At 37.4% G+C, this 72,089-nt stretch overlaps 2 pseudogenes; one reads left to right on the top strand and one right to left on the bottom strand.

Moving 5' to 3' along the window:
- LOC100922870 overlaps positions 1–2,859 on the bottom strand; it is a 5,325-nt pseudogene extending 2,466 nt beyond the window's left edge.
- A 27,382-nt stretch (positions 2,860–30,241) lies between these two features.
- Positions 30,242–63,066, top strand: LOC100922610 (annotated as a pseudogene).
- The last annotated feature ends 9,023 nt before the right edge of the window (positions 63,067–72,089 follow it).

Raw genomic sequence — 72,089 nt, 5'->3', positions numbered from 1 at the left:
GGCTAGATGAGTAAAGGAGTAACCATCATGGCAGCAGAGGAAGTAGCAGAGACTGTGCAAGTGTATCCATCTATCTATCTGTCTATCTATCCATTCATTCATTCATTCGTTTTTGAAGAAATGGCTTTTTAAAAGTGTTTTTAAAACTCAAATAAAACTTTATTATGAAATCCATTTATACAGTAGATTATCAGGAAAGTAAGTGAGGTATTAACTTTTATATAATGTAACATGAGGATCATTTAAAGATAATAGTCATCCAACCCACAATATACTCCAGGGATGGAGAAAAAGCTATGCTCCCCTTTACTTGGATAAGATGTAATATGCAACTTGGAATTAAATCTCCAATTTTCAAAAACTGCAACAAAAGCAATGATTCACTGATATTATTATGTCTTCAGACCACCAGAAAATATTTATAAAAAATAATTTTGTCACTGACAAATACACTGATTCAATGAAAGTTTACCAGTTTTATTCACAACATATAAGCAAACATTATGTTCTCTTTACTGAAAGTGTTCTCGTCAAATATCTTTAACCAAAGGGAGAAGATTTTGTTTTTTTGAAGGGAGTTTGGAAAAACTGATTACAAAAACCTTTCAAAGAAAACCCATTTGAAATGTATAAAGCAAACTAATACTTTATACAAAGGTCAATTCAGGTTAGATTGAATGAATTTCAGTATTCTTGTTCTTAACTGTTTTGTCTATTTTCTTCTTTTTATCTTTGTGCTTTTTTTTCCTTTGCTCTTTATCTGAGTCAGAACTATAGCTACTCCTGGATGAGGATTCATGTGCTCTGGAAGAATCCGAGCTGATATCTCTGCTGTCAGAATCCGAGCTTGAGGAATCAGAGTCCGAAGACGAGGGGGAAGAAGAGGAGGAATCCGATGATTCAACATTCTGTTTCTTTGCCCTGAAGATCTTGGGAGCGTTTTTGAGATGTTCTCGTAATTCATCCGTTAAACCTCCAAGACCTATGCAAGTAAAGAAGTTGATGGCAAACCGAGTGTTTCTTGGATGATCTCGGGGCAGTAATCCCTCCAAGAACGTCTGCAATGTTTCATCCTTCAGTCTGGCATTCAGTCGAGGAAGGCCCATGCATTCGCAAAGTTCTTGGAAAAGTATTTTGACAAAGATTCTGCTGGAAGACGTAGTTTCTTCACTCAGAGTTATACATTCAAGAGCGCTCCACGGAAACGCGTCAGTGTAGAAGAGGTGAGCAAACATCTTGGCAACATTTCTCATTTTGTTGGTTTCCAAACGATGGATGGTATCGTATTGTTCCTTGAAAATAGTCTCAAAGGATTCCAAGAACTCCTTTTTCAGCCTGCAGAAACGCCCTGCCAACAAGCCAAAGAAATTCTCATACGTCCTCTGTTGGGCACGGCAGTCGAGTATCATACGGCCAAGTTCTTTTGTTTGGCTGGCTGGGAACTGCAGTTTCAGCAGTTTGTGAGCGCATTCTTCAAAATCTAAACTTGACTGAATGGCAAGATAAACTGTGCGACGAAATAATGCCCGATTGATCTCTGTTTTGTCCTGGATAGAAACCCTCCGTCCTTCTTCCTCCTCATGCGCGTCTTCCTCTTCATCCTTCTCCGCTACTTGTAGCATCTTGGTCTGTGTGTGAATCACTGTCCCCTTCCCCAAGAATTTCTTTCCTGATACTTGCGTATTTCTTTTCGTTTTCGATAAAGTTTGGATCCAGCTTGAAGACATCGAGTGCATCCTCGGGATTATGATCCTCTTCCAGTGGAAGAAGATGAGTGAACTGGTCTTCTTCCTCTACCAGATCTAGTCCTTCCAAAATGACCGGATGGCCCTGGAATCCGTCCTTACGGACTGCAAACATCACTTCGATCATGTATTGAACTCGTTTGTCAGTTTCGGCTTCGTGGAGAATGAGGCGGAGGCGCCCAAAGATCGCGTCGATTCCCCTGGGGGACACTTCGTTTAATCTGAGACCGCATTCTTGAAGAATTCCAATGGCCACTTCGACACTCTCCTCTGTTGGTCTTTCCAGAAGTAAGGTGAGCATCTCTAAACATAAGACTTCATGGGCCACGTTCTGATTAACAAGGTGGGCCGCGAATCTCGAAGCCGTTAGACAAGCTTGCTTATCATTTCTACGAAAGCCCTTCCGAAAATTGAGGATGACCCTCTTGAGGATAAGTTCTCCAATGTTGGGGAACTTGGAATTGATAATGGCCACAAGAGCCGCATAAACCTGGGTAAAGACTGGACATGCACTTAGTGCTCGTAACACGGAGCGACACAACAGTCCCCTTCCCCTGACGATATTTTCGTGGAGGAGTTCCTGCACGATAATGCCGATGTTGGAAATGTTCGCTTTATTGATAAGACCGTTGATGGACTTCTTTAAGGCCTCCCAGCTCATCCTTTGGGCCACCAAGCCGTTTTGATCCGAAATCTGCTCCTGCTTCATCCTGAGCTTTGCAGGAGGACTATAGGCGCCGCCTGTGTGTGTGAAGGGCGGATCCACGGCACCGTTCTTCTTTGTCGGAGGCTCGTCCTGCGCAGGAGAGCTCCGAGTCGTCGGAACTCTTTCCCTACTCCTGTCTGATGAAGGGGAGTTTCTGAACCTTTTCCGATTAGAAGCTCTGACGCTCTCTCTCCATCTACCTTTTTCAGTATCCCTCCCTGGAGATCCCACGGTCCTACCATGCGAATGCCCTCATCCCGAACATTCTTGATGTGACCTGTTGTGATCTCTGTCTCGAAGGAATTGCTTCTGTTCTTCATATCTCTCTTCCTGAGAAGAACACCTCGGATAAAGCTCCTTTCTTTCATGACGAGGATTAGGGTTTATCTGGACCATGCTACTTTTCATTTTCTGTTGTTTGCTTTCCTCTGCGAGTAGTCTGAAGCTGTACTCAAACTGCTCCAAATGGTCAGGAAGCGTTCAATAATCTGGTAGTCGGTTTTTCTCTCCCGATTGGAGAAAATTTCCCTGGAGCTCCACCACAACCCCTAATGCTCGAATACAAAAGAATTTTGTTTTCAAGCTACCAAACTCAGCCTTAAGGAGAGATGGCGACCTCTTCGACATTAGGAGTTTTTATAGTGGAGTAAGTCCCTCTCCCAAAGGAAGGGTGGAACTTTTTATCTGAGTTCTCAGGCAAAGTTGGTGTGAACTCAGATTTCGATTGTAAATTCCCGCCTGGCCCAACAACTGAAACTTCAGTTACTGGACAAAGGAACTTGAATAAGCCTAGAAACAGAAAGGTTATAAGAGGGTATAATTATCAAGTATAGAGAAGGTGCTAACTCATCTTATTGGCTGAAGAAAGTTCTTTTTCTGGGACTTTGCTAGATCAGTGAATTCACAAGTCGGGTCTCATCTCCACAGTTCTGAGGCTTTGTCTTTCAAGGCTGTCACTGAATGAAGAGGGCTGTTGTAGGCTTCCTTCAGCTTCAGTGTCCCCAAAACAGTAAGACACTCTCCTTTTTGAAATTCCTCCTTTCTTCTTAGAAGTTTCCCCAACTCTGTGCCAAAGGAAAGTAAGCAACCTTGACTTTCCCTTCAATTCAACAGAATACACAATACTTAAGTGACAAGGTGCTTTGGAGAGCAATTTTTTTTTTTTTTGAATTTCAAATTTAAATACAAACTTGGAAAAGCAAGAAATTGACATGTACACAGCAGTCCTCAGTTAAGGTATCACCCTTATTTCCCAAGGAGTTATCCAGATGTTCGGGAAGGGGGAGAGGACTGTTAGATGTTTATCAGGAAGAAATAATGTAGTGCTCTTGGATACCTGCATGCAATGTAGGTCCTATGAATTGTTCCCTGCTTTTAGGTTAAGAGCAGGGAACAATTCATAGGACTACTTTTCCTCCTTCATCTATGACAATAACAGTGCCTGATTCCAGCTTTGGACACCAAAGTTTGGATGGCTACCCAAGCTTGGCAAGCTCTTCCCTAGTTCTGGGCTCATCCATCTCAAACCCCAACCTCCTTTTAACCTATGGCTGGCTTTTTGCCTTACAATATTTTTTGTTTTGTTTTGTTTTGGAAAAATTGGTTCATTTTAATCGCTTTTAAAATAAGTCTAAATTTTAGAGCAAACCTCATTTTCTTATCTTTACCTTTATGACTGTCTACAATTCAGTTATATCCAAACAACATTTCTACAACGAGAAAAATAATAAACAGCCTTTTTGTAGCAGTAGAAAATTAGATAGACACATTTGTGGTTCAAGTTAACAAAGACCCTTCCATAAATCAAAGCTTACCCACATAAACCAAACCAACAATTCATTTCACACTGAGGAATGTTAACATTCTTGTGAAACAAAGCAGGAGTTTATCATGCAGACCTCAAAGTTTTGTGAAGAAACCAGTCACTTTAGATGGTAGAGCATAAGCAGTAATTTTCTTAAGACTGAAAAGAAATTGGTTTTGTTTTGTGGGCAGATGTACAAGGATAATAGAGGAAAGAAAAGTTTCTAGGGTCTTTGATATTCAAAGTTCATCTTGGGTAAGAGGGAAATAATAGTGACTCTCTTTAATGACTAGTACTAGCCCAGGAATTATTTTTGAAATATTATCAAATGTTTGCTTTTACTCCAGGTCAGAGTTTGTGAGGCCCCAAAATGACATAGAAAGACATTCAATTACTATTACAACTCTCTTAAAGATTCCCAGAAGCTCCACATTCACTATCACCCTCTTCCCCACCCCCCCACCCCCCCACCCCCGCATGGTTAAAATGCAAAGGAAATTTTGACCGTACTGATCATATCTGTTAATATTTGTTTAGCAGGACTCCTCCACTTGCTCTGTGTCCCAGGACTCAATTCAGCTTTCTATTTGCCCATATTTTACCATGGTATACGCTACCAAATGCTACCATCAAACTTAACAGAAGAAGAAAAAATATATTTTAAGATTTATTTATTCCATTTATAAAAATGTCTTTCCTTCTCAGAACCCAAGCATAGTAGCAGCTATGTTAGGGACTCCTGGATTTTGTTGCAGAAGCCCCCATCCTCTTAAGAGCCTGAGAAGGATGATGAATAGGTCCTGGAGCTGGCACAAAGGGAGGTTTTGGGTGGAACAGGTACAATTCCAACCACCACTAGAGAACCACTGGGAAGGAGATCATGATCTGAAAAGCATACGGTTAATATTTCTGCCTTTCTGCTTTGATTGTGAGGTTCTTATGACATAATAAGCAGTGAATTTTTTTTTTTTTTTTTTTTTTTTGCATAGGTGTCCTGTGCTGTTGTAAAAAGTATTTTCCATTGTTGTTCCATGAGAAATGATCAGTAGGCTGATTTCAGAAAAGCCTGGAAAGACTTACATGAACTGACAATGAGTGAAGTGAGCTGAACCAAGCGAACACTGTACACATGGACTTAGTTCTTTTCAATAATGGAGTGATTCAAGGCAATTCCAACAGAGTTGGAATGGAAAATGTTATTAGCATCCAGAGAGAGAACTATGTATACTGAATATGGATTGTAGCATGGTATTTTTACTTTTTGTTCGTTTCTTTTTTTCTCATGGTTTTTCCCTCTTTCGTCTGATAATTCTAGTACAACATGACAAATATGAAAATATTTTAAGGAATTGTATATATTTAATCTAAATCAGATTATTTACTGTCTTGGAGAGGGAAGGTATAGGAAGCAGGGAAAAAATCTGGAACACAACATTTTACAAAAACTAATATTGAAAAATATCTTTACATGTATTTGAAAAAAGAAAATCCTACTGAATTTTTTAAAAAGAAAAAAAAAGCATATTTCATTCTCTCCCCATTCAATTTTCTCCAAAAGTCTATCATCTCTAACTTTTCTAAAATTCTTTTTGCCTCCTTAACTTTTTTCTTGTTAATTTGTGTTTGGATTTATCAAGTTGTGAGAAGGAAAATTATCTCGTGGCCACAGTAAAAAAAAAAAAAAAAAAAAAAAGGTAGCATCTTCTCCCTGAAAGATCTGAGTGGAATCAGATATTATTAATGTCATTGGTGAAGGAGGAAGAATAGTCCTTTGAATTGTTCCCTGCTTTTAAGCAGCTGGAACTGCATTGCATGCATGTATCCAAGAGCACTATTAAGCTTGATTCCACAGTACTTCTTCCTGATGAACATCTAACAACCCCCCAGATGAACATCTGGATAACTCCTCGGGAAATCAGGATCTACGGTGTACCAGGCAATTTTTTGCTTTTCCCATTTTGTATTTAAATTTGACATTCAAAAAATTGCTTTCAAAAGCAACTTGTCAGTTAAGTATTGTGTATTCTGTTGAATTGAAGGAAAGGATAAGGTTTTTTATATTCCCTTGGGGTAGAATTTGGGAAAATTCTAAGAAGAAAAGAGGAATTTTAGAAAGGAAAGTATTAATGATCCTTGGTTTACAGTAGTCTCAGCCTAATCCTAAAATGAATACTTCACTTACAGATCAGAAAACAAACAAAAAGCAAAACAAATCACAATTTTATCAAACGATTCAGATTGGCTTTTGCTCAAGCACCCACATATCATACTTACTCCTTTAAAGAAGGATAGAATTAATTGCTCTCCAGGATAGTTGGATCTATTCACCACTCCACCGATGTTGTATTTGTGTCTAAAATTTCCTACTTCCTCTCCAACAAAAAATACTATTTTCAAGAATACATTGTCAGCTTCAAAAAATTGTGTCACTGATCTGAGAAGAGTCTGAATTTTCTGTCCTTCAATTCCTACTCCATGCATTCAATTCAATTCAACAAGCTCCTAAGAGTCCTCCCAATTCCAAGAGATCGTCATTCTAAGTTATTTCTCTCCAAACCTTTCCATCTGAAGAAACTGAGAAGAAGGATTTTCCTTTGTTCACACTTTAAGAGAGAAGTAGGCAGAGACATTGAGTTCAGGGAATCACACTATCAAGTTTTGTCCTTGGAGAAAAACAACACAACAACAACAACAACAAACTTACTCTGGACAAAATGACCACTGCTGAGAGTATCTACTACCATAGTCATTCAAAGACTAGTTTTCTATACACATGGCTTCAGAGTATGTTTTCTGAATTCTGTTTGTCTCATTTCAACCCCTGGATTGTAAACTCCTTGGAGGTAAGGGTGGGCTTAATGTCTCTGACTCTCTCTTAGCACAATTTTGCACATGATGGAGATGAATGAATATTTATTTGTGGCTGTTTGTTGAAGGCTCTGGGAATAGATTGTGACTGGACTCCTCAGACAACAGACCTGGGCTAGAGCTATCCTAAACTTCTGATAGTGACTAGAGCAATGGAAAAGGTATTGGGAAGACCCTGGTTCTTAGTAGATGTGTGACCATGGGCAAGTCAATGAACTCCCTTAAGCCTTAGGTTCCCCATGTATAAAAATAGAGATAAAATTACTTGTCAAATGCAGAGTGTCTCTGTGCATGGAGAGCAAGCCCCTGAATTAGGAAGACATTGATTCATGTTATCCCTCTGTATCTTAATGATTGTGGCACTCTGGCCAAGTGACTGACTTTTCTACGACCTGGGCCACTTTCTAAGAGTCTCATTTGCAGACAAGATGTCCATTTGCTAAGGGAGAGGAAAGGTTTTCGGTTCCAAGTTCCCTAACCTTGTGAGATCCCAAGCTGTGTTTAAAATTATAAACTCACAGAATTTTCCTAATATGTCCAAGATTTTGTAGGAACTATGTGAAATAAGTAGATAAGATATTTTTAAAACCTTAAATTGCTTCATGTGTTTTATTGATTTTTTTCTTTAAGTTAAATGAAGTTGTAATTTTTCAACTGACCTTTTTCATTCAGATTATACAGCCTTGTAAAATAAGGTTTCAGAATTATAGCGTTAAGTATTGGATTGGGAATTCATTGATCTACAGGTATTCCCTGATAAAAACTCATTATAAAGAATAAGATAAGGTAGTATCTTCTCTGTACTTTGTGGTTTTAGCCTCTCATTGCTTTTCTGTAATCAGGATTATTCTAGTTCTTTTCACCAGTTGTCTATTATATTGTTATTATTGTCATTGTTCCATTACTTTTTAGTTGAATTTGTCATTTCTTCATTTAGGATTTTCTTGGCAGTGATAGTTGAGTGGTTTGCCATTTCCTTCTCAAGCTCATTTTGTGGATGAGGAAACTGAAGCAAATGGCGTGAAGTGACTAACCTAGGCTAAACTAAGCTAAGAAGAGTGTGGCTAGATTTGAAGACATAAAAATGAGTATTCCTGATTCCAAGTCCTACTCTCTATTTGTTTAGTACTCCAGTTACCCAATGTCAACTTGCTTTCTAGAAAATTGACATTTCAGTTGTTGGGGGTGGGGAAACACAACTGAGGTCCAAGTTAACACCTAGTTTTCCCTAGTGTTGTGATAAGAGGCTCCACCTTTTCTTATTTTCAAGGTACTTATTCCTTATGTAAATTGTGAAGCTGCCTTCAGAGAGCTTCTCTAGAAAATAAAAGGAGGCAGGGCTCTTCCTTTATAAACCTTTCTAAACCAATCCAGGGACTGGATTAATACCCGAAGCCTCAGGGCTCCTCCATTACTTCCTGTCATTTGGATCGGATCTTTTGACTTTTCAAAGAAGATGGCCAACAACCCAGAGGAGTTGGAGAACTCAGAGGAGAGGAAGTTGGATTTTTTTGGTAAGTAAGAATTTGTCCTCAAATTCTGCCTGAAATTCAGTTAATTTTCTCTGGCTGGGATGGGAAAGCTTCCAAACGGTATTTCTATGGTTTGGTTGAATTTAAACTTAATTTCTTCTGTTAGGGGCTAGTTTTTGAGTCAGTTTTAGAAGGTTTTTACAAGTTCAAATTTCTTCTCAGCTTCTGTCTTAGAAGACAGGGCCATGTCCCTGACCCTCTGGGAGCAGGAGTAGGGGGGTGGGAAGGTCACTGAATGAACTGTCTCTTACTAGATGTATTACAACATTATATAGTTAATTGTGGAGTAGTACATTGAGAGTCATTGTAATCCGGACTCAGTCTTTCTCCTTTCTTCTGTTTTAATATTCTCTCCATTCTCTAAATCATACATGCCATTTTAAAAAACCATTTTGTTTACTATAATACCTGAGGAGAATGTAAAATACTAAAAGAATTAGTTAACAATTTGCTACAGTCTGGGTGCCTGTCTTAACATTTATCTTCAGAGATTTTTATACCAAATGACAATAATAATATATATTGATCTCTTGGGGTGGGGTAGAGAGGAAAGCAGAAAGGTTCCATAGGTAAAGAAATGATTCCAGAAATGAACAGACCTGAATAAAAACTTGTTTGCAAAATATAAGGGTTAGGGTAAAGAAAGTGCTAAACTCAAACACCAACTAGGTTACAGTCAAAGTATCAGGAAGAGTCAAAAAATCAGGAAGTTCTGAGTTCCCACCCAGTCCCTAACACTTAATTAGCTATGTGATCTTGGGCAAGTCTCTACCTATTTGTCACCTGTAAAATGAGCATAATAACAGAGATCAGGAGCTTGGTAAAGATAACTTGAGGTAACATTTACTAGTTGTTGTAATACTTTTATCATCATTATTATTGGCAGAGAGATTTTCACCCTGAGGTTTCTATACATCAAAGTAGTCTCAGTGATTTTAGAACCAGGTGTATTAATATTTTAAAGAGTATAATAGTTTGTTAAGGAGATCTTTAAATGATTTAAAGGCAACAAACTATATTTGTTTTCCATAGCAACCTATCACAATGTGCTATTGCTCAGTCATTTCTGATTTTTCATGTCTGATTCTTTATGATGTTATTTCATTTGCTTATCAAATAGGCAAGGCAAAGTAGTTTGCCCCTTAATTCTAAAGTTTGTTTTCAGAAGAGAAATTGAGACAGACAGAGCTAACTGGCTATCCCAGCCGCACACACACTCACACTTGCACAACACACACAGAGATAGTGTTTGACATCAGGTTTGAACTGAAGAAGATGAATCTTCCTGACTTCAGGACCAGCATGCTATCCATTGTGCCCTCTAGTTGTCCAGCACAATGCAGTGAATATTTAACAAATGTGGACTTTAGAAGCCACCTCAAATATTGAGAGTCTAGTATGGCATCATGAGTAATAATTGTCATAAGGACCTGAGTTCTGGTTCTGTCTGTGACATAGCTAGGTATATGACCCATTGGTATCATATATCTTAAGTTGGGTCATCCAGACCAATCTCATCATTTAAAAATCTTAACATACATAAACCTATATAATATGATAAAACTATCATGTGATTGAAGGAGAGGTGGAATGAGAACTGAAGAGGGGAAGATCATTGCCAATCAGAAATAGGATGGTGGAGAAGGCAGTCATTATGAAGGAGGTGAAAAGGGAAATAAGATGTTAAATCTCCAGCAGATTGGGGAGGAGATCCCAGGTGTAGAGCTTTGCTTGATCAAAGTCCCTGAAGTGGGAGAATGAAAAACTGGTCGTTCAGTTTAAGTGGAGAATGCAGAAAAAAGTTGGAATGTATTATTGCTTAGAAAGTATTTAGAGCCTTGAATAATATAGCAAGTTATAGAACTTGGTTAGAAGATCACCATATATGGAGAAATCAAAAAAACTTTAAAGGTGTACTATTCCCAATCCTTTGTACAGATGAGAAAACTAAGGCTAGAGTCCTTGATTTGTTTACCACCAGATCCAAAGTCCCTTTGACTCCAGATGTACTCTTCCTTATTCTCTCTCTCTCTAGACAATGAGGACTGAATAAAAGGTTCTTGGGGTTTTGGGGGGGTGAGGGTGGGAAGAGAAAACATAATTCAATTCTACTTTTCCAATGCCAAACAGAATAGGGGAGAGGGGTGGAATCTGGGGATCTATTTAGGAGAATATTATAATAGAAAAGTCAAAAGGAATGAAACACTTGATTGACCTAGAAGTAGTAGCAACAGAAAAGACGAAAAAAAATTGATCAATGATGGACAGAATCACCTACACCAAGAGAAGGAACACTGGGAAATGAGTGTGAACTGTGTGCATTTTTTGTTTTTCTTCCCAGATTATTTTTACTTTCTGAATCTAATTCTTCTTGTGCAACGAGAACTGTTTGGTTCTGCACACATATATTGTATTTAGGATATACTATAATTTATTTAACATGTATAAGACTGCCTGCCATCTAGGGGAGGGGGTGGAGGGAGGAAAGGGAAAAGTAGGAACAGAAGTGAGTGCAAGGGATAATGTAAAAAATTACCCATGCATATGTTCTGGCGATAAAAAGTTAGAGAGGAAAGAGATATCAAGGACGCAGGAGACACCTGAAGAGACAGACTGCCTATAATACTCAGCGTGCAGGAAAAAAAAAGGGTAAAACAGTGGGCCAAATTAGGCAGAAAACCCAAGTTGGGGAAACCAAGGAAGGGTGGATTGAAAAAAAAGGCTCAGTTGGGGCCATTGCTGCAGGAGGCTGATTGGAGGCTTAGAGTAATTTACTTCAGATCTGACCTAGTAAAGGAAGAAAATACTTTTGTTTCTGTAATCCAACTCTCCAATTCTTTTTCTCTCTTTCCCTTAGATCACAGTTCCAAGTCAAGAAGAAGAAAACGTACAGTATTCACTAAAGAACAAACAAATATTCTTGTAAACTATTTTGCAAAGAACCGCTATCCTGGCATAGAAGAGAGAGAGCACCTTTCAAGCCTGCTCAATATTCCTGAGTCCCAAGTACAAGTAAGTATAGAGCTTTTGTCTTTGCTATAGATATGGAAGTAACTAGATATAGCTATAGATAGCTGCACATATATATGTATGTATATGTAAATATATGCATGTGGCTTTAAAATTTCTGCATAGGTAGCATAGAATCTATTTATAAAATAAAATCCACTATTACCTCTCTTTTGCATTCATCAGATAATAGGCTAATGTCTATTTGGGCACATTCACTAAGTTCTCCTTTCATTCCTCATTGTGGAATGGAAGAAACCCTTAGCTCCCATTTTTTTTTCTTTTAAATGTAATATTTTATTGAAAACCAAAACATCCCTGCCAATTCCCAATGTTTCCTTTTAACCCAACAAATTGGTCCTTTGTGGTAACAGAGAGAATTTAAAAAATTTAAGACTTTGACCACATTTAATAGTATAAGCATTCTTTTGTGGTTTATTGTCTCTTCTGAGTCATCTTCATCAATATTTGTCATAGCATCAATCTAAGATCTGATGTTTTTTGTTGCTTTCCTTGATTTCATGCATTCCCCGATGCATTAATCTGGGGACCCAGGTGATTTTACTTCACATGGAAGACCATTTTTCCCCCTGCTTTGAAGTAAATAAGCAGTAGTGATTAAAAATATAAACATTTTAGTTGGTTTTCAAATACTGTTTTCTCAATTAATTGGAACAATTAAAATTGAATCCCGGTTTTTTGTTTTTCTGTTTTCTTAGATCTCTTCTGATGTAGAAATCATGAATCTTGCTTTATCTTGGGTGATATGATGGAAGCCTTTGATTTCCACTATGCTGTACCAATGGAAATTCTCCTTGTCTACATCTCCATTGGGTTCCCCCTCTATGATAGTATTTGACATTTCTTAGTTGAGAAAAACTTATACAAACTGCCTTCTGAAGATAGTTTTCCTTCCAAAGACTAGGATTTTTAGAAGAATCACAGATCTTTGAACTTTAAGGGAAATCATGTCACTACTCGTGCATTTATCAAAATACATATTTGATGTGAAGAATCTTTTCACAAATATCACGTCATCTTTATTGAAATACTAGTGTTTCTACAAACAGAAGTTTGTTTAGTTTTATATAATGAGAAAATCTCTTTTAGTACTATGGATGCTAAAGAAATTTCATCTAGATATCATCTATATTTCCATGTGGTAATCTTTTGACATTAATTTTTCACCAGTAGAACTTTGAAATACTGTAGCACCAGTATGGTACAATGATAAACTCTTATTAGCAATACACAGATCCACAACAATCTGAAGGACTCAGGATGAGAAATGCTGTCTACTTCCAGTGGATAAACAAAACAAAGACAAAGAGCTGATAAGAGTCTGAGTGCAGATCAAAGCATACTTTTTAAAACTTTCTTATTTTTTTTTTCTCTTTAGACTAACATGGAATTATGTTTTTTCAGGTCCATAATAAGTTATATCAAATCTTCTTAACGAGCAAAGGAAGTGGAGGAGGGAAAGGGAAGGGAAGGAGATAATTTGGGATTTCAATCTTTTATAAAAAATGTTTTTTAAAAGTAAACATATAATTGGAAAAAATTCATTGAATTTTCATATTCATTGAATTCATTGTGATAGTCTCTACCATCTTTGACTTTTAATAAGAGACTATTTTTAGTCTTATGAAAAGAATATCAGGGCACCTAGATGGCACAGTGGATAGAGTGCCAGCCCTGAATTTAGAAGGACCCGAGATCAAATCTGGTCTCAGACACTTAACACTTCCTAGCTGTGTGACTCTGGGCAAGTCAGTTAACTCCAGTCGCCTCAGCAAATATATATATATGTCAACAGAGCTTTTTTCTACTTTAATTTCATAGATGATTTATTAAAAAAGAGATTTTTATTTGGAGAATTTGGGGATAGGGGAGTGAGTTAGAGAGTAATTATTTCCAGAGTGAGAAAAGTCTGGAAAATGGAGATGCTTCCAGGGAAGATAAAATCTATTGGCATAAAGCAGGGTGGGATGGTGATACGAAACTTATGGAGTGAAGTGCCCTTTATTTGTTTCTTTATTTTTCATGTTTTATATATTCATGAGGCTTTCTTATTTTCAGATAAGGAAATCTCTTCCATAAGAGAAAAATCTTACCAACTTGCATCTCAAATTAAGAGCAATACTTTTTTTAAAAATTAGGTTTTTCTCGTATTTCATGTGAAGACATTTTTTAGTTTCATTTTTTTTAAAGATTTTGCGGTCGACAATTTACTCCCACTTCTCTTCATCTCTACCCTCTCAAAAATGGTAAGCAATTTGGTATAAGGTTTCAATCATGTAAAATATAATGCTATGCTAATCATATTAGGAAAGAAGAACTAAATCAAAGGAAAAAAAAGGACAATAAATAAAGTGAAAAATAATATCTTCTGATCTGCAGTTAGACTCCATCAGTTCTTTCTCTGGATGTGGATAGCATTTTTTCATCATGAATGGTTTGGAAATGTCTTAAATCATTGTATTGCTGAGAAAGCTAAATCATTCACATTGTACTATATTGCTACTACTATGTACAATGGGCTCCTGATTCTGCTCCCTTCAATTTGCACTAGTTTCTCTTACCACTGTGCCACCTACCTGCCCGATTCTATATTTTCTGAAAGCATCCTGCTCATAATTTCTTATAACACAATGGTGGGCCACTATGATCCTATGCCACAACTTGTTAGCCATTCCCCAAATGATGGGCACCCCCTGTATTTCTAATTCTTCACCACTACAAAAAGAGCTGCTTATTTCAGCATGAATAGAACCATCCCTGCTTTTTTGTTTCTTTGAGATATAAATATAATGATAGTAAATAATACCACTTTAAAGAAACAAAAAACTTACATCTTTTTGTCACAAGATTAAAAACCAGTTTGATGTCGTTAATGGATATCACCTTTTTTTTCCTTTCCCACTCAGATTTGGTTTCAAAATAGAAGAGCCAGATATCCCATACATCCTAAAAAGCGTGCATTGTCCCTGGAAAATAAACCTCCTAGTCCAATTCTAGAAGAGGATTTCTCTAAGCAAAACCTCATGACACCCAGTGCATCCAGTTATCTTTCCTGGGCAGATGAGCCTGGTCAAGAAGCTGGTCCGAAGAGCAGCTGCTTCTTTGAGAGAAGGAGTGCAGCACTAACCACTGAGAATGCTTGTATGGATGGATATGGAATTTCCCCCAATCCTTATTTTATCTCGTCCCAAACAATGAGACCAGCAACTGAATTTCAACCTGGTGATCTCTCCAGACCAGTGTCCCAGAGAAGTTCTATGCAATGGCCATTTTCCTGGGCTCTAAAGGGAACAAAAGGATCAGAAAACTATGGCTCATGTACCTCCTTTTGTGGAGAAATGAAGCCACCTATGCAGCAGCAGCAGCAGCAGCAGCAGCAGCAGCAGCAGCAGCAGCAACAGAGATGCACAAAGGACCAGTCCTACCCATGTTATCATCCAGTGCCTTTTCAATACCCACAGGAACCCCAATATCAGCTGCAGCAGCCATATCCCCAGCAACATCCTATATTACAACAACTGACCCCATGCCAGCATCAGTCACCACAGGAATTTCAAGGCCAGACACAAGTACCCCCATTGGTGAGAGAGAAGGAACAGCCAAATGAATTGTTGCCATCTTTTAAACAACAAGAACTGAATCCTGTTGATCTATACAAGAGAACTGTTGGATGTGGGTCCACATTATTTCCTCATGATGGACATCTGACATCCTCAATGGGTGATGTGGCAGGCCCCATGGGTCATGTGGTTGTCCCTCAGGAAGCTATAACTGCCCCTCAAGGACATCAGACTGACCACCAGGGAGATGTGGAAACTTTCCTGGGAGATCTGAATGCCTTACTGGAAGAAGATCTGGCTGACTCCTTGGGAGATGTGGATAACCCTCTGGGACATCAGATTGACTCCTAAGGAAATCTGAGATATCAGATGCCAGATCCACAAATGTTTTGCTTATGGATATCTTATCATCTGTGTTAAATGATGAATTCTATATAACATGAAGTTTAGGAATTTTGGCGTATTCAAGTAATATGTATACCATGGGGTGACAGACATTCTAATTAAATCCTTCATTTAGCTTTGTCAATTCAGGGTATATTGATTGCATAAGAGCTTGAGCAGGTTCAGTGCCAAACTGAATAGCAGAAAAGTATGATTTGTTTGGGATTATTGTATGTTTGTTTGTTAGTTTGTGTTCTGTAGGATCTGTTTTCATTCCAGAGGGCTTTTCTGGAACAATTTGATGAGAATTATAATTTGTTTTATTTATTTTATTTATTTATTTTATTTTCAAGACTAGATTTCTTTTGTTCAATTGTACTCAAGGACAGGTCTTTTGTCAGAATAATTTTTTTTTTTTAAATGCATGAGATAAGCTACAAAGATTACAAAATAAAAGTTACTGAAAATTTAAAAAATAAAAAAATTAGAAAATGATTTTTTTTTTATATTCCCAATTCATAAATCTACTGGAAATCTTTCCTAGGAAGAGTCCTGTCCCAGAGTGCATAGGTTGTTTTATCCAAAAGATACAACAAAGACTCTTGTAGAAATAAATGTTTCTTTTCAAACTTCCCTCATTTCTGCCCCTCTGCCCTACTCCCATTCATTCTCCAAGATAGGCAAGCAATCCCTTATAGTTTATCTCTTCTAAAGAGAGAATAATTTATTTAGATCTATTGGCATTTCTATTATGCTAAGTTAGATAAGCAAGGATTCAGCCAGTCTTTGTGGCTAACACTTACAAACAGGAGCTCTTGAATATCTCACTTAATTTGGGATTCCAAAATAAATATGCTTTAAAGATCCTAATCCTTCAGAAATAGTGAGAAAGATTACTCAGATCTCTATTTGCAGCCACAAAAAAAATGAAGGTATAGTCACAATATAGGTAACAAAATATTATACTCAACATCAAAGAGAGAGTGAGAGAAAAATTATTTCCCTGAAGAAGTTATCCTCAACTTGTTGCCGCCAGTTTCAATGTCAGAGTTTCAAAAACTCATGAGGAAAAGAACCAGGGGCAGCTAGGTAGCATAATGGGTGGAACACCAACCTTAGAGTCAGGAGAACATGAGTTCAAATCCAGCCTCAGACACTTAGTAGCTACATGATCATTGGACTAAGTCACTTAACCCTAACTTCCTCAAAAAAAAGGAAGAAAAAGAATTATTAAAACACAGAACAATGTAAATATATAAAACACTTTGCCTACTTTATCTCATAAGGTTCTCATAACCTTGGAAGATAGTAGTCATTACAGTATTTTTATGTTAGATACAACCTGTGGTCTTCCAAAATTAGAAAATTCAGACTGAAGCATTTCCCTTTACCCATGCAGATGGATGCTTTCTCTGCAAATGAAATTCTTAGAAAGTGGCCTAGATGCCAGAAAGCATCAGTGTCTTGGCCAGTATCTCAGTCATTAAGTTGCAGAGGCAGTCCTTGAATTTAGGTCTTCCTAGCTCAAAGATCAGCTTTCCATGGGTAATGTGGTGTGTGTGTGTGCATATCCCATGATTGTTTGGTCTCTTTTTCCTTGAAGAGCCCAAGAAGATAGATACTGGCTGGATCTTCCTTGGCACACTGGCTGAGAAGAGGACCCAAGACTTTGGTGGTCATAGTCTGGGGGTTTTGGAGGAACCAAAGTGGTCACTTTGGGAATTGCCACATCCGTGTAAGCAAGCAGACTCAGCGATTAAAGCTGCACCCCTCCACCCTCTAGAGTACTAGTTCTTGGGCCAACTTCCTGATGAGCGTCACCTGCTTAAGTTGGAGATCTGGATGTATTTTGTGGTGACATATCATTTTCAGAGAGGTCTGGTTTCAGAATGTATCTGGAGATATATTATGCAGCTACATCCATTATCTTGACTAGGAGGAAGCCTGTGATCTACAATTTTCTGTTATATGAATTGTCCAGCTCTTTTATTTTGAAACTAAATCTAAGTGGAGAAGACAAAATATAATGATGTTCATTCACTGGACATCAATTTTTTTTTTATCCTTGTCATAAAAAGCTCAGACAAGTCTTTTTTTTTTTTAACCATCTGGCTTCTACCTCTCCTTAAATATTTCTGAACCAACTTAACTTTTTTGCTTTCTTCTGAACACTCCACTACACTTGAACAACCAATCAGTTTTTCATCCTCCCATCTCAGTGACTTTGCTAAAGCATTCTCTCTGATTTCATACTGTTTGTAACAGAATGTTACATGCATGTATACACACACAAGCACACATGTTACCTGGAGACATCAGCTCTTAGCCCACCTCTATGCGAGCTTTGCTGAAAGTTTTTCCCTTTCCTTTAAACCAGGATAGTGTCTGTTTTGGATTTTTTGTTTGTTTGTTTACTTGCTTGTTTTAGTTTTTTTCAAAATAGCGATTGAGAACATTAAGTTGTTGTTTTGTAAATACAGTTCTTTTCCTTCTCACTGAGAGGCAGGAGCCTGTTGTGTGAGAAAAGGGAGGACAAGGTAAGATTTGAACTCAGGTTTTCCTGACTTCAGGGCTGGTGTTCTATCCACTAAGTCACCTAGTTGCCCCCTTTTCACTCTGTTATTTCCACTACTTTCAGGCAAATCCAGGTTTTCATTATTTTGGTCTTCCCTTTCCCTAACAACCTTTCTCATTGCCTATGAAGAAAGATAAAAAAGGAATAGTGTAAAGGGTCTTTGAACCTACTGGCAATTTAATAAATTGCTCTGGTGTCAGTTTCTTGATCTGTAGAAAGATGTGGGAATAGCTGATCTATAAGGTTAATTTTTTCCCCCATTTTTCCATCTCTAGGGATATTCTGAGCAAGTTCCTTAACCTCTTATTTAAAACCCTAAACATTTTAAATTTCTATTTTATCTTTTGATTTTAGAATATTGGGATATCTTTTTATGATGAACTTTTGAAAGATGATGGTGGTTATTTATTTATTTTGCTTCATAATATAGTTTTAGGTCTGGTACAGCTGTTATCTTCCTTTGCATTTTTTTTCATTAATTCCTTTGAAATTAACAATTTCTTGGAAGTTTGATTGGTATGACACTGAATAAATAGATTAATTTAGGTAGTATTGTCATTTTTATTATATTCATTTGGCGTATCCATGAGCACTTGATATTTTTCCAATTGATTAGATCTGACTTTATTTATGTGGAAAGTGTTTTGTAGTTGTATTCTAATGGTTCCTGGCTTTGCTTGGCAGATAGACTCCCAAATATTTTATATTATCGATAGTTATTTTAAATGGAATTTCTCTTTGTATCTCTTGCTGTTGGACTTTGTTGGTAATAGGCAAAAATGCTAATGATTTATGTGAATAATTTTGTATCCTATAACTCTGCTAAAGTTCTGAATTGTTGTAGTAGTTTTTTAGTTGATTCTCTAGGGTTCTCTAAATATACCATCATATCATCTGCAAAGAGTGTTAATTTGGTTTCTTCATTACCTACTCTAATTCAAAAGAATCTCTTATTCTTCTCTCATTGCCAAAGCTAACATTTCTAAAACAAAATTAAATAGTAAAGGTGATAGTGGGCAATTTTGTTTCATCCCCAATGTTATTGGGAATGGTTCTAGTTTTTTTCCCAGCACATATGATGTTTGCTGATGGTTTTAAATAGATGCTACTGATCATTTTAAAGAAAACACCATTTATTCCTATAGTTTCTAGTGTTTTTAATAGAAATGGGTGTTGGATTTTATCAAATGCTTTTTTTTATACCATTTGAGATAATCATATTATTTTTTGTTGGTTTTGTTATTGATATAGCCAGTTATGCTAATAGTTTACCTGCATTCTTGGTATAAATCTTACTTAGTCATGGTATATTATCTTGGGGATGACTTTCTGTAATCTCTTTGTTAATATTTTATTTAAGATTTTGCATCAATATTCATTAGGGAAATTAGTCTGTAATTTTCTTTCTCTGTTTTGACTCTACCTGACTTAGGTATCGCCACCATATCTGTGTCACAAAGGAAATTTGGTAGGACTCCTTCTTTCCCTATTTTTTTCAAATAGTTTGCATAGTATTGGAATTAGTTGTTCTTTAAATGTTTGGTAGAATTCACATGCACCTGGCCCTGGAGAGTTTTTTCTTAGGGTGATTAATAGTTTGTTATTTTTCTTTTTTCTAAAATGGGACTATTTAAGTAATTTATTTCCTCTTCTGTTAATTTGGGCAATCTATATTTTTATAGGTATTCCTCTATTTCACTTAGATTATCAGATTTATTGACATATAGTTGTGCATAATAATACCTTATTATTCCTCTAATTCCCTCTCTACTGAAGGAAAGTTCTCCCCTTTCATTTTTGATACTAACAATTTAATTTTCTTCTTTCATTTTTCTGATCAAATTAGCCAAAAGATTATCTATTTTGCTGGTTTTTAAATAAAATTTCATAAAAACGTTTTCTTTATTAATTCAATAGTTTTCTTACTTCCAATTTTATTAATCTTCCTTTTTATTTTTGGAATTTCAAATTTGGTATTTAATTGGACATTTAAAATTTGTTCTTTTTCTAGCTTTTTTTAGTTGCAAGCACAATGCATTGATCCTCTCTTTCTCTATTTTATGCATCTAGAAATATAAAATTTTCCCTAATAACTACTTTGGCTACATCTCACAAATTTTGATATGTTGTCTAATTATTGTCATAATCTTAGATGAAATTATTGCTTATGTCTATGATTTGTTGTTTCATCTATTCATTTTTAGAATTAGATAATTTAATTTCCAATTAATTTTTGGTCTATTTTCTCCTGATCTTTTATTGCATGTAATTTTTTTACTGCATTATGATCTGAAAAAATGTATTTACTATTTCTATATCCAATTTTGAGGTTTTTAAACCCTAATACATAAGTCAATTTTTGCATACATTCCATGTATTGCCAAGAAAAAAGTATATTCCTTTCTGTCTTCATTTGCCACCATTCACCACATCACCCTGGCTACCTGCCCTGGCTCCTTGCACTGAGTCTGGGCTCTGCTGCCTCCCACCCTACCTGATTGAAACACTCTTTTTCTGAAGTTCTTGCAAAGTATCTTCTTCTGGAAATTTGTTATACTTCAAATATTTGGGGGTTCTGTCACTCCAAAACCAGTCCAGAAGTTTAATCTGATGTTGATCTGAGGGACACTAGAAGGAGCTCAGATAAAGAGTATCTACTAGATGCCAGGCAGTCTCATACATGTTAAACATGTTAAAGTGTATTTTAAATACAATATATGTGTGCATATTTATACAGTTTTCTTGTTGCACAAGAAAAAATCAGATTTAGAAATGTAAAAATAATCTGGGAAGAAAAACAAATGCAAGCAGTCCACACTCATTTCCCAGTGTTCTTTCACTGGGTGTAGCTGGTTCTGTCCATCACTGATCAATTGGAACTGAATTGGATCCTCTCATTGCCGAAGAAAGCACTTCCATCAAAATTGATCCTATATAGTGTTGTTGTTGAAGTATATAATGATCTCCTGGTTCTGCTCATTTCATTTAGCATCAGTTCATGTAAGTCTCTCTAGGCCTCTCTGAAATCATCCTGTTGGTCATTTCTTACAGAACAATAATATTCCATAACATTCATATACCACAATTTACCCAACCATTCTCCAACTGATGGGCATCCGTTCAATTTCCAGTTTCTGGCCACTACAAACAGGGCTGCCACAAACATTTTTGAACATACAAGTCCCTTTCCCTTCTTCAGTATCTCTTTGGGGTATAAGCCCAGTAGTAGCACTGCTGGATCAAAGGGTATGCACAGTTTGATAACTTTTTGAGCATAGTTCCAAATTGCTCTCCAGAATGGTTGGATCCATTCACAACTGTCACCAACAATGCACAACTCCACCACACAATCACCATTTCCCACATTCCCTCCAACATTCGTCATTATCTTTTCCTGTCATCTTAGTCAATCTGCATGTCTTCCTTTTTCAAAAGGTAAGCAGTTTCATATAAATTGCACAAATAAAGTCATACAAGTTATTTCCATATCAGGTATGTCCTTTAAGGAATTTTAACAATGCCTTTGAAATACAAGCTTTGGAACTTTCTATCATCCCAAAGGAGAAGATTTGAATACATCTTTAATTGTTCAGTCTTGCTTTATAAAAGAAGTTTGGTGTGTGTGTGTGCGCATGTGCATGTGTTTGAACTCTCAGAGATATAGGCTAGTCCAATCCAAAATGTTCAGTCATTTTCTTCAACAATTTCACTCTTTTTGTCATTAAATAAAACTTTTTTTTACTTGCTCCATGTTCTCTCTATGCCTCTTTCTCAGTACTCTGATACTCTTGACACTAGGCAATTAAGAAAGATTTCCCCTCTAGCATTACATTGGTTGATGAAAGGATGTGGCTCCTGAACTCCAAGTTCCAAGAGTAGGTCAAAAGCTTCATTTAAGCAGGATCTTAGAGAGGGGTGTGTGTGTGTGTGTGTGTGTGTGTGTGTGTGTGTGTATGTGTATAATGGATGAGTTTAATAATCCTTGGTCACCTTTTTTTTTTAGAGAAGCTTTAGTGTAATCCTAAAATGAATACTGCACCTACAGGTCAGAAAGCAAACAAAAAGCACAACAAATCACAATCCTATTCAACAATTCAGCTTAGCTTCTGACTTATTCAAGCACCACCTGCTTCAATTACTCTTTAAAGAAGACCTAGTAGATAGAGTACTGGACCTGGAGTCAGCAAAACCCCAGTTCAAATATGATCTTGTACATTTATTTATTAACTGTGTGACCCTAGGCAACTCACTTCTCTCTGCCTTAGTTTGCTTATCTGTAAAAGGAGGACAGGACTAGTTCTTACTTCTAAAGTCTATTGTCGGAATCAAATGAGATCACAATTGTAACTTGCTTTTTGCAGGATCTGGCACAGAGTAAGTTTTCTCTCTCCCTCCCTCCTCCTTCCTTCCTTCTTCCCTCCCTCCTCCTCCTCCTTCTCTTCCTCATTCTCTTGCTCCTTTTCCTCCTCCTCCTCCTTTTGCCTTTTCTTCTTGCTGCATTCTGAGCATTGCAGAAACTCTGTCATCAAATCTTGTGTCCCTGGAATCTGTTCCCTCTTTTCTATCCCCATGACTTCTAGACCAATCCAGGTTTTCATTGTTGATCTGCACCCTTTGCCCAACAACCTTTCTTTCACTCCTGACTTGTTACAGAGACAGAAAAAAAGGAATAGGAACATCTGGAGTCAAAGGGACTTTGAATCTAGAGGCAAGCCAATCAGCTTCTCTGGCCTTACCTGTCTCTTCTGAAAAAAGAAGTGGGAATAACTAATGTCTAAAGTTCTTTTTATTAATCCTTCAGGAGGAATCTTTGGACCATGTTCCACTGCCTGCTATTCAAGACTCAAAATATTTTTGAATCAACCTACATTTTGAGTTTTCTCCTATATGATACACTTAAATTGAAAAAGTAGTCTTATTCTCCCTCTCCAGGGACTTTACTCAGGCATTCTTTCTGCTTCCATGTTACTTCTAATAGAATGTTAAAGACACTCACAAGCACACATGTTACATCTAGGTATCGGTTCTCAGCTTATCTGTACTCTAGACTTCTCAATATCGGCCCTTGCTATAAGTTCAACTATGTTGGGATAAAGGATCTTTTCAAAATAATCTATAAGAACATCAAGTTCCTTTTGGCTAAATCGAGTTTACTTCCTTCTCAATGAGGCATGAGCTTGTTCCAGGATAAAAGATCAGAAAAGTTTTGGAGAATGAAGGCAGTATTACCTCCTCTTATTAGATCAAGAATTTTTTTTTTTTTTAAAACAAGTAACATCTTCACTGTAAACCATTTTGCCATGAAATAAGATACAACCACACAACATAAATTGGTTTATTAAAATATAAATCAAGAATTTAAAAAGAGGGGTTAAGACAATTCCTAGATGTAGGATGCCATTATCAAATAAAGTATTATTGACCCTAAAAAAAGTATTTTAGTATGTTCACTGTAGGAAATCTATTAAGGATAAAGAAAACTCTCATGGAAGTAAAGCCAGAATGTCCCTTAGAGTTTGAAAAGCCTTCCTTTTAATAATGAAGCACATAACAGTGTACTATTTATTATATTTCTTCATGAACTTTTTGTGAAAATCTTTTGTCCATTTTCCTCTCCTTTAGTTCTTAAAAGCATCATCATCATCATCCCACCTTCTCTTTACTTTTAAATTTGCCTGAGGCTGAGAGGATCAAGAGAGATTAAGGAGAGGTTTTCCACTGAGGTAATTTTCCATTCTAATCCTCTCTTCTTCAACCTTTTGTTCCTAATCCTTCAAGAGTTCTTCTTCTGCTCTCTCTCTCTGTAGTCCCATCTACAATGTCATGGTTGGATGAAATCTCTTATCTAAGTGCTCTGGAAAAATAGGTGTGGATTCAGAGTTCAAATGTAAAGCTTCTTTCCCTCACTCCACCCCATCCCATCCCATCCCACAACAGAAAAAACACTTTATTAGAAGGGAGGTGCCCAGTAGCTAAAGGAATTCAAATAAATCTAGTCACAGGAAGACTAAGAGAATTTAAAACTATAAAATGCAGAGAAGATGATAACTTGTCTTATTGGTTAGAAGAAATTTCTAACTTCCCTAGATCAATGAATTCACAAGTCCATTCCCATCTCTACAATTCCAAAGCCTTGCATTCCAAGGCTGGCAGCTGAATGAAGAAGGTTGATGTGGAAAAAAGACAAGGCTTCCTTGAGCTTCACTAAGCTGATGATCCTAAGATGGCAAGGCATCCTCCCTTCTGAAATTCCTTTTTTCTTATCTTTGCATTTTCCCTCAACTCATGACAAACCTTGGCTTTGTTCCCAACACAATAAAATAAACAAAATTTATGAGAGTAGGTAGATTTTATTATAATTATTGTTTTTAATTTTAAACAAAATGAGAAGAGAAAAAATCATCAAGTATACAGCAGCGCAGAAGAAATTCAATAAACAGCCAATAAATTTCAATTTCTACAAAACCTATAAACAAATATGTGATATTATTTGCAAAGCTGCTTGTCTAGCTTTTCTTTTCCCAGCAATTTTTGTCAAATCATGAGTACTTATCCCAAAAGCTAGGGTCTTTGGGTTTGTCAAACAGTAGATTACAATAGTCATTGACTATTTTGTCTTGTGAACCTAACCTATTCCACTGACTCACTACTATTTCTTAGCCAGTACCAAATGATTTTAATGATCACTGCTTTATTATATAGTTTTAGGTCTGCCACAAGAAGGCCACCTTCGTTTGCATTTTTTTCATTAATTCCCTTGAAATTCTTGACCTTTTGTTCTTCCAGGTGAACTTTCTTATTATTTTTCTAGACTATAAAATAATTTCTTGGGAGCTTAATTGGTATGGAACTGAATCAGTAGTTTAATTTAGGTAATATTGTCATTTTTATTATATTCGCTCAGCCTACCCCATGCAGTGCTCTGTTTTTCAATTTGAAAATGTTGGTCTCCAACTTCCATACTCAGTCATCCATTTACCTTAACATATATCCAACTAAATTCAACAAGCTAATAAGCATTCTCTCAATTCCAGGTCATCTTGATGAGGTCTACATATGGGGTACCTAAATGAAATTAGGGTTTAGTTGAGGTCTAGTGGCAGGTTCGGGGTACAGGGAATCAAATAAAGCTCCCCTGCAACCCCATTGGATTCGGCGCAAGGATACTGAGTTTAAATGAAGTCTAGTGGCTGCGCAAGTCCCCAATAAAAGCATTTATTGGCCCGAAAAGCTAGATTGATAAAAGAGATTTATTATGGGGTTGGGAGTGAGGTTAAAGTATAATTAAGGAAATAGGTAAAGATAGAGATAAGAAGGGCACCGGACACAGAGTTCCGGTGGACAGAGGATCCTGGCATGCCAGGCGAAAGGTTGGCATGTTTGGGACCTCAGCAAAGAGGGGGTTCCAGTTTGGCTCTTTTGTAATGGAAGATTTAGCTAGAGGGGCCTGTGGGTGTAGTCCCAAATTGACTCAGATCAGGGATGGGACAGCCCAAATCTTCTACTGGAATTCAAAGGGACCAGGATTAGTGAATCAAAAGGTCCTTGATTGATAATGCATTAACTAGGAGGGGTTGGGAATTAGAAAGAAAGGAATCTTAAACGGACCACACCCACATCAATCTCTCTAAGTACATCAATCCCACCTCATGTCATACTTGAAGAAATTGATGGTTTGAGAAGGAAAGAGATGTATTTAAGTTATACAGAGCTAAAGCCCTGGAATCTGGTCTCTTATTTTCTGAAGTCAATTGAGTTTCTTGTTAGTGGCTAATTATTGATTCGCATTGGCCAAAATACATGCATATTGGCCTTCCTCATTTTGAAGACTAATTTTCTTCCTACTTGTTAATTCTATATCCCTTCAAACTCTCCCTTTTTCTTCACTAAAGGTGATAACTGCATACATTACTTAGTCTAGGAAAGAAAGGAATCTTAAACGGACCACACCCACATCAATCTCTCTAAGTACATCAATCCCACCTCATGTCATACTTGAAGAAATTGATGGTTTGAGAAGGAAAGAGATGTATTTAAGTTATACAGAGCTAAAGCCCTGGAATCTGGTCTCTTATTTTCTGAAGTCAATTGAGTTTCTTGTTAGTGGCTAATTATTGATTCGCATTGGCCAAAATACATGCATATTGGCCTTCCTCATTTTGAAGACTAATTTTCTTCCTACTTGTTAATTCTATATCCCTTCAAACTCTCCCTTTTTCTTCACTAAAGGTGATAACTGCATACATTACTTAGTCTAACAAATTAAGTTTAAAATCTTTTAAAAACGAAACTGACTCTTCCTACAATATCACAACAAGGTATTCCCACTTATGGAGGACAGATCTGCATCTTTTCTCAGACCAGCAAAAGAAAATCGTTCAGCTATAATATCTATAATGGGTAATTTAACTATTTTTAAAAAAACAAACACAATAAAATCATTTCAAAGATTTATTGCTTCTCAGGTTAAGTAATTCAAAGGGAAGGGAAAAGATGATGCAATGGTTGGAAAAGACTCTAATCTCTAATCCGACACTCTCAACATTCCTAATGTTTCCACAGCACTATAGGTCCCTGGGTCCCAAAGATTAAATGCCCAGAGTGGGTGGGTAGGATAAAGGTATTATTTGAGGGGCATGCTATGAACTTGTGAGAATCCTATTCCTGGAGCTCTAAAACTAGACTGGGAACTTCTCAACTACTATGCCAGCCTCCTTTTCAGGCAGTGACTTTGCTGTACTTTAGGGGTGAGCAAGGAGTCCAAGTTGGCAGATAGAGTCAGTGAGAAGTCCATAACAGTCAGGTGACATGGAAGAACTTCTCCACTCTCCACACCCCCATTACCCTATTTTAGAGAGCGTTGAAGAGGCAGAGGATGCATACACAAGATCCAGGGCCACTGGCCTATGGGAAGCAGGAAGGTTCTGGATGAAAGGGGAGATCTGAGTGCAGAGGATGAATCTGGAATTGGGCAAGGGAATTGAGAGAATGAGGTTATCTCTGTCTTTTTGCAGGCAGCCAACATCCAGTATTTGGGATTTAGTTTGAAGAGCCTCGTCAAAGTCTCCTTCCTTGTCAATGAATTCCCTCTTCTTTCAGCTTGAAAGAAAAGTAATTGTCCAAGACATTGGTACTTCCAGTGCCCACATGTATCTGATGGCAAGTCAGACATAAAGAATATTTGAATCCTCTAGTACCAGCTTACTTCACCCCAGTCTTGTGATTACTAGGAAAGAGCATGACTTGCCAATAATTTGGAGTCTCTACTTTCCTCACAAGTTATCCAAAGGTTCAAGAGCTGGGGTGGGGCTTGATCTGAACAGGATTTTGGGGCTTCTCTGGAACTGGTAATGTCCAGGCTAGCTCTCTGGAGGATCTCTGGGTGAGCCCTGGTCTTAGGAGGAGGATCTTTTGTTTCTGTCTCAGTCCTCTGTGCCTCCTCTGAGTCTGAGTTTGAAATAGGACTTGAGTTCTCATCTCTAGTCCTCTTAGCCCTTAAATACCTCAGTCTGATTACATCATTACATCACTAAGTATATGCCAACTAGAGTGATTACATCATTATATCTTACTGGAGGGATTATATCATTATATCATACTAGAGTGATTATATCATTATATCACACTAAGTATATGTGAACTACAGAACCATTATCTCATCAATCACAGTGAGTAAGCATCCTGCTCTACATAATCCTTGCTTCAAGTACTACACAGGTGGTCACACCCTGTCAGTAGTCAGGGGAGTACTCAGGGAGGGAGGTGAGAAATTCCATAGGGAAAATGGGGAGCCAAACCAGATATCTTTTGGTTCTTTCATCTTCTTTTCTAGAAGAAGATGAGATCTCATCCTTTCCTATTTCTGAAATATTCCAGATAATTATCAGCAGAATCTGTCTTACTCCTTCCCGGAAGAAGCTGAGCCTCCCTTTCTGGATCAGAACCCATTTGCATTCAGCCAATTTCATCCCAGTCTTGTGATCATTAGCAAAGAGCATGACTTGCCAACAATTTGGAGCCTCTACCTTCCTCAAAAGTTATCCCAAAGTTCAGGCACTGGGGTGGGACTTGATCTGAACAGGATTTTGAGGCTTTTGTAGAACTAGTCAGGATCCTTTGGTTCCTTCATTTTCTTCAGGAGTTCTCCCATTTTTGAGATGTCCTGGACAATTCCCACTAGAATCTGCTTCTTCCCTGAAAAAAGGTGAGCCTCCCTTTCCGGATCAGAACCTGTTTGCATTCAGCCAATTTCATAATTAGCTCCTTCTCCTTCTTGGAGATGGAGGAAATTTCTTATAGAGAATCCTCTGACGCTTTTCCATCAGCCTGGCCCTCTCCTGCTCCTTGATATACACAGAGCAGGGACTGTTAGAAACCTGGATGTCCTTAATAGATAATTATGTTACCATAGGCCTAGGTGAAGGAAGTAGAAGATATTCGGCTTGATGTGATACTCCTTTATGTGCTTCATGAAGTGAATTCTATATTCCTTAATTTCTTCTTAGGCTGGAGCTAAACAGAAGTCAGTTTCCAAGAAGCCCTGGGAGGGAGGATTCTAGACCTAACCAATTTTGACAGAAGCTAGTGTGTATCAACTTTGGGAGATACAAAAGCTTTGCAAATTAGTATTTTGTAGATATTCAGCTGGTGGGCAACTGGTGGTGGCAAAAAGTACTGTAGGCAACTACCCAGCATTACATATATGAACCCCCAGGTTTGCTTGTATTCTTAACAATGTAGTAGTTTATTAAAGAGAAATCCCAAAGTTGTCTTTACATAGCTTAAAGGCACAAAACTTATTCCACAGCATTTTGCAATAAACTTAGACTTGGTTGATTCTTTCAATGATCATTTTTAAGGACAAAAGTAAAGGCACTGAGCTTCTGAGCAGAAAATGGGAGAATTTTGAACTAGTTAAAGAAAGAAAAAAGTCCCCCTTCGTCTAATTCTTAAAACTAATTAGAAATTATTGCTTCAACTGAAGGAATGCAACACAAGCTAATGGACTTGGCAGAGAATCCTTGGGAGGAATGGAGTTAGAAACAGCAACAGCAATGGTCTTTTCCTATTGATGAGGTGTTCATTGTGACATGAACTTATGTGTCTGAATTCTCTATCGTTCAATTGCTACTCCATAAATTCAATTCAACTTAAGAAACTCCTGAGTGTTCTCCCAGTTCTAAGAGGTCATCTCTCTAAGACACTTCTCTCCAAATCTTTACATCTGAAGAAACTGGGAGAATTGCCTTTGCTCACACTTCAAGAGAGTAGTAGAGAGAGACATTTGCCCCATCTTCTAATATCAGCTAAGTTTAAGGAATCACACCGCCAAGTTTTGTCCTTGAAAAGAAATTTACTCTGGACAAAATGATCACTGGTGAGGGCATGTTATGGATGAGGAAACGGAAGCAAATGGGGTAAAGTGATTAACCCAGGGTCACATAACTAGGAAGTGTGTGAGGCTAGATTTGAAGACATAAAGATGAGTCTTCCTGAATCCAAGTCCTATCCTCTATTTACTTGGTCATCCAATTACCCAATATCAACTTGTGTTCTAGAAAATTGAGGTTTTAAGCTAGGTGGCCCAGTGGATAGAGCATTAGCCCTAAAATCAGGAGAATTTTAGTTCAAATTTGGTCTCACTTAACACTTCCTAGCTGTGTGACTGTGGGCAAGACATTTAACCCCAATAGTCTCAGCAAAAATAATAATAATAAAAATAAAATAAAATTGATGTTTTAGTTGTTGGGGGTGGGAGAACACAAGTGAAGTCCAAGTTAACACCTACATTTTCTAAGTAATAAGATAAAAGGCCCTTTCTTGCCAACCTTGCTTTTAGTCTACTTAACAGGAGGAGGTGCTTATTCCTATGTAAATTGTGAAGCTGCCTTAAAGAGCTTCTCCAGAAAATAAAAGGAGGCAGGGCTCTTTCTTTCTAAAACTTGGAACCTGAAGGGACTGGATTAATATCCCAAGCCTCAGGGCTCCTCCATTACTTCCTATCATTTGCATTTGATCTTTTGACTTTTCAAGGAAGATGGCCAACAACCCAGCATCAGAGAAGAGGAAGTTGGATTCTTTTGGTAAGTAAGACTTTGTCCTCAAATTCGGCCTGAAATTCAGTTACTTTTTTCTCTGGTTGAGATGGGAACCCTTCTATGTGGTATTTCTATGGTTTGGTTGAATTTAAACTTAATTTCTTCTGTTAAAGCCTAGTTTTGTAGTCAGTATTAGAAGGCTTTTTACAAGTTCAAATTTCACCTCAGTTTCTGTCTTAGGACACAGTGCCACGTTCTTAGTCTTTGGGGGGGAAAAAAGGTCACTGAATGAATTAAGTCTCTTACTAGGTCTATTATAACATTATATAATTAATTTTGACTCTTGAGATTTCATTGTAAACTGGGCTCAATCTCTCTCTTTTCTACTGTTTCTCCCCATACTCCAAATCATCCATGCATCCATGCATTTTTTAAAAATCAATTTGTATATTATGACACCCAAAGAGAATGCAAAAAGCTGAATGAATTAGTAAACAATTTGCTACAATCTCAGGACATGAGACATAAACATTTTTTTTTTTTTTATAGATTTTTATAACATAACAATAATGGTAGATGTTGATTTCTTGGGGTAGGATAGAGGGGAAAGCAGAAGGATTCAGTGGATAAAGAAATGGTTTCAGAGATGGGAAAACCTCCAACTACAGTCTTGAATGTAAAAAATACTGGCTGAGGTAAAGAAAATGCTAAGCTCAAACACCAAGTACATTACAGTCAAAGTATGAGCAAGAGTCAGAAAGTCAGGAAGTCCCGAGTTCCCACCCAGTCCGTAACAATTAGCTATGTGACCTTGGGCAAGTCTCTTTACCTATTTGTCACTTGTAAAATGAGCATAACAACAGAGATCAGGAGCTTAGTAAGGAGAACTTGCAGTAACATTTGCTAGTTGTTATATTACTTTTATCATCATTATTATTGGCAGAGAGATTTTTGTCCTGAAATTTCTATACATCAAAGTAGTCCCCAGGATTTTAGAACCAGGTATATTAATATTCTAAAGAGTATAATAGTTAAGGAGATCTTTAAATGGTTTAAAGGCAACAACTTTCATTCAGAACATAGATATCATGAAAATGGACAAAGAAAGGGGTTGGACATGATCAGATCTCTGTTAGTATAGCCTGTTTTTCTTTTCAAATATCCTAAGTTCCATGTCAGGGTATTTGAACTATATACTAACAGATATGATTGTGCTTCTGCATAGTCTTCCTTCAGGAAGAAGGAAAGGGAAAGGGAGAGGGAGGAAGGGAAATTGCATTGAGCAATCAACTCTCAATTCGCTAGTATCCTACACTCCTTAGCAATCCTCTGTGCAAAATCTTTCCCTTTCTTTTACACTGGGAGAATAATTCTTTTCCAAAGAGTTGATATACAAAGCTGTTTTGGCCAAATACAATTAGTTCATTTAATCCTCCATGAGGCACAAACTTTTTCTGGGGGGGAAAAGGAGGAAAATATGTGGAAAGCAGCAGGAGCATTTCTCCCCTTAAAAATTCAAATAAGTGAGAAGAGATCTTTAAGACAGACTCGGATCAATCTCCCTGCAGCAGTGTCCCTAAATGGACCTTTTTCAATTCTTCCTCCCTTGGCTTTCCTAACTTGCCTTCTTCCTTACCATTTCCCATTGCTTTTGCCTTTTCTTCTTGCTGCATTCTGAGTATTGCAGAAAGTCTGTCATCCGGTCTCTTGTGTCCCTGGAATTTGCTCCCTCTTTTCTATCTCCACTACTTCCAGACCAATCCAGGTTTTCAGTATTGATCTACACCTTTCCCCCGACAACCTTTCTTTTATTCCTGACTCCTGATTCCTATAAGACAGGAAAAAAGAAATGGGAACATCTGGAGTCAAAGGGACTTTGAATCTGGTGGCAAGCCAATCAACTGCTCTGGCCTTATCTGTCTCCTGAAGAAAGAAGTGGGAATAACTGACGTCTAGTTCTTTTCAAGTTCTTTTTTTTTTAATCCTTCTGCAGTAATCCTTGGACCATGTTTCATAGCCTACGATTCAAGGCCCTCTTCATTCAGCCACAGGCCCTGTAAGCAAAGCCCCAGTTTTGTAAAGATGCTATAGGATTTCAGAATTCACTGATCCAGTAAAGTCCTTAAAGAGGAATTTAGCAAGTTCTCTATATTGATAATTATAGCCTCTTAAAACCTTCCAGTTACTAGGCTCATTCAGGTTCTTTTGACCAAAGGCAACTTTACTTCTAGCAAACTGATGTTTGAGTTGCTGGACTTGAGCAAGATTTACAATTCAAACCAAGTTCACACTTATTTTACCTAAACGAACAGATAAGAACCCTTTCTCTGGAGTGGACTTTCTCCATTCTAAATGCAGGAAATGCAAATGCCTAAAAGTAAGAATTACATTAGCATTTGTGGGATTTTGAAGGAGGGTGCTATCTATCCATAGGGTTGAGTTTCCCTATCTTGGTCTGGGCAATAAATGCATAGCTGAAGGAATTTCAGAAAAGCAATTCTTTTACATTCAAGCTTTAAGGCCAAGGCTCCAGCTGAAATCTCTCCAATTCGGAAAGAAAAGACTACCAAGGAATTCATACCAGTGAATGATTCCTGCCAAATTGGAGCAGTTTGTGTACTGCTATAGACTATTGCAGACGGAAGCAAACCAGAAAAAATATAATTCTGGTCATGAAAAAAAGAGCTTTTTCAGAGGTGTGAGACTTATGAGGAACAGGAATCATCTCCTGGAGACAGATTACCAGAGCTCAGAATATTTAGGACCAGCACCTTCGAATAATTAGGACCATTGAATCCTGGAGGGATACAGAAAAAATGGGGGTAAAGGGCGCCAGAGATTCTGATCAGAAAAGATATAGAAAATTACCTTCGCCAGGCAGGAGAATAGAAAGAGTTCTAAAAGCTCAGAGCTCACGTGCTCAGCATGAGTCTTTGACAAAGAAGAAGAAAGATGACATGGATCTGCTCTTCACATGCACAGATGGTGGTTATGTTCCAGCAAAGCTCAGGATGAGGCAGAAATAGATTACAGATAAAGACAGTTTAGTAGTCCAAAGGATGAGCTGGGAGGCCTTAAAGAAGTCCATCAATGGTCTTATAGCAAATTCTATTTAGCCAAGAGAAACTTGGTGTTCTTATAGATTCCTTTGAAAAGATCCCTTATCTCAAAATAGAAAAAAATGATAGAACTTGCAGTAAAGCTCAATATTGGGAAGCCTAGATACAAGTAAGCTGATAACTGATACCTAGATTACTGGTATGCTTGTGAGTGTCTTTAACATTCTGTTAGAGATAACATGGAAGCAGAGAGAATGTCTGAATAAAGTTCCTGGGGTGGGAGAATAAGACTACTTTTTCAATTTAAGTGGAGCCTGTAAGAGAAAACTCAAAATGTAGGTTGACTTAAATGTTTAGAGCTTTGAATAGCAGGCTATGAGACATGGTCCAAAAATTCCTCATGAACAATTAACAAAAAGAACTTTAGACATCATTTATTCCCACTTCTTTCTTCAGAGGAGAAAACCAAGCCCAGAAGCAGTTGATTGGCTTGCCTCCAGATTCAAAGTCACTTTGACTTCACGTGTTCCTATGCCTTTTTTCCTGTCTCTGTAGGAAGTCAGGAGTGAAAGAAAGACTGTTGGGAGAAGGCTGCAGATCAATAATGAAGACCTGGATTGACCTGGAAGTTGTGGAGATAGAAAAGAGGGAATGGATTCCAGGGACACTAGAGACCTGAGGACAGAGTTTCTGTAATACTCAGAATGTAGCAAGAAGAAAAGGGAAAAGCAATGGGAAAGGGTGAAGAGGAAGGTATGTTAGGAAAACCAAGGGATGGGGGATTGCAAAAGCTCCACTTGAGGACATTGCTGCAGGGAGGCTGATCTGACTTTGTTTAAAGATTTCTTCTCCCTAAGTTGACATATTAAGAGGAGAAATGTTCCTGTGACTTTCTCCATATTTTCATCTTTTCCCCCCAGAAAGAGCTTATGCCTAGTTGAGAAGGAAATCTATGTGGCCAAAACACCTTTGTATATTAACTCTTTGGTAAAAAATTATTCTCCCACTGTAAGAGAAAGGGGAAAGATTTTGCTAAGGATTTAGATTAAGGATTGCTAAGGAGTCTAGGATATTGGTAAATTGGGAGTTGATTCCTTAATGTAACCTCCCTTCCTCCCTCTCCCTTTTCTTCCTCTTTCACCCTCTGTCCCACTTCCCATGTTTGTGTGTGTGTGAAACCCTTTGCAATGTTTTCAAACATTTCACAGCAGTCACTGAAGTGGAAAAATGAGAGACTGGTTGTTCAATGTGAATGGAGAATAGGAGAAAACTGATAAGGTAGGTTGGATAGAAAATGTTTAGGGGTGAAGGTAGAACCAAGATGGTGGAGACTCTCCAGAGATTCTCTCTTTGTATGACAAGAATAAAAGTGACATGAAGCTAATGGACAGCTTTTCATTTATCCTCCATTAGATTTGGTTTCAAAACCATAAAAGCAAGACAATCTTTACAGTAAAAAAGAAGGCACCTATAAATAAAGTATTCATGTTTATTAATCGTTGTAATTATATCTATATTAAAAGACCTGAGGACCAATTTAAAAATGGACACAGAACAAAAACAAACAAACAAACGAGTATGGAAAGGACAAGAACAAAAGGCTGAAGAAGAAAGGATTAGGATGGAAATATACTAGATGGAAACCCTCTCCTTAATCTTCCTTGTACCTCAGCCTTAGGTCAACTTCAAAAGAAAGAGAAGGTGGCATGATGATGTTGGAAGAATAGTGCCAAAATCTCTTCAACAATGAGATGATTCAAACCAGTACCAATTGTTCAATGATGAAGACAGCCATCTACACCCAGAGTGAAGACTATGGGAACTGAGTGTGGTTCACAACATAGCATTTTCACTCTTTATTGTTTTTTACTTGCATTTTATTTTGCTTCTCTTTTTTCTTGAATGACATGATAAATTGTATAAATATGTATGCATATATTTAACTTAACATACATTTCTACCATGGTTTAACATATTGGACTACTTGCCTGTGAAGACCGTGTATTTTTAAATCAGCAGGAGTCAGGAATTCAGGTTAGGGGAAAATCTTCAGTCTTTATTCTCAGTGAAGAAGGATCAGAGGTGGAAGAGAATCGGCGATAGCAATGTGTGCAGCTGAGTCAAGAAGCTAGCTGGATCAGCAGCCACACCAGCAGCTAGGAGAAAGGAACCCAGGCCCAATCTCTCCCAGCTTCTCTTCCTGTTCTTCTCTCTGCCTCCACCCACCAAAATCGTCATTTCCTCTACAACACATCAGGACTTGCACAGAGAGTGGGCAGAGACCATTCTTTATCCAATCATGTATATTAATAGAGTATAGCACAATTACTATTTAGCCTCAAGTACTTGAGACCTCAGTGCATCAACTTCAGCCCATTACACTTGCCCTCTAGGGGAAGGCGTGGGGGAAGGGGAAAAAATTGGAACCCAATGTTTTGCAAGGGCTAATATTGAAGAACTGTCCACACATATGTTTTGAAAAATAAAAAGCTTTAATAAAAAGAAAAACAACAACAAAAGAATAGTGCCAAAGGAGTAGAAAAGAGACAATTTTGTAAATGATATCTCTTGATCAGAAAAAGTTAATGGAGAAATCAAATAATACACTTTTATGTACTTACATTATTACTTTACTCTAAGGGGACTTTCCTTTCATCAGCATTTTCTTCACAGTGATTTCCTGCATTGAACATTGGATACTATCATTCTAGAGCCAGGGTTGGTCTCTGTAATGTCTGGGCTAGTTTTCTGAAGATCCTCCAGATGGGCCTTGGTCTCATGATAATCATCACAAGGATAGTGAGCAATAGAATCTAAAGTCTTTATTCTCACAGTCTGTCTCCTTTACAGTCTGTTCATTTTGTCTCCCCAGATCTCTCAGTCCTTAAATACTCTATTACAATTACATCATTACAGCATACAGCGTATATGCCAATCTAGAGTGATTATATCATTATATCATATTAGATATATGTGAACTAGAGAACCATTATCTCATCAATCCCACTGAGCTGACACCTTGTTGTAAGTATCCTTGTTTCAAGTATACTTCTCCAGAGTTCCAGCCCTCTACTTCTCCTTTTTTTTTCTTTTTTCTTTTTTTTTTCTTTTTTCTTTTTTGTTTTTTGTTTTTTGTTTTTTTTTGTTTTTTTCTTTTTTGTTTTTGTTTTAGAACACAGATGATCAACGCCTACCCTGACTTCTCAGGAAGTGAGGTGAAAACACTCAAAAAAGAGGTAATTGCGCCCTCCCTGACTGCTCAAGAAGGTGAGAACAGCAAACCAGAAATTGTTAGCAGGCTTCCTCTGGACTGAAGGGTCTTGCTTGAAACAGGTATACATAAATCCATCAGCACAAGCACATAGTAATATAATAATATAATATAATACAGGCTAGTAGTGATAAAATAAACAACATGAATCAACATGGGGAATTACATGTCTAAGTCCTAGAGGGAGGGTATATAAATAATAACCACACATACACCTTCTTCAATAGCCAAGTGATAGTCCAATCTATTGTCCATTACTTCACATGTCAGAGAATCCAATGATTCCTGCAAATTTTATAGTCCTGCAATAGTCTCATGTGTCAGGGAATCCAATGATTCCTGCAGATTTTGAAGTTCTGCAACAGTCTCACTGACAATTTTTGATGTTCATGAATCAATTACCATAACTGCCATGCTCTTTCAGTGGTGGACACAGTCAGCGATGGAACCATCTGATATTTCTTGGGTCTTCTCTTTCCTTTCAAGGGTCTTCTCTTTTTCTGTCTCATGGACATGCAAGATATAAATCTTACCTGGATCCTTTGTCACTTGCTCTTGAAGTTCCTTAAAGAGTTGATATATTAGAAGGTATAGATTGTATATGGGTTTTGTCCAGTCTTTGTACCACACCTACTGAATAGGCTGAATTAGATATATTTCCATCTCCTGGATAATAAGTAAGAGCTAGAATGATTGCATACAATTCATTCTGCTCAGTAGACTGAAAAGGAGTTCTGACTACTCTCTTTATAGTTGAATCATGAGAGTATACAGCACAAATATTATATTTGGATGCATCTGTAGTGATACAAGATACAAGATAGTTGGTCCTTTAAGAGGAACCTTAGAAACCTTTTTCTTCAAGAATCCATTGCCAATCATCCCATTGCCAGGATATCTTTAATGAGACCCGTGTGTAAAATTTGGAGCTGTGGCCAATAAAATTTGCCACTCTGGGTTGGTTTCACAGCATACTTTAATTTGTGCATTGGTATGAAAAAGTGGTATGAAAAAGTGTATATCTTATCAGGTCTTATCTCAGATAATTGTACTACTTACTTAATGGCCTTTAATAAAATTCTAGCCACAAGCACTGGGTAGGGAGTAAGGCTTTATTCTGGTTGTGCCAGGAGGTTCACCCACTCTATCACACTGTCTCCTTGATGGACTGCTGTGGGTGCCTCTTGTGTAGCAAAAACTGATATTTTCAAGGGATTTGAATTCTTTCAACCACACTGGATAAAGCCATTTCCTATTTCCTTTGGTGTTTTCATCTCCTAACTTCTTTTTTGATCACCTTTTTTTTGGGTTTCTCATCTTGAGAAGTCAGGGAGGTCATGACCACCTTATATTCTAAATCAAAAGAAAGAGGGAAATGTTAGAATCTTTAGAAAGTGATGTCACTTGCCTAATTTAGCATGGTACTTAGCAAATTCTCTAGCTCACTAATGCATTTAAGTGCTCATTGGAGTTCACACTTTTGGGAGATTCACAAGTCAGTATTTGTGGTATTCTTTTTCCAAAACACAGCCAGGTGATAAGAGTTCAGATCTTTTATTGTGTCCTTCAATATAGCCCAGTTAGCCCAGAGGCCTGTATCTCCCTCTTGGTCAAGAGCTCTGCCCGAATGTCTCCAAATGCAAAGGTTTGTCCTTCCGACTCCAGCCAGCACCAAGATAGAAGATACAATGAATCTCTCTTGCCTCGAAGATAGGGCTTGTTAGGCTCCCAAGTAAAAACTCTCCCCAGCTCTAAGAGCTTCTGTATATATATGATCTCCCAAAGGTTAACTCTGCCTTCTGGAGGGAGAGGGATTCTGGGTTATCTCCCAGAGTGCTCTCTGGCCCGAAGGGAGGTGTGAATTCGGATATCTCTTTCTAAACCCTGAATTCTCCCAAATGTGTGAACTCCATTGAGTACTTAGATACTTATGAGCTCTCTAAAGGTATGAACACAATCATTGTTTCCATCAGTTGTACTTGGTACCTTGTTTCAAGTTCTGGTCCAAAATATCTCCTTCTAAGATCAAATCAATCATATTGAACGATGCCAAATTGGATAATTATTGTCTCTATCAACTCCAATGGCTTACCAGTTTGTAAAGATTCCAACATCTCCTCTTTAGAACATAGGTGGTCATAACCTTCACTTCTCAAGGAAGTGAGAACTCCTAAGAGGTGATCATGCCTTCCCTGACATCTCAGGAAGGGAGATGAAAATACCAAAGGAAATATAAAATCAAATCAGATTAGGGGGTTTCTAAAGGGGCTCACTTGAAACGGGTATGAAACAAGGTGTACATAAATCCACCAATATGGGAGGCACTACACATAGTTACATAAGCACATAGCAATATAACACCGGCTAGTAGTAATGTAACAAACAACATGAATTAACATGAGAATTTACACATTTACACATTGCCCATTAGTTCATATGCCAGGAATCCAATGATTCCTATAAGCTTTGAGGTAAACAATTTTTCATAACATGAATCAACATACATTATACATCTCCACAAGTCATAAAAATAGTCCAAAGGAATCCATTGATTCTTGCTGGTTTTTCAACAACTTGAAATGGTCTCATCTTGTGTTAGAAATCCAATGATTCATGAAGATTTTTAAAGTTATTTTAACAGTCTCATTATCAGCCATGCTCTTTCAATATCAGATGTTTCTTGAATCTTCTCCTTTGTTTTGAAGAACTTGTAATGGTCTCTTCTGTTTTGGGATTTCTTTTCATCACCTGGTAATTACATTGGAGCTTTTTGCACTGGACACTGCCCTGTTTGGTTAAAAGACTTGTATTCTCCCCAACTGTAATCCTGATTGCTTTTCTGTTGGTTGATGCCATCAGAGTCCTGAATTTCTAAAGACTCTGGGTGTAACCTCAGCTGCTATCATGCCCCACCTGTCCTTTGATACCTAGGAGCTGGGCCCTGCCTCTCACTTCTCTGGGTCAATCTACATTCAGAGGCCCAGTGAAAGCCTCGATTGCATTTTGGACATGGAGTTTTGGGTTTTCTCTCACCCTGTCTTCTCATTCTATCTCCATATCTACAATGAGCTTTCAAATGTCCAACTTTTCCACACTGAAAACATCGAGTTTCTCCAAGAAGGACCCTGTCTTTCCATGTTCATCATAGTTTGGGTATAATAGGCATTTGTGTCCACTGTGGCACAGCGTCTTATCTCATCTAAAGGAGCATCTTTGTCTAATCCCCATATAATTCTTTTGCAAATCTCATTGTCATTTTCCTTAGCCAGATGTCTCGTCATTATTTCTGTTGCAGCATTATCTCCAATGGTTCTGATGACAGCTGTTTGCAAACATCCCACAAAATCTGCAAAAGATTCATTGGGACCTTGCTCTATTTTTGTGAAAGCTTTATTTCCATCTTTCTGTCCAGGGAGAGAATTCTAAGCTTTTATTGCAGCCTTAGAAATTTGCTCATACACTGGTATGGGATAATAAATCTTTTCTGAATTCTCTGCATACTGACCTTCACCAGCTAGTTGGTCAAAAGTGATTTGTCCAATAGTTCCTGTTTGCCTATTGCGTTGGGCTTGAATCCTGCATAATTCATGAAACTCCGAAAGCCACAACAAATTTTGTCCCGGTTCTAAGCATGTTCTCGCTGTGGATTTGCAATCATTTGGGGTTGAGATTTCATAAGACAAATTATCTAGCAACATCTTCACATAAGATGATGTAGCCCCATAAAGAGTGCAACCCTTTTTCAAATCTTTTTAAGTTTTTCCAAATTAAAAAGAGTATATTTTCTCTCTTTTTGACCTGAAGGGTCAAGCTGTTCAATCACAGGATATGCATGTATAAAATCAGATATATCTATCAGATATGTCATATTCTGCTTCACAGGAGAAACTTGACTGTGTTTCTGCCTCTCTCCCTTCCCCTTCTTCCTCCACCGGTGAGGGGGGAGGGTCATGAGATGAAGTGCTGTGAAGTATCACACTCAGAATTGTACTTAACTCCATTCTTATCTGAATTTTCCTGCTTATCACCTAGTTTAGTTGGCACTTTATTCTTTTTTATTTTAACACTTCTTTTTCATTTTAACTTCTTATAGCCAGTTGTATTAAATTATATGTATTAAATATGTCTTTAGAAATTGAGTTAGGGCCATTTTTATTACAGAATTGACAAAGATCCTCTCCTACTAAGTTTCATTCATCTAGATCCTATTCTTTCTCCAGAGAGAAACAAGGACATATGTTCTTAACAGTTTGTAAAAGTTCAGTGATCTGCTCCATAATTATAATTAAACCTTGGCTTTCCATAACTTTAACAATGCTTTCTAAACATTTTCCTTGAACAGAAACAGAAGGCTGTTTTCTAAACACCTGTCCCATCTTAGCTGAAATTCCACTTTAACTCTTTTAACAAAATTTCTTTGTTGTATGCATTCTAATTTCTGGGTTGAGGAGACTTTTCCACTCAATCAGGGTCACAATCTTTTCCACTGAAATCAGGATCAAAGCTCTTCTACTGAAATCCACTGAAGGGCCTGTCAGCCCCACGTTCAGGGTGCCAAAATGTGGTGTTCTTTTTCCAAAACACAGCCAGGTGATAAAAGTTCAGGTCATTGTGTCCTTCAATATAGCCCAGTTGGTTCAGGCCTATCTCTCCCCTTGGTTCCAAGAGCTCCGCCCGAATGTCTCCAAATGCAAAGATTTGTCCTTCCCACTCCAGCCAGCGCCAAGGTAGAAGATACAATGAATCTCTCGTTTCGAAGATGGGGCTTGTAGGCTGTCCTGCAGAGTGTTCCTCTCCGACTCTTGGGAATGCTCCCAAGTAAAAACTCTCTCAAGCTCTAAGAGCTTCCTGTATATATATGATCTCCCAAAGGTTAACTCTGCCTTCTGGAGGGAGAGGGATTCTGGTTTATCTCCCAGAGTGCTCTCTGGCCCGAAGGGAGGTGTGAATTCGGATATCTCTTTCTAAACCCTGAATTCTCCCAAATGTGTGAACTCCATTGAGTACTTAGATACTTATGAGCGCTCTAAAGGTGTGAACACAAGCATTGTTTCTATCAGTTGCACTTAGTATCTTGTTTCAAGTTCTGGCCCAAAATATCTCCTAAGATCAAATCAATCATATTGAATGATGCCAAATTGGATAATTATTGTCTCTATCAACTCCAATGGCTTAACAGTTTGTAAAGATTCCAACAAGTATTCAGTATGAGATTCACAAGTCAGAAACTCTCAAAGCCTCTCGAGCTTCTTTTGTAAGCTGGTGTGTCGAGTTTAAAGTAGTGTCTCCCTTTAAAATATCATATAATGGTTGCAAATGATAGTAGTTAAGCTGAAGATTGAATGCATCCATTGGATATCTTCTATCAATTTCTGAAAGTCATTTAAGGTGTTCAACTTCTCTGTTCTTAAAGAAAGTTTTTGTACTGTAAGCACCTTATGATATACTTCATATGCTAAATATTGGAAAGAAACTTGGCTTTGAATTTTTCTGGAGCTATATGGAATTTGTAGTTCCCTAGTGTTTCTGTGGTCTTTTGTAGATATGCCTCTAACATTTGCTCCTCAGGTGCACACCCCAAGATATCATCTATGTAATTTAACAACATAATTTTTGGAAATGCTTTTCTTACTAGAGTAAGGGCAGCAGCCACAAACATTTGACACATAGTAGGGCTATTTTTCATTCCCTGTGGCAAAACTGTCCATATCTTTTATAAGGCTCAGCTAAGTTAATGCTGGGCACTGAAAAGGCAAATCTTTTCATATCCTCCTTATTCAGAGGGTTAGAATAGAAACAGTCCTTCATGTCTATAGCCCAAAGTGACCATTCTATAAACAACTGAGTAGGAGATGGAAAACTAGGCTGAAGACTTCCCATAATTTCCATCTGTTCATTTACTTTTCTCAAACCAGTCAATATCCTCTATTTTCCAGATTTCTTTTTACAACAAATATAGAGGAATTCCAAGGACTTGGAGAAGATTGTAAGTGTCCTTGGTCAAGTTACTCCTGTACTATATCGAATAAGCCTGAATTTTTTCACTTTTTCACTTTGTTCTACCCATACTGGTGTATCAATTTTCCACTGAATGGCAACAGGTGAGAGTGCAAGCAGGCCTTCAACAGCAGCCCTGTCTAAAAAGCCAAAGTACCCATTTGTAATCCTAATTGTTGTAAAATGTCTGATGGGGATTTTTTTTAACTGCAAAAGAAGAAAAAACTCGTGTTTTATCTTCAAATATCCATCTCAAAGAAGTAGCACTAATTTCAGGAACTACTTTTCCTCATATGCCAGACATATAGGTGTCTTCCATAATCTTTGACCAATGACTTGGCCAACTGGCACTGCTACTGAGTAAGATCTGCACCTGTGTCTACCAACCCTCTCAGTGGTATTCCATTTACATAGAAAGTGGGCAGAGGAAGGTCAACTGTAACAGCTGCAATCCAGAATACTCCTGGATTCTGTTGTTGGGAATCGAAATCTGGATAAATATCACCAGATTGCCTATCAGGAGTGTGTATCAGTAAACCTGATGCTACTACTTCTCCTGGGTATAGATCACACATTGTCTACCTGTATTAGTTACTGGGTTATTTAACTACACATTCCCCATTTTCCCAAATCGGTGTATGACTAGACACTGTTTTGTAAGCACTTTCTGGAAGTGAAATGGTCTAGCCTACTGTGCCTGGAGGCAAGGGATCTATAGGCCAGACAGGGACAGATTTCACCTTTCCAGGGGATATCTCAGTAGTCCTGGCAGCATACAGCTCTATTCTCCGTAATTGCAGTCCCTTTCCCCCATCAGATTGCTTTTCTTCTGATCATGTTGGAGGACTGAACTTTAAAAGACTGGGTATGCCATCATGTCCCAAGTGTTTTGTTTTTTTTTTTTCTTTTATGGCCTGGGGCCCTGGAGCTGAGCCTCACTTCCTGTTTCCCTGACTCACTCTACATTCTGGTGCCCAATGGAAGCCCTCATTGCATTTTGGACATAGGGTGTTGGGTCTTGTTCTTCCACCCTGTTTTTTTATTTTATCTTTTTGCCAACATTGAGCTTTCAGATTCCTTACCTTACCATACCATAGTGAAAGCACTGTTGTCTCTCTGGAAGTCCTTTCCCAAAAGGGACCCTGCCTTCTCATGTTCAAATCTTGAAAAGCCTGCATCATATTCTGGGCATAAAGGGTATTTGTGCCCACTATGACACAGCATCTTGTCATCTCATCTAAAGGAGCATCCTTTTTAGTCCTAGTATAATTCTTCTACAATCCTTATTAGCATTTTCTCTAACCAGTTGTTATGTCATAATTTCTGTTGCTTCATTTTCACCAATACTTCATAAGACAGCTGTCTAAGGATGTCCCACAAAATTAGCAACCTTGCACTGTTTTCGTGAAGGCTTCCCCTTTATTTTGTGTTCCTGGAAGGGTGTCTAATGTGAACGTTTTCTGGAGGCAGCCTTAGTCTCAGTTGAAATAATTACTACAAAATCGCAGCCAGCTGGTAAAAATGCAAACGTTTATTTCTCCTTCCAAATTAGCCTAGTTAGTTGAGGCCTATCTCTCTACCTGGCTCTAAGAGATCTTGCAGTTTTGTCCTTGGCTTCTGCCTCTGCTTTCTTAAACCTCCAGCCAGCACCAAGGTAGAAGATGCAATGAATCTCTTGCCTCGAAGATAGGGCTTGTGGGTTCCAAGAGCTCCAAGTAAAACTCTCCAGCTACCAGTTTCTAGTAACTCCTCAAGTAACTAACTCAAATAAGTACCTCAAGTACCTCCAGTCAGTTCCCAAACTCCAAGAGCTCCCTCTATATGTGATCTCCCAAAGGTTAACTCCACCTTCTGGAGGGAGAGCAATTCTGGGTCATCTCCCAGAGTGCTCTCTGGCCATAAGGGAGGTGTGAATTTGGACAAAGCCCTACTAAACCCTGCATCCTCCCACACGTGTGAACTCCATTGAGTACTTATGAGCTCTCTAAAGGTGTGAACACAAGCATTGTTCAATCAGTTCTACTTAGTACCTTGTTTCAAGTTCTGGCCCAAAATAACTTTAATTATAAAAAAAATAACTTTAATAAAAGATTAAATCAACTCCAATGGCTTAACACTTTGTAAAGATTCCAACAGTCCAATGCTTTGATAGCAGCAAAAGCGATTTGCTCATATGTTGCCAAAGGAAATTAACCTGTGATAAAATGTCTGCATAAGGACCTATTTCTGCTACGTGGTCAAAGGTGACTGGGATATTAACTCCAGGTTGCCTATTTTGTTGGGCTTGTATTCTACAGAGTTCACTATACTCAGAAGGCCATAACAAGCTTTGTCCAGGTTCTCAACATGTTCTTCCTATAGATTTCCAGTCATTAGGGGGTTAAAATTTTAAAAGCCAAATTCTGTAATAGCATCTTAACATAAGATGATGCATACCCATAAAGACTGCAAGCCATTTTCAGATCTTTGATGATTTCCAGATTAAAAAGAGTGTATCTTCTCCTGACTTGACCTGAATTAAGCTCTTCAATCACAGGATTATGCTTCTATTCTCAAACTAGACATATCCTGTAATGTTCGGATTAACTCTCTGGAGGATCTAGCCTTGATCTTAGTGGAGGAGTGCAGGAGGCAGGAGAGCCACCAGGAGGATGGTCAAGGATGGAATCTAAAGTCTTTATTGTCTCCTTCACAGTCTGTTCCCTCTGACTGACTGACTCTGTCTCCAATTCTCTCAGCCTTTATATACCCTATTACAATTACATCATTATAGCATACTGGGTATATGCCAATTAGAGTGATTATATCATTATATCATACTAGATATATGTGTACTAGAGAACCATTATCTCATCAATTCCACCGAGTTAACACCTTGTTGCAAGTGTCCTCATTTTAAGTATACATCTCCACAATTCCCCCTCCCTACATCTCCTGCTTTCTTTTGTTTTAGAACATAGGTGGTCACGCCCTCCCTGACTTCTCAGGAAGAGAGGTGAAAATACCAAAAAGACGTGATCACAACCTGCTTAATTTCTGAGGAAGGGATGTGAGAACACCAAACCAGATATTGTTAGTAGGTTTCCTTTGAACTGAAGAGTCTTACTTGAAACTGGTATATATGAATCCATCAGCATGGAGGTACTACACAAGGACATGGTAATATAATACAGGCTAGTAATGATGTAACAAAAAACATGAATCAACATGAAAAATTATACATGTCAATAAGTCCTGGAAGAATGGAACATAAGTAACAATCGGACATAAACCTCCTTCAGTAGCCAAAAGATAGTCCAAAATCTATTGTCCATTACTTCATGTATCAGGGACTTCAGTGATTCCTACAAGTTTTGAAGTCGTACAACAGTCTAATCATGTGTCAGGGAATCCAACGATTCCTACAGATATTGAAGATATCGGCAGACTCGTGTCTCAGGGACTCCAATGATTCCTGAAGATTTTGAAGTCCTGCATCAGTCTCTTTAACAATTTTTAATGTTAATGAATCAATTGAGATACACAGAGGGTTAACTGTCAGGCTCTTTCAGTGGCACAAATTGTCAGAGACGGAACCACCCAATGTTTCTTGGGTTTTATCCTTTGTTTCAAGGGTCTTCTCTGTCTCTCTCCAATGGACAATCCGAATATGGCTTGTTGGCACCCATCTGATTCTTGTGCTATTCTTTAAAGCCGTTTGTATTATATTGTATGTTTCCTAAGCAATTGAATTAGCTTCATAATATTCAATTAATTGCTCTCCCACTATTTTCCATATATCTGCCTCTAATTTTTTTTTTCCATAGAAAGCCAAGGAGACATGCACTCTAATATATTTATGAACCTAGTGTTTTGCTTATGAGATACAAATAAAACTTCTCTTTTAATCTGACTATGCATGCTACACACTCCTCTTTGGGTTGGGGATGCTCTTTTCTTAGTATTTGCCCCATTTCAGCTGAAAAAGAAAGTGACTACATTAGTCCTTACCAAAGTTTCCTGCTTGTCTATTTTATACTCGCCCTATTTCCTGGGACTTCTGGACCGAGCTTACGATCATGCTAATCCAGCTGATGAGTGTAGGGCCTCATGTCTAGAGCCTCACTCTAGGGCCCCATGTTTATTGCCCCACAATGTAGTGTCTACTTCCAGTGCTCCACATTTAGTACCCCATATTGGGCGCCAAAATATAGTGTCTGGATTAGCTCTCTGGAGGATCTCTGGACAACCCTTGATCTTAGAAGAGTGAAGGAGCTAGGAGAGCACCCAGGATGGATGGTCTAAGATGGAATCTCAAGATGGGGTGTGTGTTTCTTTTCTAGTCCTCTCAGCCCTTAAACACCTCAGTATGATTAGATCATTATATCACACTAAGTATGTGTGAACTGAAGAACCATTATCTCATCAAGCACACTGAGTAAACACCCTGCTGTAAGTCTCCCTTGCTTCAAGTAGAACACAGATGGTCACATCCTCCTTAACTTCTCAGAAAAAGGTGTGAACACCAAAAGGAGGTGGGGAGCCAGACCAGACATTGTTAGCAGGTTCCCTCTGGGCTGAAGGGTTTTATACTTTACCCAGAGTTCTCCCCTATCTTTGGCCCTCTACTCTACCCTCTATTTACTTGGTCATCCAGTTACCAAACATTAAATCGTCTTCTAGAAAATTGATGTTTTAAGCTAGGTGATGCAGTGGGTAGAACACCAGCCCTGAAATCAGGAGGACCCAAGTTCAAATCTGATCTCAGACACTTAACACTTCCTAACTGTGTGACAGTGGGCAGGCCACTTAACCTCCGTTGCCTCAGCAAAAATAAATAAAATTGATGTTTTAGTTGTTGGGGGTGGGGGAACACAACCGAAGTCCAAGTTAACACCTACATTTTCTGAGTGCTGAGATAAAAGGCCCTCTTATGGGCCAAAACTCTTTACTTGAAAAAAGGATTCTTACAAGGTGTTAAGTCAGTGGAACTGATAAGACCATGGTTATCTAGTTTAGCATGGTGATTAATAGTTCTCCAAGTTCAGTACATGTACTTAGTACTTAATATAGTTCTGCAAGATTGGCATCCAGTTTACAAAATTCATACCTATGATAATGTAATTATAGATCATATAAGCTGGGACAAACTCAGCCAGACTGATTCATATTCCATCTCACACCACCATGGTGGCTGGCCTGTCCTCCTGTATTTCCTCCACTGAGACCAAGCTAGCCCAGGCCCCAGGCAAGGAGACAATAAAGAATTTGAACTTTAACACCTGGTTACTCTTGTGGTGATTACTCAAGTGAAACAAAGGTTGGTCTAGAGACCTCCAGAAAACCACCTGGAACACTACAAGGCCCCAACCTTTCTTGCCAACATAGCTTTTATTCTAACTAGTAAACAGTCCTTTGGAGGAGGTATTTATTCCTATGTAAATTGTGAAGCTGCCTTCAGAGAGCTTCTCCAGAAAATAAAAGGAGGCAGGGCTCTTCCTTTCTAAACCTTGGAACTTGAAGGGACTCGATTAATATCCCAAGCCTCAGGGATCTTCCATTACTTCCTATCATTTGGATTTGATCTTTCGACTTTTCAAGGAAGATGGCCAACAACCTAGCATCAGAGGAGAGGAATTTGGATTCTTTTGGTAAGTAAGACTGTCCTCAAATTCTGCCTGAAATTCAATTACTTTTCTCTGGGTGAGATGGGAAAGCTTCTATATGATATTTCTGTGGTTTGGTTGAATTTAAACTTAATTTCTTCTGTTAAGGGCTAGTTTTGTAGTCAGTTTTAGAAGGCTTTTTAGAAGTTCAAATTTCACCTCAGTTTCTGTTTTAGGATACAGTGATATGACCTTGGTCCTTGGGGAAAAAAAGGTCATTGAATGAACTAAGTCTCTTACTAGGTCTATTATAACATATAGTTAATTTTTGACATTGGGAGTCATTGTAAACTGGACTCAATCTCTCTGTTCTCTTCTGTTTTAATACTCTCCCCATTCTCCAAATCATCCATGCAATTTTTTTTTTTTTACACCAATTTGTGCAGTGTAACACCCAAAGTGAATGCCAAATACTGAACGAATTAGTAAACAATTTGCTATAGTCTCAGGGCATGAGAGATGAACATTTATATTTAGAGATTTTTGTAACAGATTATAACAATAATGGTGCATGTTGATCTCTTTGGATGGGGTAGAGGGAAAAGCAGAAGGATTCAGTGGATAAAGAAATGGTTTCAGAGATGGTAAAACCTGACTAAAGAGTTGAATGTAAAATATATGGACTGAGGTAAAGAAAGTGCTAAACTCAAACACCAACAAGTCATATACTCTAATCTGACCTACTAAAGGAAGAAAATACTGTTGTTTCTGTAATCTAACTCTCCAATTCTTTTTCTCCCTTTCCCTTAGATCACAGTTCCATGTCAAAACAAAGAAAACGTACAAAATTCAATAAAGAACAAATAGATATTCTTCTAAACTATTTTGCAAAGAACCGCTATCCTAGCGTAAAAGAAAGAGAGCACCTTTCAAGGCTGTCCTGTATTCCTGAATTACAAATAAGAGTAAGTAGAAAGCTTATGTCTATGCTATAGATATGAAAATGAGTAGGTATAGATATAGATAGATACACATATGTACCTATCATATGTATACATATATGTATGTGCCTTTACAATTTTTGTATAGCTAGATGTAGAGGGCTGGAACTCTGGAGAAGTATACTTGAAACAAGGATACTTACAACAAGGTGTTTACTCATTGGAATTTGTGAGATAATGGTTCTCTCATTTACATATGCTTAGTATTTAGCATGGTGATGTAATAGTTCTACAGTTGGCACACACTCAGGATGCTGTAATAATGTAATTGTAATAAGGTATTTAAGGGCTGAGAGAACTGGGGACAAAGTCAGACTCAAACTGAGACTGGTTGAGACTGGGTCAGACTGCTGGAGACAATCAGACTGGGACGGACTGAAATTGGATCAGACGACTGTGAAGGAGAAAATAAAGACCTTGGACTCTATTCCCTTACATCCTTGTGATGATTGTCCTGCTGAGACCAAGGCCCATCTGGAGGACTTCCAAAAAACTATCCCAGACATTACAGATAGAAAGGAATCTATCTATAAAATAAAATCCTATATCATCTCCCCTTTCCATATACCAATGTCTATAGGATAATGTCTATTTGGACACATTCATTAAGTTCTCCTCTCATTACTCATTGTGAAACAGAGGAAACCCTTAGCTTCCTTTTTTTTTTGGTTTTAAATATAATATTTTATTGAATAAGAAATCATCTCTTCCATTTCCCAATACTTTCTTTTTTATTTTATTTTTTTTATAATAGCTTTTTATTTACAAGATATATGCATGGGTAATTTTTCAGCATTGACAATTGCAAAACCTTTTGTTCCAGGTTTTCCCCTCCTTACTCCCCCCTCCCCCAGATGGCAGGCAGATGAATACATGTTAAATATGTTAAAGTATATGTTAAATACAATATATGTATACATGTCCATACAGTTATTTTGCTGCACAAATAAGAATTGGACTTTGAAATGGTGTACAATTAACCTGTGAAGGAAATCAAAAATGCAGGCAGACAAAAATGGAGGGATTGGGAATTCTATGTAGTGGTTCACACTCATTTCCCTGAGTTCTTTCCCTGGGTGTAGATAGTTCAATTCGTTAATGTTCTATTGCAACTGATTTGTTTCATCTCATTGTTGAAGAGGGCCACGTTCATCAGAATTGATCATTATATACCAATACTTTCTTTTTTTTTTTTTATTATTTTTTTACAGTTTTTTTTTTAATTTTTTAAAATAACTTTTATTGACAGAACCCATGCCAGGGTAATTTTTTTTACAACATTATCTCTTGCACTTACTTCTGTTCTGATTTTTCCCTCCCACCCGCCACCTTCTCCCCTAGATGGCAAGCAGTCTTATATATGTTGAATATGTCATAGTATATCCTAGATACAATGTATGTGTGCAGAACCAAACAGTTTTCTTGTTACACAGGGAGAATTGGATTCAGAAGGTAAAAATAACTCGGGAAGAAAAATAAAAATGCAAAGTTTACATTCATTTCCCAGTGTTTTTTTTTTTTCTTCGGGTATAGCTGCTTCTGTCCATCATTGATCAATTGAAACTGAATTAGGTCTCTTTGTCAAAGAAATCCACTTCCATCATATTACATTTTCATACAGTATCATTGTTGAGGAATATAATGGATCTCCTGGTTCTGCTCATTTCACTTAGCATCAATTCATGTAAGTCTTTCCAAGCCTCTCTGTATTCATCCTGCTGGTCATTTCTTACAGAACAATAATATTTCATAACATCCATATACCACAGTTTACCCAACCATTCTCCAATTGATGGGCATCCATTCATTTTCCAGTTTCTAGCCACTACAAACAGGGCTGCCACAAACATTTTGGCACATACAGGTCCCTTTCCCTTCTTTAGTATCTCTTTGGGGTATAAGCCCAGTAGTAGCACTGCTGGGTCAAAGGGTATGCACAGTTTCATAACTTTTGGGGCATAATTCCAGATTGCTCTCCAGAATGGTTGGATTCGTTCACAACTCCACCAACAATGTATCAGTGTCCCAGTTTTCCCGCATCCTCTCCAACAATCATCATTATTTTTTTCTGTCATCTTAGCCAATCTGACAGGTGTGTAGTGGTATCTTAGAGTTGTCTTAATTTGCATTTCTCTGATTAATAATGTTTTGGAACACTCTTTCATGTGAGTGGTAATAGTTTCAATTTCATCATCTGAAAATTGTCTGTTCATATCCTTTGACCATTTGTCAATTGGAGAATGGCTTGGTTTTTTATAAATTAGAGTCAGTTCTCTATATATTTTGGAAATGGGGCCTTTATCAGAACCTTTAACTGTGAAGATGTTTTCCCAGTTTGTTGCTTCCCTTCTAATCTTGTTTGCATTAGTTTTGTTTGTATAGAAGCTTTTTAATTTGATGTAATCAAAATTTCCTATTTTGTGATCAATAATGGTCTCTAGTTCGTCTTTGGTCACAAATTTCTTCCTCCTCCACAAGTCTGAGAGATAAACTATCCTATGTTCCTCCAATTTATTTATAATCTCGTTCTTTATATCTAAATCATGGACCCATTTTGATCTTATCTTGGTATACGGTGTTAAGTGTGGGTCCATGCCTAATTTCTGCTATACTAATTTCCATTTATCCCAGCAGTTTTTGTCAAATAATGAATTCTTATCCCAAAAGTTAGGATCTTTGGGTTTGTCAAAACTAGATTGCTATGGTTGACTATTCTGTCCTGTGAACCTAACCTGTTCCACTGATCAACTAATCTATTTCTTAGCCAATACCAAATGGTTTTGGTGACTGCTGCTTTATAATATAGTTTTAGATCAGGTACAGCTAGGCCACCTTCATATTGATTTTTTTTTTTCATTAATTCTTTTGAGATTCTCGACCTTTTATTATTCCATATGAATTTTGTTGTTATTTTTTCTAGATCATTAAAATATTTTCTTGCAAGTCTGATTGGCATAGCACTAAATAAATAGGTTAGTTTAGGGAGTATTGTCATCTTTATTATATTTGCTCGGCCTATCCAGGAGCATAATATTACCAATTATTTAAGTCTGACTTTATTTAGTGTGAAGTTTTTGTAATTTTGCTCATATAATTTTGACTTTCTTTGGTGATGATTCTCAAATATTTTATGGTGTCGACAGTTATTTTGAATGGAATTTCTCTTTGTATCTCTTTCTGTTGGATTTGTTGGTGATGTATAAAATGCTGAGGATTTATGGGGATGTTTTATAACTGCACTTTGTAAAGTTTGAATTATTTCTAATAGCTTTTTAGTAGAATCTCTGGGTTTCTAATTTTCCATATATCATCTGCAAAGAGTGATAGTTTGGTTTCCTCATTGCCTATTCTGATTCCTTTAATCTTTCTCAACTTTTTGCTTGAGGTAGTGTTTCTAATACAAGTTGAATAATAAGGTGATAGTGGGTAACCTTTGCTTCACTCCAGATCTTACTGGGAAAGGTTCAGTTTTTCCCCATTGCATATGATGTTTACTGATGGTTTTAAATATATGCTCTTGATTATTTTAAGAAAAGTCCATTTGTTCTTTATATCTCAAGTGTTTTATTAGGAATGGATGTTGGATTTTATCAAATGCTTTTTCTACATCTATTGAGATGATCATATGGTTTTTCTAGTTTGGTTATTGATTAGTCAATTATGCTATAGTTTTCCTAATATTGAACTCAGCCCTGATTCCTGGTATAAATCTTACTTGGTTATAGTATATTATCCTGGGATGATTTTTTGTAATTTTTTGCTAATATTTTATTTAAGATTTTGCATCAATTTCATTAAGGAGATTGGTCTATGATTTTTCTTTCTCTGTTTTCAGCCTACCTGGTTTAGGTATAGTACATGTTCTGTGTCTATAAAAGGGAGTTTGGTGGACTTCACTTCAATCCCTATTTTTTCAAATAGTTTATATAGCATTGGAGTTATTGTTCTTTAAATGTTTGGTAGAAGTACATGTAAATCCATCTGGTCCTGGGGAATCTTTTCTTAGGGAGTTGGGTAATAGCTTGTTCTATTTCTTTTTCTAAGATGGGACTGTTTAGGATATTTACTTTTCCTGTGTTAATTGGGCAGCTTATTTTTGATGGTATTCTTCCATTTCATTTAAATTGTTCGAATTTATTGCCATAAAGTTGGCAAAAGTAATTCTAATTATTGCTCTAATTTCCTCTTCGTTAGTGGCGAGTTCTCCCTTTTCATTTTTAAGACTAACAATTTGATTTTCCTCTTTCCTTTTTTTTAATCAGATTTACTAAGGGTTTGTCTATTTTGTTGGTTTTTTCATAGAACCAACTCTTAGTTTTATATAATTATTCAATTGTTTTTACTTTTCAATTTTATTGATTCTCCTTTTTTTTTAGAATTTCAAGTTTAGTGTTTGACTGGGGTTTTAATTTGTTCCTTTTCTAGCATTTTTTAGTTGCAAGACCACTCGTTGACCTTCTCTTTTCTATTTTATGCAAGTAGGCCTTCTAGAGATATGAAATTTCCCTTATTATACTACTTTGAGCTTGTATCCTACACATTTTGGTATGATGTCTCATTATTGTCATTTTCTTGGGTGAAGATTATTAATTATGTCTATGATTTGCTGTTTCACCCAATCATTCTTAGTATGAGATTATTTAGTTTCAATTATTTTTTTGGTCTACTTTTCCCTGGCTTTTTGTTGAGTGTAATTTTTTTTTTTGCATCGTGGTCTGAAAAGGATGCATTTACTATTTCTGCCTTACTGCATTTGAGTTTGAGGTTTTATGTCCTAATATGTGGTCTATTTTTTGTATAGGTTCCATGAACTTGCTGAAAGAAAGTGTACTCCTTTTCTGTGTCCATTTCTGTTTTTCTCCAGAGATCTATCAGTATCTAACTTTTCTAGTATTCTTTTACCTCTTTGACTTCTTTCTTATTTATTTTGTGGTTTGATTGATCTTATTCTGAGGTGAAGGTTGAGATTCTCACTATTATAGTTTTCTGTCTATTTCTTCTTGCAGCTCTTTAATTTCTCTTTTAAGAATTTAGATGCTAACCTGCTTGGTGCATATATGTTTAATATGATATTGCTTCATTATCTATACTCCTTTAGCAAGATATAGTGCCTTCTTATCTCTTTTAATTAGATCAATTTTTGTTTTTGCTTGATCTGAGATTCAGGATGTTCCCTGCTTTTTTGATTTACTTGAAGTATAGTGAATTTTGCTCCATCCTTTTACTTTATTCTGATGTATCTCTGCTTCAGGTGTGTTTCCTGTAAACAAATATTGTAGATTCTGGCTTTTAATCCATTTGCTAACCTGCTTCCTCTTTATGGGGAGTTTCCCCATTCACATTTATGGTTAAAATTACCAATTCTTGTATACTTGCCATCTTGTTAACCCTGTTTATGCTTTTCTCCCTTCTTTCCCCCTTACCCTCTTCCAGTATTAAACTTGTGAGACCACTTGCTTTCTCAGCCTCCTTTTTAGTATCACTTCTCCCACCTTAGAGTTCCTCCCCTATATTACTCCTTTCCTCACAGTTTCCTGTATTCCCTTCTGCTTAGTCTTATTCCTTCCTTTTCACTTTTCCTTCTCACTTTTCAATGAGATGGGAGAAGTTTCACTCATAAATTGAATATGTCTAAAATTTTTCTCTTAAAGCCAATTCTGATGGCAGTAAGATACCCACTATATTCATCCCCTCCATTCTTTCTCTCAGATATAATAGGTTTCCTTTGCCTCTTTGTGAGATGTAGTACCCCCACTTTACCCTTTTTCTGATACAATGCCCTTTCCACCTCTAGTTTCTAGAACAAAGTATACATGCAATACTTTCTTTTATACCAACAAATAGTCCTTCGTGGTAACAAAGGACAATTTTAAAAAATTAAAACTCTGACCACATACAATAGTATAAGCTTTCTTCTGTGGTTCATCATCTCACCTGAGTTATCTTCATGCAATATTTGACATGGCATCAATTTGTGTTCTGAGGTCTTTTGTTGTTTTCCCTACTTTTATGCATTCTCAGATGCATTAATCTAAAAGAACAGGTGATTTGAATTCCCATGGAAGATTCTTTCAATTACACTGAGATCATGTCCCAACTTCTTGCAACTACAAGCAGTGGTGCCAAATGATGGACATCCCATGTATTTCTAATTTTTCACCACCACAAAAAGAGCCACTATATTTCTGCATAGATTCACTGCTGCTTTTTTGTCTTTTTGAGATACAGACATAATGGTGGTAAGCAATACCACTTTAAAGAAACAAAAAACATATCTTTTTAATCTCAAGGTAAAAATCAGTTTGAAGTCAGGTTTACAGATATCATTATATTTTCTTCTCACTCAGGATTGGTTTCAAAATAGAAGGATCAGACATCCCATACAACCTAAAAAGCAAGCATCTGAGGATTCCACCAACTCAAGAAAACAGATGTGCCTGGAAAAAGTACCTCTAAGTCCAATTCTAGATGAGGATTTCTCTAAGCAAAACCTCATGACACCCAGTACATCCAGGTGTCTTTCCCTGGCAGGTGAGCCTGGTCAGAAAGCTGGCCCAAAGAGAAACGGCTTCTTTGAGAGGAAGAGTGCAGCACCAATCACTGAGAATGCTTGTATGGATGGATATGGGATTTCCGCCAAACCCCATTCTGTCTCGTCCCAAACAATGAGAACAACAGCTGAACTTCAACTTGGGGATCTCCCCAGACCAGTGTCCCAGGGAAGCTCCAAGAAGTGGGCATCTTCTTGGGCCCTACAGGAAACAAAAGGGCCAGAAAATTATGACTCACGCACCTCCTTTTGTGGAGAACTGAAGCTACTTATGCAGCAGGAGCAGCAACAGAGATGCACAAGGAACCAGTTCTACCCATGTTATCATCCAGTCCAAGACACACAGGAGCCCTCACCTCAGCCCCAGAATCATCTTATATTGCAACAATTGACCCCATCCCAGCATCAGTCACCACAGGAGTTGCAAGTGAATACCCAATTACTCTCATTGGTGAAAGAGAAGGAGCAACGAAAAGAACTGTTGGCAACTTTTAAACAACAAGAACTGCATCCTGTTGATCTATACAAGAGAACTGTTGAATGTGGGTCCACATTATTTCTTTATGATGGACATCTGACATTGTCAATAGGTGAGATGACAGTCCCCATGGGTGATGTGGCTTCCCCTCAGAAATCTGTGATTTCCCCTCAGGGACATGGGACTGACCATCAGGGAAATGTGGAAACCCTCCTGGGAGATCTCACTGCTTCCCCAGGGGATGTTGCTGTCCCCCTAAGAAATCTGACTGTCCCCCTGGGAGACGTGGCAGCTCTCCTGGAAGATCTGACTGTCCTCCTGGGAGACGTGGCTGCCTCTCAGGGACATCATACTAAAGATGGGGGAGATGTGGCAGCTCTCCTGGGAGATCTGACTGCCCTCCTGGCAGATGTGGCTGACTCTCAGGGACATCAGACTGACCCTCAGTGAAATCTGAGATACCAGATGCCATATTCACAAATATTAGGCTTGTAGGTGTCTTATTCTTTGTGTTAAGTGATGACTTCCAAATAACATTATTAAAGATTATGAATTTTGGCTTATTCAAGGAATATGGATACCATGGGGTCATAGACACTTATAAAATCCTTCATTTCATTTTGTCAGTTCAGGGCATATTGATTATGTGAGAGCTTGAGCAGGTCTAGGACCAAAATGAATGTTAGAAAAGTATGATTTGTTTGGGGTTTTTGTATATTTGTTAGTTTGTATTCTGTGGGGTCTGTTTTCACTTCAGGGGGCTTTTCTGGAACAATTTAATGAGAATTATAATTTTGATTTTTTTTTTTATTTTTAAGGATAGGTTATTTTTTGTTGTTTCTGTTCAAGGCCTGTCAAGATCATTTTGACAGGCATTTTTTCAGAATGATGTATTTAAAATGCATGAAAATACTACAAAGAATTAAAAAAGAAACAAATTATAATAAAAATTATAAAAAATAAAACAAATAATCATTATCATAATCATAATCATAAAATAAAATAAAAATCATTAAAACACAGAGAACAACGTGATATTTGTAAAATGCTTTACCTATTTTATCTCATAAGGTTCTCATAGAAACCTTGAAAATTAGTAGGCATAACAATGTTTTTATGTTAGATACAACCTGTGGTCTTCCAAGGCAAGAAAATTGAGACTGGAGTATTTCCCTTTACCCAAGCAAATGGATGCCTTCTATGCAAATGAAATTGTTAGAAAGTGGCCAAGATGCCAGAAAGCATCAGTGTCTTGGCCAGCATCTCAGTCATTAAGTTGCAGAGACAATCCTTTAATCCAGGTCTTTCTAGCTCAAAGATCATCTCTCCATGCACACTGGCACACTCCATCTCGCAGCTAATTTTACCTCCAATTTTATACATGGCAAAAATGAGGTTCAGAAAAGTTGAGTGAGCACATAGCTGATGTTCTGAACCTGACCCAGGGCCATGAACAAGCTTATGAAAAATGACTAACAAACATTTTTAAAATCACTAACATAATTATGTTTACATTTATTGGGCCCTTGGAAGGAACATCTATCCATAAACTTCCTTGACCCCTGGTAACCAAATTGCTTGTTCTGACTAATTTTTGACTATTGAGTATTGACTAAATTGACTATTTTTTAACAGATTCTCTGGCAAAGCTACTGTCTGAAAAAGGTTCTGTGTTCAGCCACATTAGTGTTCTCAATGTAGCTTTGACCCAAGATTTTGGTATAAAAGTTTTCTTCCCCTTCACCCTAATTGTCAATTAATTATCCATGGTATTTAACCTGCTTCTTTGGTCTCTCCCTCAGCAACAGGTTTGATGTAACTCTGGTCCAGGTCTGTGGTCTGAGGAGTCACATGATATTCCAAAATCATGTGCACAGAACCTTCACCAAACAGCCACAGACATGTATTCATCTCCCTCATGTGCAAGACTGTTAAATTCTAAGTCAGAAACATTAAACTCACCCTTCCAAGAAAATTGTTCTTTAAAATATCTATGAGTAAGGACTCTGACCAGTAGCCACTTTGACCAATGTAGGTCTTTTCAGTGCCTTGAACTCAAGTAATATCAGATGACAGGGGCTAAATATCTCTGTCTACTTCTCCCTCAATGATTCACAAGGGCAAATCCCTCTTTGTTCAATTGTAAACTTTGTTGGGATTGAGGGGAGGAGCATAGAAAGATGACTTGTTGGAATTGGGGTAACCCAACCAGTTTCTTCTTCAAGAGGAGAGACTATCTTCATTGCTTTCAGACTGTTGTTAATACTCACACAGCTTAGCATTTGAAGAACTGAGGAAATGGAAAGAGAAAAGCTGTATGCACTTCAATAAGCATTTTCATCGCCCTCCTAATTTTCTTCCAAGCTCAGTTTAAATGTTCCCTCCTAAGAGGCCTTTTCTGATACCCTCTGTCCCAGCTGCCCTATTTTCCCCTTTCCCTGGAATGACTTTGTATTGTTATGATCTTTATCTCTACATCCAAGTTGTCAAATATTGGGTCCTTCAGGGCAAGGATTGTTCACTCCTCTTTAGATGTTCAGCACCAAGCACAATGATTGGTACAGAGAAGACCCTCAAAAGGACTTAATTCAGGGCACATCTACACAATGCCTACCATGTGCCAGACTCTTTGCTGGAGTTCTGTAGCTTCTCCTATGTGGGCGACTGTTAAAAAATCGGGCAGAGCTCAATTGGCCTCCAAGATACATGAGGCAGGCTTGGCTGGGAATACAAAGACAAACTGTAAGAATCTCTGACCTCACGAAACCTACATTAAACCTAATTTAAAAAAAAAAGTACTTTATATTCTACTAGAATTATCCCAATGTAATGGGAACAAAGAAAGTGATTCCAAGAGGGAAACAACACAATCAAGCTTATTATTTCTGTAGGCATGTCAAGTCTGGGGAAACAAAGGAAGGATGATGGATTTTTGAGAATCTGAATTGTCATTGTAGATTGTTTTAAGAGCAAAAGCAGCTCTAAATTTGGATAGTGCTATAGGCCCAAGCAAAGACCAAATTCATGTTTGTTTTTCATATGAGAAAGTTTAACTTTAAAAAAAGTAAAGAAACAAACAAAAAAGTCCAAGCAATCTCTGAGGACTTGCTCAAAGGAGGATGAATTCTTTTAGTAACAGTAAATCAAAACTACATGATGTATGAGGGTTTGGGAATGTATATCCATGGAGTAAGTGCTCACACAAGATATGAATCCTTGAGCTCAGAATTTTGTTAAGATGCAGTTTATTGATTGTTTAATATCTTACTGTGAGGGATGTGGAAGATCCCTACCCAAAGACCTCTACCCAAAATGACTATTCAGAGATCACTCAAAGTAGAAAGCAGAAAAATTATATCTCATGAGAGGCAGGCAGTCCAGCTGAGAGTTAAAGTACTCACAGCATGAGAGCCAAAAAAAATCAATGAATATACACAGCTTTTATAGATTTTGTTACAAGAGATTACATCACAAGTAAGAGACCATTGAGAGAGGGGGAGGCATCTAATAGGTTGTTGTTATCTGGACAGATTGGAATGGAAGGTTTCTGGCTTAGGCCTTCAGATTTTAGATAATCGAGCTGACAGTGGTCAAGCTAATAGACTAAATATCGAAAAATGTCAAACACTGATAAATGTTACCAACTTAACTTAAGTAAATATGCCTGTAAGGTTTAAGTAAATATGGGCCTGCCCATATTGCAATTATGCAGGTCATAGGGAAACACAGGAATAATGAAAATAAAAAAAAAGAATTCACACATTACTATAAGTTCTTCATCTCTCCATTCCACACATTACAAATATAAAGGCAAAGAGAGTTACCAGATGATCTCAATTTCCCTCAAAGCTCTAAGATCTATAATTCAAGTGTAAATCTTCATCTTAGAAACTGCTTTGCAAAGACAGTTTGTGCAAGTCTTTCAGATGGGCTCCAGAAAAATCTCTTATGCCAAATTGTTGTTTCATGTTAGTGACCCAGTCTAGAAATATTTGAGGAGACTCTCTGGTCATCACCTGTGCGAAATCAAAAATCATCAGCTTGCTGTCAAAGATTAAAGAAAAAAGATTATTCCCAAATCAGAAGAGACTTAGAAAGACAGACACAAAATGTATTGGAGCTCTATTGTCACTGGCACAATCACTTTAAAAGCCTATATTTGAAAATGGACTGAAGTGTTCCTATCATTTGAAAACTCCTGGGCATTTACCTGTGAGAAATCAAAGACAGAGGAAACGATCCTATGTTTAAAATTTATAATAGCACATTTTTGTGGTAGCAGAAAAAGGGGAGGTAGCAATCTCCCCCAGAATAAAAGATCTCGGTGCATTCAGCCACTGCCACCATCACTGGTGGAGGAAGAATAGTTCTGTGAATAGTTTCCTGCTTTTAACCAAGTAAAACTGCAAAGTATACAGGTATCCAAGAAGATTGTTGAGTTCCGTTCTACATGACTTTTTCCTAATAGCTCTCCAGAAATATCTGGCAAATTCCCTGGGAAATCAGGGTGACACCTTAAGAAAGGGTACATGGTAATTTTTAGCAATTTTTTTTCTTTTCCCATTTTGTATTTAAGTTTAATTTTTAAAAAACATTCCCTCAAAAGCACCCTATCAATTAAGTATTGTGTATTCTGTTGAATTGGGAACAAAAGCCAAGGTTGCTTACATTCCCCTGGGGTTGAGATGGGGGGACTTGGGAGAGTCAGAATTTAAATATAAGGAAAGGGGAATAATTTTCTTTCAATAAGAAACCCTTCTTTCTGCTTTGGGGCCATCAATTTAGACCCTTGGGATACTGAAGCTGAAGGATGCTTCTTCTTTTTATTATCCTAGCCCTCTTCATTCAGTCACAGGCCCTGTAAGCAAAACCCCAGACGTGTAAGGATGGGACTGGATTTCGGAATTCACTGATCCAGCAAAGTCCTTAAAAAGGAACTTAGCAAGTTCTCTATATTTGATAATTATAGCCTCTTATAACCTTACTGTTACTAGGCTCATTCTGGTTCTTTTGGCCGAAGCCAACTTTTCTTCTAGGAAACTGAAGTTTCAGTTGAGGGGCTTGGGCAATGTTTACAATTCAATTCCAAATTCACACTTACTTTGCCTAAACAGTCAGATCAGAACCCTTTCTCTGGAGTGGGAACTTTCTCCATTCTAAACGTAGGAAATGCAAATGCAAATTACAAAAAAAGTAAGAATTGCTTTAAGGTTTGTGGATTTTTTGAAGGAGGGTATTATTTATCCTTAGGATTCAGTTCCCTATCTTGCTCTGAACAATAAATGCATAGCTGAAGGAGTTTCCAAAAAAGTGACTCTTGAAAAGGATTCTTTTGCATTGAAGCTTTAAGGGAATGATGACATTTTTCCAGTTAGGGAAGAAAAACTGACTACCAAGGAATTCATGCCATTGAATGCTTCCTGCCAATTGGAGCAGTTTGTGTACTGCTATAGACCACTACAGACGGAAGCAAACCGGATAAAATGTAATTCTGGTCATGAAAAAAGAGCTTTTTCAGAGGCGTGAGACTTATGAAGAACAGGAGTGAGCTCCTCGAGACAGAGATTCCCAGAGCTCAGATCAAGAATATTCAAGACCAGCACCTTCGAATAATACCATTGAAGGAGAAAGAAAGGGAGGCAGGCATACAGAAAAAATGGGGAGAAAGGGCGCCAGAGATTCTGATCGAAAAAGATACAGAAAATCATCTTCACCTGGCAGGAGGATCGAAAGAGTTCCAAGAGCTGAGCTCACATGCTCAGGATGAGCCTTCGACAAAGAAGATGACGTGAATCCGCTTTTCACATGCACAAGTGGTGCCTATGCTCCAGCAAAGCTCAGGAACAGATTACAAATAAAAACAACGTAGTGGTCCAAAGAATGAGCTGGGAGGCCTTAAAGAACTCCACCTACGGTCTTATCAATAACGTGAACATTTCTAACATCGGTATTATCGTTCCTGAACGATAGGTTCGATAGGATAGGAACGGAAGTTCCTGAACCTCCACGAAAATATCGTCATGGGAAGAGGATTGTTGTATCCTTCCGTGTTGCAAAGCACACTTTGTGCATGTCCAATCTTCACCCAGGTTTATGCGGCTCTTGTGGCCATTATCAGTTCCAATTCCCCAACAAGTATCCTCAAGAAGGTCATTCTCAGTTTTCGGAAAGGGTATCAAAGAAATAATAATCTACTTTGTCTAATTGCTTCGAAATTTGTGGCACACTTTACTAACCAGAATGTGGTCCATGAACTGAACGTTTAAAAATGGGTGCCTTTCTTCCTGAAAGACTAAAAGATGATTGGTGTTGAAGTAGCCATTGGATTCCTTGGTGTGTCCTTAGATTAACAGAAGTATCATCTAGGGGAATTAATGCGATCTTTCAACGTCTTGAATCTGAAATTGAGAAACGAGTTCAGTACATGATTGAAATGATGTTTTCAGTCCATAAGGATGCATCATCCAGTCACTTTGAAGGAACTTGATTTAGTAAAGGAAGAAGACCAGTTTCCCTCATCTACTGCCATTGGAAGATAATTATCACCCAGAGGATGCACTCAGTGTCTTCAAGGTGGATCCCAATTTTATGGAAAATGAAGAAAAATAGACAGATATCAGGAAAGAAATCCTTGATGAAGATGACAGTGATTCAAACATAGACCAAGATGCTAGAAGTAATGAAGAAGGTGAGAATGAGAAGAAAGTGATTGCATGACAAAAAAGAAATCAATCAGGTGTCATTTTGTGGCACAGTTTATCTTGCCATTCAATCAAGTTTAAATTTTCAAGAATGCGCTCACAAACTGCAGAAAATGGAGAAAAGTCACTTGCTCATCTCTTCTGCACTGACTCACTTCTATGGAGTGATCTTGAACGTATAATACTGAGTGAAGAAGCTACTACATCTTCCAGCAGAATCTTTGTCAAAATAGTTTTCCAAGAACTTCGTGAATGCATGGGCCTTCCTCCACTGAATGCCAGACTGAAAGATGAAACATTGCAGCCGTTCTCGGAGGGATTAATGCCCCGAGATCATCCAAGAAACACTCGGTTTGCCATCAACTTCTTTACTTGCATTGGTCTTGGAGATTTAACGGATGGATTACGAGAACATCTAGTAAAATGCACCCAAGATCTTCAGAGCAAAGAAATAGGTTGCCGAGTCATCGGATTCCTTCTCTTCTTAGCTTCTTATTCCTCGTTTGTGTTTCTGATGGTAGCGATAGCAGGCTAGACCCTTCCAGGGCCGGTGAGTCCTAATCCACGAGTGGCCACAGCTGTGACTGGGATAAAGAGGAAAAAAGAACAAAGAATAGAAACAAATATAGAAATAGAAAAAAACATTAAAAAGAAAAGAAAATAAGTGAAAAGAAACTCATGGAAAATCAAATGAGGGGCAGGAGAAGGAAGATAGTAAGAGACAAGAACTTAAGGAAACAGAAGTTTGGGACAGCCGGGATGGGGTGGGTAGGTGGGAAATATACACCGAAATTGAAGAGGTTTAAAATGGGGAGAGAACTCAACAAGAGATGGCCCTCACACAAAAACTGCTACAGAACAATACAATTGAGAGATATAAACTAGAAAAGAAATTTGGTAGTACTAAGAAGAGAAGAAGGAAAAAAAAATCCTGTAAATGAGACAAACACCAAAATAAACACAGTGAGAATCAGAAGAGGAAAGAGAGATCAAAAGAAAAAGAAAAAGGAATGGAAATGATCCAAACCAAGAGACGAGGAAAATCGAGTTGGAACGGTGCAGAAAAAAGAATCTGAGAAACACAGCACACTTTCTGAGCCATCTCCAGAGTTAAGGGGAAATCACAACGGAAGAAAAGGGAACCTCTCCAGTAAGGCCAAAATAATGCTGAAAAGTCTGACATTCAGGTTGAAATGAATGGCTTTACATTGGTTGCTGAACTTTATTTAAAAAAAAAAAACTTTTGTATAAAATATTATTTGTATTATACATTTTAAGAGGTTTTCTGTGAAAGGATTTTTTTTTAATGAATAGTATTTCCAAAACCCCCTTCCCCCCCCAAAAGTTAAAATGTTCCACAGAGAAGGTTTTCAGTAAAGACAACATAATGCTTGCTTATATTTTGTGAATCAAACTGTCTAATTTTCATTGAATCAGTGTATTTATTAGTTATAACATTATTTTATATACATATTCTTTGGTGGTCTGGTGATATAACACTACGAATGAATTCACTGTTTTTGTTACAGTTTTTGAAAGTTAGAGAGTTATTATATCCAGACTCATTGTCACCCAGGACAGTTCATCCTCACCTTCCCAAGTTATATTCTAAGGTTTTTCATTCACTCTCTATTAAAGTCCCTGAGTCCCCAAGCTAAAAAGAAAAAGAAGAAATGAATGATCCCTGACCTTTAGGTGCTGACATTTTCCTGGGGAAAATATTTAAGTGAGTCTGAGGCCCTTCATTATAGTGATCAACTTAGTCTCTGAAGTCTCAGCTGAACTGAGCTGCTCATGCTATACAAAATTTCTTTTTTCCTGGGAACTATTCCCTGCTTGGGGTTCTGGAAGATGTTTTTCTTTAGATTGGCATCAGAAATTTTCTTGTTGTTCAGATCTCTACTTCTATAAGAGAATGGAGAAGTGGAAAGTAAAGGAACTATTCATTTGGATTTAATGGTGAGGGTATGAAAACAGTAATGTGAAATATCTATAAAGAATGGATGGAACCAGATGGTAGAGGGCTTAAAATGCTAGTTTCTAGTTTACCTAACAAACAATGGAAGATGTCTGAAAACTGGGGAATATGGCAATGACAAGATCTTAGGATGATTCTTCTGTTAAGATGAGTAGAAAAAAGAATGCCAAAAACCAAGGAGGCACATTGAGAGATTATTAGAGTTTTCTAGCAGAGTTTCTATGGGTTTAACCTACTGCAATCATTTTCTAAGTATCTAATGGTACAACCAAAGAGATTCTTGCCTCATATCTGTGACCAAAGATGTCTATTTTCTGAAAAGATTAGTATGAAAAACTCACAAAGTACTAATTAGAAAAATGCAAGGTAAAACAACTCTAAGCTTCCAAACTATGACCTAAAGTCATTACAATGTATTTACCCCTTGATTTGGCATTACTACCACTTATGCCCCAAACAAATCAAAGAAAGATAGGAAAGTCTTAGAATATAGAATTCTAGTTATCAAGTCATCAGTTGCCCCCAACAAGAAGGGGAAAAAACCTGGGGTCCAACAATATTTACAGTAGCTCTTTTTATAATACTCCAAACTGAGAGTGTGAAGTGGTATCCATCAACTGGGAAGGGGCTAATCAAATTAGAATATATAAATAGAATCTTATTTGTAATCCCCTAATTACAAAACAAGCAGTTTTGGAAAACCTGAAAAAGTCTTTCTGAAATGATGCAGAGTGAAGTTAGCAGACCCAGAACTACTGCTGCAACCTTGAAAAGGAAAACTTTTTAAAAGGCTCAGATCACTGTGCTGCCCCATTCTAAATACACTGACCATTGCAAGATGAAGAGTAAGCCAGACCTTTTCAGACACAGATAATGTGAGAATTTGTGTGACTTCACCACTCATTTTTCTTTTAAGGCCTTGGTTTTTCTTTTTGCTTTTCCATTTGGAAGTAGGGAACACAGAGGGAGCAGAAGGGGATAGGATTTGGAAAAGATATAAAAAAGATATTTTTCAAAATAAAAGGACAGATAAGAATAGGAGGAAGGGTATGAAGGACAATCACATCCACTTTGAAAACTATAGGTGGGACTTCGGACATTTGAAAAGAAAAGCAAGTTGTACCTTGGTACAGATCATCTCTAATCCTCTTTTTCTTCAATTTTCTTGGTATTTGAGTTCTGAATAAAAATTTAAAAGAAACAAGTAGGCAGGATTAGGGTTAGGGTTGAAAGCTACCTCAGAGGTTAAGATTCACATAAAACGAAATATTCACTAAAACACCTTTGTGCCAACTAAAAAATTAAAATAAGGGCCAATTATCAGAGAATATCTTACCCTAGGAAATGCTGAAGATGAAAAATTCAGCAAAGAATGAGATGATGAATAAAGTAATATAGAGTGAAAGAAGCAGACACAGAAGAGCAACGTATACTTTACTTAGAGATGCAGCTTGAAAGCCAGTAATATCTGACTTGAAGTCTGATATCTTCTCTGTGTGTTCTTGGGTAAATCACAGCCTCTTTGTGCTGGAAAAAACTCCCAGACAAATTTGTATGGAGAACTTCCACCTGAGGATAATCTTTCTGCCAATAGAGATCATCATTGTTATAGTAGGAATCATTGATACAATAATGACTAAGTTAAAAAAAAAAAAAAAAAAACAATAGAAAAGGGGAAAAGGGATGAATTCAATCCCTTGCAATTATGATGACCAAGATTGGTGGTAGACAAGAGATGAGAAAATAGAGCTCTTCCTCATTGTTTCAGGAAAGAGAGGTCTATGAGTAGAAAACATTGCATATATTACCAGACTCAATTATGTATTTTCATTGATTTTTTTTCTGAACCACTTCTCCCCACTCTCTCCATTCACAGCTTTTTTCCCCTTGAAATAAATGTTTGTTTTTAGTGTGAGGCTCAATTTGAAACTTAGAAAGTTCCACTTATTTTTATTTATAATTGAATTTATTACAATTGTTATTTAATTTAAGGTTTAACTTTAAAAAATTAAGCAAACAAAAAAAATCCTGCCAAGTGGAGTCACACTGGTAAAGGCTCCACCTCTGAGGACTTGCTCGAAATCAAAATCAAAACTACCTGATATATGAGGATTTTGTATTATGTTTCTATGGAATATAAAACATGGAATATGGAAGAAAAATAGAAATCCCTGAGCATAGAATTTGTTAAGATTTATTTTGTTGATTGTTTAATACCATAGTTGTTTAAAGGCAAAGAATGTTACCAGATAATCTCAATTTCTCTTTAAGGTCTAAGATCTGTGATTCTACTATGGATCTCAGTCTTAGGAGGTGAATGAAGCTGCTTTCAAAAGATAAGTTCATACAAGAATTTCAGATAGGCTTCATTGAAATCTGTCCAGTCAAATTCTGTTTGAGGTTGAGGACTCAGTCTAGAAGTATTCAAGGAGACTTTCCATGAGCACAGTCTAGGGGAGATTAAAAAAATCATCATCACATTGCCAAAAATGAAAGAAGAGAGATTATTTCCACATCCAAAGAGACCTTAAAAACATACACAAAAAGGGCAGCTAGTTGGCACAGTGGGTAGAGCACCAGCCCTGAAGTCAGGAGGACTTGGGTTCATATCTGGCCTCAGACACTTACCACTCCCTAGCTGTGTAACCTTAAGCAAGTCACTTAACCCCAACATCCTCAGAAAAAAAAAAAAAAAAAGACAAGAGTATAATGGAGTTCTATTGCAACTAATCCAACCCCTTTAGAAAATCGTGCTTGAAAATTAATTAAATTGTGCTTATCTTTTGACCACTACTGGGCTCTTACCTCTTACAAAGAAAGAGAAAATGATCCCATGTTTAATATTTATAGCAGTACTTTTTGTGGCAGAAGGAAAATGGGAAAAAGTACTATCCACTAGAAAGAAAGATCCAGGTGGAGCCAGAGCTCCTGGGTCCAAATCTTAGTTCTGAGACTTTCTCCCTGTGTCACCTGGGCAAGTCACCTTGACTTCTCTAAATCCCACTTCCCTTATTTGTAAAATGATTAAGATAGTAAGGATGATTAGAGTTGCCTTCTTATGCTAAAGCTTAGCTCCTGTGACGATTGATCCTCACAACTGTTTGAGATATGTGCTATCATTATTCCTTTATAGTTGAGAAAACTGAAACAAACAGCTGTTAAGGGACTTGCCCAGAATGACACAGATGCTATATATTTGAGGGTGGATTTTACTTTCACTCCCTTCTAGCTCAATGCTCAACATTTTCCCCTTCACTAATCAAGTTTCTGGCTCCATTCTGAAACATTAATAAGTACAACCTAGTTTTTATGAGCTTCATAATGACAACCTTGATATTTCCTCTTTATCAAAAAGACAAACACACGCACACACATGCAAACACCCCACACACATAGAAACACACACATAAGCGCACCCATGCACCCGCGCTCAAACACACAAACTCACAAACACAAGTCCTTCTGACTGACAAAGTGGTCACTTGAGGATACTTTCTCACAGTTAAGCTGGGCAAGTTTTCAGCACACAAAGCAAGTGGTGGCTCATTGGAAAGCTGCTTCAATTCTAGATATTCTGATTCTTTCCCTTCAAGTACCAACCAATAAGAACTAAGAATCATGTCTATTTTACCTTCTAGGGATCCCTCATAGGGCATTCATAGCTTCCTAAACAATTCCTATTACTTTCTGGAGTTTTGTCTCCAGGAGATAAAAATCTTGTACAATTTCACTTTCTCCTTCAGTGGAGCTAATTATTCTCCTGATGTGCAATGATCAGTACTGTTTTGAATTTTTCCCCTTTGATTTCTTTTAGATCATAAACTAACGAATTTTTACCCATATAGCTCCCTGTTCTTCAGCCAAAAACATTTAACTGGGACAATCATTAAACACTTAAATCTACTAATCATCAATAAGCCCACAAAATTCATAGTGAAGGAAGTACCCCAAAATTCTAAAACTCCTTGAAGGAGAAAATCTCCTTTAACTCTGCCTCAGTGAGGGACTCCACCCGAGGGAAATAAGACAAACAGTTTCATTCTGTTATCTAGGTGGGGTTGGTTCAGTCCAGAGCAAAAGAATTCCAAGCCTGTTCAATTAAAGAAACTCATTTAATTCTATTCAAATTCCAGCTCAAGCTGAAACCTAGTTTGTAGATGAGCCAACCTGGGCTGTCCTAGTCTCCACTAAGACCCAGTATAATAGCTTCCTTCAATGAAGGTCTTTTGCAGATGGACCTTGGTAGCTCCCTTTGCTGCCAGGACCTTCTGTCCATTAAGAATTATATTCTCAGTGCAAAACTCCATTTTCCAATAGATCTGCCACTTTAGAAGTCAGTCTCTTAGTAAAATGATTTCTATCTAACAATAAACTTTCATTTTGCAACTAATAATTTGGAAATGAGTGAATTCTTTTACTCCTAAAACCTGTGGCTGATTTAAAGGAGATTCTTAATAACTCTCTTATAGCTACTAATCTAGACCACTTAAACAGCATCAGTAGGAAGTATTGATTTGTTTTCTATTAAGAACTGGATTTACTGAGTGACAAGAATGAATTGAGGGGGGAAAATTAAGCACATGCATACAGATGTAATAGACACACATATACACATATATTAAAATTTTGCTGCCCACTACTAGTTGTATTAATACCCAAACAGGTAGGGTTTGTATCTAAGTTCTCAGAAAAACTCCCTGTTGACTTTAACTTACACTGATTTCAACATACCCAACGAGTCAAAAACTTTATTATGTTTATAGGAAACATATGTATGTATCTTGGCATTTTTCATGACTTTTACAAATAGTTTTAGGCTCCTTTTAATCTTACTAAGAAAGTCCAGTTGACTTTTGCTTGAATAACAACCTAAATAAGCCTAGTAACAGAGTGGTTATAAGAGCCAAAAATTATAAATTACAGGGAACATATTCTCTTGCCACGTAAGTAGAAAGAAGTTCTTCATCTGGGATTCTCCAGACAGTGAATTCTCAAGTCCAGTCCCCATCTTTGTAATTCTGAAGCATCCTTTTACAAAACTGGAAGCTGGCTGATGAGAGAACTAGTCTGGAAAAAAATAAAACTGAAAAAGTCTGAATTGCAAATGGCAACGTTTGACTCAGCTGACAACCCTTAGCTGATGTCCCTAACATGACAAGAAAACTCTCTGTTCTTTTACTTTGTATCTCTTCACTGTTCATGCAATAATGTAGCCATAAGCAATGCCACAAAGTTAATCTGAGGCAATTTTTTCCAACCAATAAAACTATTAAAAACCGGGATTAGATTGTCCCATTTCAGTTAGATAAGCAGCCACCCATGGGCCTGGAAAGATGATATTTATTGAGAAATGAGAATGGGTAGAAGATGGCTTCGTAGAAGAAAATCATTTAAATCAGCTGCAGCTGGGGAAAGTGGGTTAGCTTTCAGATGTGTCTGATCATCTCCTATTCTGACAATTAAAGAATCCTAATTTCTTTATCAGAGATAGCTACCACTAGTAATCCTTTTTTTTTTTTTTTGTCTTTTTTAAAAATTATAACTTTTTATTTTCTCTCTCTTTATATATATATTTGACATTAACCCCTACAAAATCTGTGTTCTAATGTTTTCCCTCCCTTCCCCAGTGGGCAAGTGATCCAATATATGTTAAACATGTTCATTCTTCTATACATATTTCCACAAATGTAATGTTGCACAAGAAAAATCAGATCCAAAAAGGAAAAAAAATGAGAAAAAAATTGTAAGCAAACAACAACAAAAAGAGTGAAAATACCATATTATAGTCCACATTCCTTTCCCACTGTTCTCTCTCTGGGTGCAGATGGCTTTCTTCATGATGACACCGTTGGAACTGGTCTAAATCATCTCATTGTTGAAAAGAGCCACATCCATGAGAATTGAGCATGATATAAATTTGTTGTTGTTGTGTATAATGATCTTCTGGTTCTGCTCCTTTCACTTAGCATCAATCAGTTCATATAAGACTTCAGGCCTCTCTGAAATCATCCTGCTTATTGTTTCTTATATTATTGCCCTATGCTATGTTCATAGCATTCATATACCGTAACTTATTCAGCCATTCTCCAACCGAGAGGCTTTCCATTAGTTTCCAGTTTCTTGTCACTACAAAAAGGGCTGCCAAAACATTTTTGCACATGTGGATCCTTTTCCCTCCTTTGTGATCCCTTTAGGATAAAAGCCCAGTAGAAGCACTACTAGATCAAAGGATATGCACAGTTTGATAACCCTTTGGGCATAGTTCCAAATTGCTGGCCAGAATGATTGAATCAGTTCACAAATCCACCAACCATTTATAAGTGTCCCAGTTTTCCTACATATCCTACAATATTCATCATTATCTTTTCCTGTCATCTTAGCCAATCTGAGAGCTGTGTAGTGATATCTCAGAGTTGTTTTAATTTGCATTTCTCTGATCAATAATGATATAGAGCACCTTTTCATATGACTAGAAATGGTTTTAACTTCTTCATCTGAAAATTGCCTCTTTATATCCTTTGACCATTTATTAATCAGAAAATGACTTGAATTCTTATACATTGGAATCAACTCTTCATATATCTTAGAAATGAGGCCTTTATCAGAACACTGGAATATAAAATTTTTTCCCAGTTTATTGATTCCCTTCTAGTTAGCATTAGTTTTGTTTGTACAAAAACTTTTTAATTTAACAGTCAAAATTATTCATTTTGGATTTGATAATGTGCTCCAGTTCTTTGGCCACAAATTTCTTCCTTTTCCACAGATCTGAGAGGTAAACTGTAATGTTACTCTTTATGTCAAAATTATGAACCCATTTCAATCCTATCTTGGTATAGCATGTTAGATGTGGGTCAATGCCTAGTATCTGCCATCCTAATTTCCAATTTTTCCAAAAGTTTTTGTCAAATAGAGAATTCTTATTCCCAAAGCTGGGTTTTGGGGGTTGTCAACCACTAGATTACCATAGTCATTAACTATTTTGTCCTGTTACCCTAATCTACTCTACTGACTGATTACTCTATAGCTATTATTATTGCTAACAAAGAAGATGAAGGATTTTATTGTGGTGATTATTACAAAATAAATAATAAAATAATAAAAAATCCCTATTATTTAAATTATTTGAAAATTCATCTTTTAGCACAATCAAAAGTCATCTATACTGGTCTGATATCTGGTGTCTCTGTCAAGTCACCCAGGACATCCTGGTGTCCCTGGATGACA

Source organism: Sarcophilus harrisii, chromosome 2 (genome assembly GCF_902635505.1).
Source record: "Sarcophilus harrisii chromosome 2, mSarHar1.11, whole genome shotgun sequence".
Classification (NCBI taxonomy): domain Eukaryota; kingdom Metazoa; phylum Chordata; class Mammalia; order Dasyuromorphia; family Dasyuridae; genus Sarcophilus; species Sarcophilus harrisii.
This window is presented reverse-complemented; position numbering and strand designations above follow the sequence as displayed.